The following is a 72,089-nucleotide window of genomic DNA, read 5'->3' as shown; positions in this document are numbered from 1 at the left end:
CAAACTCAAGCACTCATGTGATGGTCCAAACAGTCATCAATTGAACTCTGACAAAGGTTCAATAGATACGAGGACCAGATGGTTCTCGGAAACAGACCTTTCCACCGATCAGAATCCAGCTACCTGAAATTGACAAATCTGTAAATTGAATTTCCTTTAGGGTGAGTCCCCATCCCCATTAGGAACAGGCACACTCACCAGGATCAGACGAAGTTTCATAGAATCATCGAATCGCAACAGTGCAGAAGGAGGCCATTCGACCCTTCCTGTCTGCACAGGCCGTCCGAAAAAACACACTCGCTAGGTCAACTCTGCCAACTGGTCCCCGTTACTCCAGCAACCGACACATCACTAAGGGCAGATTAGCATCGCCAATTGAACTAACCTGCGCATCATTGGACTGTGGGAGGCCAGCCTAGAGGAAACCCGCGGAGACACGGAGAGAAAGTTAAAACTCCTCACAGAGAGTCCCCCGAGGTCGGAAATTCACTGGGGATCCTGGTGCTGTGAGGCAACATTGCAAACCACTGTAGATTTAATCACATTGCTGTGGGTCTGGAGGCACATGTAAGCCAGATCAAGGAATGATGGCAGTATTCCCTCCCTAAAGGATATGAGAGATCCTGATGGGTTTTTACGACAATCGATAATGGTTTATGGTAATCATTAGACTTTCAATTCCTGATTTTCACTGAATTCAATTCCAAAACCTGTCTCAGGTGTTTCGAACCCAGACCCCCAGCGCCCTACGCTAGGTCTCAGGATTATTAGCCCAGTGACCATACCGCTACAACAGTCGCTCCCCAAAGCTAAGAACTCCGCCCATTCCTGGGATCAGACTCCCATATTGGATAGAATGCCGACGTTGATATTCAGACGTCATCAGGTGTAGTGTTCCACCCTGTGATCAAAAATCCTTCATGGTCAGACACTCCTAACTTACACTCCGCTCCACATTATCAGAGCACAGTAATATTCATACCCCCGGATGAAAAAATGCTCCTCTATTTGCTTTGTTTGGCCCTTAAGGCGCACTGCAACCATCCACTGTCTGTTGATGAACCATTGTCAATGTTCTCTGTTGCTTGATCTTTTGTCTCCTGCGAACGTACTGCATACGTTCCCTTGGCCGCAGAAAACATATTTTTTACTGTACTTCGGTAGATGTGACAATAAACCAATCAATAAATCAATCAAATCCTCAGCGTTTTTACCAGAAAGGTACCATCTCCCCGCTTTCACAGGGAACCCTGTGGTTTGAAACCAATTCGGGATCAAGCATCTTCCCGGCGCCTGTGACAGGTACCTTAGCATGACTGATCGTCAAGATATGACCACCCACGGGACTATGTCACTGGCTTTAACAGACGTTCTTAAGGACCAGTGCACGGATGTTCACACATGCAGGAAGAGATCGCGCTCAACGACATATCACCCTAAAGGATCAGGAAACATCACATTTTCGCCTCACACAATTCAGTCCCGCTCAGAATCCGAACATCATCGGGATAAGACCACCACCCCGCTGAATTATTACGTTGAACACACTTCAGGGAGAGTATCCTTGCTGAGTTCACCCACATCACTGCTCTGACCTCCCCAGGATCAGTACCCCCTCAGGACCCTTCCAGGGACATGATCACAACTTCGTTGGGAATAATATGCCTTCCCACCCAATATCAGACCCCTTGCAATATATGACGCCACTCAACATAAATTCATCTCACCACGGTCATCCTTCATTCCCGCAGCCCATGCCTTCCTCAGGATCAGACCCCACCTGAACATTAGATGCCTTAACCTGGGTCCGAAACACCATGAACATCAGGCGTTTCCTAGAAATTAAAATCGGCAGGATTAAACTCCACTTTCTATCGATAACCCACTCCTGATGCAGTTCACACTGATAGAGGCCATCACACGGATTTTACGGTCTCTCGACTTTCGTTCACATTTACTCGATCAGATACAATCCTATGATCCAAATATATCACGACTGGACTTCCCATCAGGATCCCTTAGATATTTCTCCTTCTTCATTCCATCAGAGCTGCTTCCCCGGTATTTAACCACACTCATTGTCAGAATGCTATGAGACCAATTGACCTTCCACATTGATCTGATCCGTCTGAGGGTCAGACGTCAGCTCCGGGTCTGACTCCACCATCCATATGAGAATACATCCCAGGAACCCACCACACTCAGTGAGTATCACCATTTTCCTTGAGCACGGGAGAAAGGAGTCATCGCGGGGTTTGGAGGGGTGGGGGTGTGGGGGAGGGGGGGCACACTGCCAAATAGTAGAGAAGAACTTCCATCCAAAAACGGAAACATATTTTTACCAGGTGTTTGTAAATTATTCAGAGAGGGAAATAACTGCGATTTTGATTGACTCAATCCAAAGTACCATTACTATATAATGGGGCGACCTCTGAGGTATTCTTCTCTGATGCATAATGATACACACGTTATTAAACGATTGACTAACGATATAACATTCCCAAAGAACTGTACACGTGTCAGTGCGCTATAGTGTCATCAGCACATTTGCGAAAAACACGGTCTTCATTGAGCAACATTACCAGTATCGTTGTATTACTATCATAAATTGTAGAATTTCTGAGCAGGTGCACATCAGTTTAACTGTGAAAAAGGCATTTTGTCATTGCAGCATGACAGAATCATGACTAATCACAGAACAAGTGTAATTAGGGACAGCAAGTTGGTCACACACCGACCGCCCCCCCCCCCCCCCCCCCCGCGCAAGAAAAAAGGGAGTCGGTGTAAATGAGGTTCATTCAGAGAGGTTTTCCTTCAGCCTCAACACTGCGATCACCGTTTTTGATATTTACAAAAAAGATAAAGGGATTGAATGAACAATGGATATTGAATATAAATGCTTACAAAGTGAGAATACAGTGACGGGAGTAAGGATGCCACAGCAGAGATGAACACAAATACTGATGATGAATATCCGTACACACTGGTCATTGAAATCATAAATTAACGTCACGATAATTGAGTGACAGGTGTAATATTTTGTTCGGAGCAATACTTAAACAGAATAATCTTTGGTATTTATCTGTCTGCACAATGTCACGAGGTTTTGATGCCCAGGGGAGAGTCTCAGAAAACATTGAAAGCAAATATAGAAAACTATAAAAGACAAGTAAAGGGAAATAGTTAATTTCTAGAGGTTGGAGAGAAACATAAAACACGCAAAAAAGGTAGCATTACTTAAAGAATGCTGTCGGTTTGCACCAATGTCGGGAAGTAGCCATAACTGCTGAAGCAGTGTCATAGAAGGCACAGATATATCGAGACATTTCACGTTATATACTGGGGGTTATCACTGATCAGAAACTGAGCTGGACTAGCTACATTAATACTGTGGCTACCAGGGCAGGTCAAAGGCTCGGAACCTTAGGGCGTGTAACTCGCCTCCTGACCCCCCCCCCCCCCCCAAAGCTGGTCCACCATCTACAAGGCACCAGTTACGAGTGTAATGGAATACGCTCTAATCGTCTGGATTATTCCAACTCCACCAACACTCAAGAAGCACGACACGATCAAGGGGAAATCATGTCCGTGTGATTGCTCCTCCTTCCACAAACATTCAAACCCTCCACCAGTGACGAACAGTGGCAGCCGTCCAGCCAACTCACCAATCTTGGAGGTTCCCCTCCATGTCTCTCACCACCCTGACTTGGAAATATATCGCCGCTCCTTCACTGTCGCTGGGGTAACATCCTGGATCTCGCACCCTAATAGCACAGTGCGTGTGCCTAAACCTCAAGGATTGCAGAGATTCAAGAAGGCAACTCACCACCACCTTCTGAAGGGTAACGAGGGTGGGCAAAAAATTCTGGTCTCCCCAGCGATACCCTCAACCCGTAAATGAATTTTTAAACGTTATATATTCATTAACCGACTTCATCATCTAACATCATATATTTTCCCGTTTTACACGGTTATATTGGTACAACACTGAGGCAACTCCATGGAATAAAGCGATTGAGCAATAATAAAATATAACGGATTTATTTCAGTCAGTGACCTACTCAGGAAATATCCGGAAACAGGTAGACCCATACCTTGTGGAAAATGCGCCAAGTCATTGTCGTCTGAAAAGTGACCCGCCTTCAGCACAATTCTACACTGGCATATACGCCCAGTAAGACGTGAAGTACGGTGTCAGGGATTTCACCTTGATAAGTGATCTGCCCTCAGCACAATTCTACACTGGCATGTGCATCCAGTAAGACGCATTGTGTGGTGTCAGAGATTTTACTTTCATAAGTGCCCGACACTCACTGGTATTTAAGCCTGATTTCCAGTTATACTTGCTTCAGAGAGTATGATTTCCATGCGATCTGATTCAAGATAGGACAATTTCCCAATAAATACAGTAGCTTAATAATTCATGGAGCCTTTGTGTAAGAAACGTGTTGATTACAAGCTGGAGAAACAGACTAGAAGCACAGATAAACGTCAAGACATTTCACTGTAGCTAAAATATTTTACCGAGCGGGTGATTGGAAACAGTGCCCGAAAGATGTAACTGTATCTGTCACAAAGTAAAACCACAGGAAAATTCAGACAAAGATTTACACAAAATCAAGGTTTATGGTCACTTACCAGGTACACCAATTATGGCCAGAATCAGGTAGAATATTTTGGCGATCATTTCAAATGTTTCCTGCATTTTCCAGTGTGAAGTAATTGATGCCTTCTTGACACTTGCCGTTGCACTGTGCTGAACTCTGAGGTAACGTATGCCCAAAGATTTTAACTTATATCTGGTGGGATCGCCTTGGGATAGTGATGTCGTAACATAGTTCAGCTGAGTTTTCTTTTAATTGAACAAACATATGACGTTTCGTGAGAGAGTAGATTCATGTCACAAGACGCTAATTCTGAAACATTAATTAACTAGTTTTTAAAAATAAGTTTAGAGTAACCAATTCAGTTTTTCCAATTAAGGGACAATTTATTGTGGCCAATCCACCTCGCTTGCACATCTTTGGGTTGTGGGGGCGAAACCCACGTAAACACGGGGAGAATATTCAAACTCCACATGGACAGTGACCCAGAGGCGGGATCGAATCTGGGACCTCGGCGCCGTGACGCAGCAGGACTAACCCACTGTTCCACCGTGATGCCCTATTAACTATTAACCGTAACCATAACCGCTGTATTCAAAAAGCAAATGTGCTCGACATTAATCAAAGCTTTTAATATATTTATGTCGCATTCTTTTCCAGTCATGTCCTTCCATGTACTGTGACGATTCTGTAAATAGGTTTAAAATTTCTAAAGTGTCTCTTTCAAGGATATTCTATGTAGGTGATATATTTAGTGTGGACATCCGTATAAGTGACGCACTAGGATATTTCTGGCTATTTAATGGTTGAATGTTACTGGACATATATTCGTCCAGGTAAGCGCCATATTAGATCACAATTTTAACTTGCGCACATGCCAATGTGTGGGCAGGATTTGTTGGAGACGAAATGTGACATACCCGCCGCAATAATACAGTTCTCTCAGCTGCTCCTGCAGCTACAGTACTTCAATAGTTCAGTAGTTGAACTTCTAGCCAATTATTACTTCCCAGATATTGACAGTGCTGAAGCTGTGACAATGATGTCATTGAATGTCAAGCGGCAATGCTTATAGTGTTGTTTGTTAGAGACGATCATCACCTGGCACCTTGGAGGTGACAATTATACTTGCCGCTTCACAGCCTCAGACTGGATAACAATGGAGATTGCTCTTTTGGAAGACGGGCTTCTTCAGTACGTCAGCAGTCTTGCATGGGGCAACGTGTCGCGCCCCACCACCAATCCCCAATCAATTCCCCAACACTACAACCCACACCACCTGACACCACACACACGGCCAGGCCCCACCAACACGCCCTCCCCACTCAATTCCCCAATACTGCAATCCTCACCATCCCTAACACTCTCACATCACCCCCTCCACCATCACCACCAACACACCCTGCCTACTGAATGCCCCAACACTACAACTCTCACCATTTCTAACACCCTCACACTACCCTGACCGCCAGCCGCACCAACACACCCTTCACACTCAATTCCCCAACACTACAACACACACCACCCCGACACTCTCACACCACCCTCACCGCCAGCCCCCCGCAACACACTCTCCCCACTCAATTCCCCAACTCTATAATCCTCACCATCCCTAACACTCTCACATCACCCCCACTACCCTCACCGCCAGCCCCACCAACACACCCTTCACACTCAATTCCCCAACACTACAACACACACCACCCTCACCGCCTGCCGCCCGCAACACACTCACCCCACTCAATTCCCCAACCCCACAACGCTCACCCTCCCTTACACACTCCCACCTGTATATCGACCCTCGATCTGTATTTCGCCCCCTCGCTCTGTATATTGTCCCTCGCTCTGTATGTCTCCCCTGTGCTCTGTGTGCCTCCCGTCGCTCTGTTTCTCCCCAACGCTAAGTGCATGTCCCTCGCTCTCCCCTATCTTTGTCTCTCCTTTATCTCTGCCCGTCGCTGTTTCTAATCTCCTTCTCCCCTCTATTTTTCTAACCCTCTCACTCACTATCTCTCTCCCTATTTCTCTGGGGCTCGACTTCCACATGTCCTCTCCACTCTCGCACGTGATCTTGATAATCTGCCATTGAAGCCTGCTCTGTGCCCCATCCAGGGGCGAATCTGGGTAAATGTTCACTCTCACATAAGTTTCTGAGCAATTTACAAACTGACGCTGTGCCGCAATGTTGCTTATTTCCCAATGATGTGCATTGAGAAATGGCAGCGGGGTGGATGAGGGACAGACGATGTAATCCACATGTAGCTCATCGGCAAAATCCATTCGAGGAGTGTCTCAGTGCGGGAAAGGCTGCAGGCACAATCTACGCAGCAGGATCCCAAAAGCAAAGTGATGTCAGCCTTTATCCACATTACCCCATGCCCTGAAAATGCGAAATCCCTCATTCAAAGACGCAGCGCGTAGTGGGGAGGGGAACTGATCAATTCCTCAAAATTGTGCAGGCTTCAGTGAGATTGACGAGCTGTATTAAACATCCGCCCCGCCCCCCCTCCCCCATTATTCAAAGCGCCCTGTAGAACTCCTTCTAGCCCATGGGTTTCGCCCTGGATCAGATTGAGAGCGATGTGGGCAGCTCCTCCAGCCACACAGGGGAATCAAGTCTCTCGGCGCCCTCCAAGCTGACTTGCGGTAGGTCTGCCAGAAGATTCTGCAAGCATTCTCGCTGGATGGGTCCGTGGAGAAGAGGGTACTCTTGCAACTTTGATGTTGGGCCCTGGTGCCACTCGGATCCAAATGGAGGGCCACATCGTCAGCCAGCCGCGTAAGGGGCTGCCGACGGACACCGCACCTTTTTTCCAGCGAGTGGAAGATGTGACAGGCACAGTGCCTGCCCATGAGGATCTGGATCTGGCACCTCACGCATGCGCAACGGAGCCTCACAAGTTGCAGGTGTGACAGCACGTCTTTCTAACCTCTGTGCATCAGTCGCAGAGCTGGGTCCTCATCGGTCTGAGTCCAGCTCGTGAGTCTTGCCCACGTCCCACCCTCGCCTCAAGGACGGGAAGCCTGCCCGCTTCCTTCTCTAACAGGTCCGGAAGTGTCGAAACGAGCCAAGGCACCGCTCGTCCTCCAGCAGCAGATTGTTAAATTGCGTGTACGCAGATGATGGAGCGAGCCTCCCGACACAGCGTGGTGATCCGACTCCAGCGGGATCGAGGGCAGCTGCGCCATAGAAATGAAGAGTTGGTCGACTTTGGGCATTCTCACACTTGGCCTCATAAGGATAATAGCGTTGGAGTCAGGATGGGGAGTTCGCTTGAACCAAGTCGAAGAACACGACCAGGTTCCTTAGCTGCAGCACGGCAGGGGAGTCACACTGGCTAATTAGGCGATCGCTGGTCCGAAGGTGCGATTACCCACTCTCCCCTTGCCCCCCCACGGCAGTAGTGCAAACATGTCTGTCTGTCTGTCTCTCTCTCCCCCTGCCAGTCTGTCTCTACCTCTCTCTGACTGCCTGAATCTGTCTGTCTCTGTCTCTGTCTCTCTCCCCCTGTCGGTCTGTCTCCACCTCTCTCTGACTGCCTGACTCAGGCTGTCTGTCTCTCACTGCCTCCATCTTCTGTCTGTTCCTGTCTCTGTCTCTCCCCCCCCCATGTCGGTCTGTCTCAACCTCTCTCTGACTGCCTGACTCTGTCTGTCTCTGTCTGTCTGTCTCTCTCTCTCTCTCTGCCTCTATCTTCTGTCTGTCTCTCTCTCTCTCCCCTGTCTGTCGGTCTGTCTCTCTCTCTCCCCCCCGTCGGTCTGTCTCTACCTCTCTCTGACTGCCTGATTCTGTTAGTCACTGTTTGCCTCTCTCCCTCTGCCTCTGCCTGACTCTGGCTATCTGTCTCTCACTGCCTCCATCTTCTGTCTGTGCCTGTCTCTATCTCTCTCTGACTGCCTGACTCTGCCTGTCTCTCTGTCACTGCCTCTCGCCCCCTGCGCTGCCTGTCTCTCTCCACCTGTCGGTCTGTCTCTACCTCTCTCTGACTGCCTGACTCTCTGTTTCTGCCTCTATGTTGGGTTATCGTGTGCTCCCTCAGTGTTGTAATTGGGTATCGGCTGCTCCCTCAGTGTTGTAATTGGGTATTGGGTGCTCCCTCAGTGTTGTAATTGGGTATCGGGTGATCCCTCAGTGTTGTAATTGGGTATCGGGTTTCTGCCTCAATGTCATTTCCTGCCTTTTCCTCAGATCCTTTCATTCACTCAGGGACCATTGTCCATGAGAATGATAAAGGCAGACACCCACAGCAAAATTTCAAAGTCACTTGGGCATAGAGATGGAGTGCTCGAATCTGCAGCGTTACAGATCTGGAAGGTGGGATATGGTTACAGAGGCAGAGAGGTTTACAGCATGGAAATCGGCCCTTCGGCCCAACTTATCCATGCCGCACAATGTTTACCACGAGGCTTGTCTCAATTGCCAACATTTGCCCAACATCCCTCCAGACCAATTTTTCGGATATGCTCTCGAAATGCTTTTTTAAAGACCGTAAGACCATAAAACCATCAGACATAGGCGCAGAATTAGGCCACTCGGCCCATCGAGTCTGCTCCGCCTCTGAATAATGGCTGATATTTTTTCATCCCCATTCTTCTGCATTCTGCCCATAAGCCCTGATCCCCTTAAGAAGACAACATTGTACCCGCTTCCATTACTTCCTCTGACAACTCGTTCCAGACACTCAGCACACTCTTTGTGAAGAAATTACTCTCTGAACACTGTAACTTTAAACCTCTTGTTTTACACTCCCCTATCTTTGGGAAAATATGTTGACGATGTACATTACCTCTGCTCTATTAACATTATAGACCTCGAGAATTTCACCCCTATGCCTCCTACACTCCAGGGCAAAAGGTCCCAGCCTACCAAACGCACCTTATAACTCAAAATATCAATTTCCGCTCGCATCCTTGTGTAACGTTTCTGCACTATTTCTAGTTTAATAATATCATCTCTATAATAGTGAGACCAGAACTGTACACAGTATTCCAAGTGTAGACTTACTTATGTCTTGTATAACTTCAACAAGGCGTCCAAACTCCTATATTCAATGTTCTGACCATGTGTCTGTATAACAGTAATGATGGGCACAGACACAGTAGGTGACGGTGAGCTGCCTTGTTGATCCGCTGCTGTCCGTGAGGTGAGGGTATACCCAACGTGCTTTTAGGGAGTTCTTGTCCTTCAAGATGATAGTGGCCGTGCGTTTGGAAGTTGATGTGTGAGGAACGTTGTTGTGTTACTGCAGTGCAGCATTTTCGGATGGTAAACAGGGCTGCCACCGTGCGTTTGAGGTGCAGGGATTGAATGTTTCTGCAAGGGGGAGCAATCAAGCGCGATACTTGGTCCAGTCTTGTGTCGAACTACTTGAGTGCTTTTCGTGATTATGTGGAACACTGTATCATGTACAGAACACAAACTGGATTATTACATTTGCCTGAGTAAATAATTGTTATAGGTCAGGGTTAAGAAACTCCAAACAATGTTATGAAGTCCAACTGACCGACAATCTTTATGTTGAATTTGGCTGGGATGAGCACAAGAGCCTTCCCTTCAGGTGTGATTCAACAGTCTTCCTAAATACTTTAATCAACACAAGCTTTATTCTAAGAACTTAGTTAACATATGTATATAAACAAACACAGAAAATACTATTATCAATTACAAAAATAACGACACCACATAGCTACAGTAATCTATGTATAATACTCAATGAATTCCACCTTAACTGTTCCAAATCCAAAGCAAAATCCCATGAACGAAAAACCACATTTCAAGGGCGTGGCCCAGCACTCTGCTGTCTCACTTGAGTAAGACTGACTTTTCCTGAGATTCTAATTTCGTCTCATCAGGTTTAAAAACATTCCGGAGAGAAAACTGTATATTTTTTAATTTACCAAAGCAGATAACTAAAAAAATGTTTACTGAGTCAGATATTAATAGTGAAAATAGATAAACAGGCCAAAACACTTCGTTTCTCTGTCTGAGTCCACAATAATCAAAATTGAAAGCGAAAGTAAAAACATCACACAACCGCAGCTCAGCTTTACCCACAAAATTACCTGAAGCCATGTGATGAGCCAAAATCTCTCTTAAAGGCACACTCCCACGACATAATCTCGTTTCTAAATTATAAAATCAGATAATCAATAAAGAAAATATCCTTAATGCACTTTTCCTCCATTTAAGTTGTGAATAATTGACAAAGTGTGTTAGAGAATATGGCGAACTGGTACACGAAAATAATCTTTCCCTCAATGTCAACAAAACGAAGGAGATTGTCATCGAATTCAGGAAGCGTAGAGGAGAACATGCCCCGGTCTACATCAATGGGAATTAAGAACAAAGGCTTCAATCTTTTAAGTGTTTAGATCACCAACAACCTGTCCTGGTCCCCACATGCCGATACTATAGTTAAGAAAGATCACCTACTTTCTCAGAAGACTAAAGACATTTGGCATTTCAGCAAGACTCTCACCAACCTTAACAGATGCACTATATAATGCATTCTTCCTGGTTGTATCACAGCTTGGTATGGATCCTGCTTTTTCCCAAGACCGCAGGAAACTGCAAAAGGTCGTGAATGCAGCCCAATCCATCACGAAAACCAGCCTCCCATCCGTTGACTGTATCTATAATTCCCGCTGCCTTGGAAAGGCCGCCAGCATAATTAAGGACACAGCGCACCGCGGACATACTATCTTCCATCTTCTTCCGTCAATAAACATGCACAAAAGTTTGAGGTCACGTACCAACCGACGCAAGAACAGCTTCTTCCCTGCTGCCAGCAGACTTTTAAATGGACCAACCTTGTATTAAGTTGATCTTTTCTCTGCACCCGAGCTACAACTGTAACATTACATTCTGCAGTCGCTCCTTCCTTCCCTATGTGCGGTATGCGTTCTCTTTATAGCATGCAAGAAACCATTCTTTTTACTGTCGACTAATAATGTGAGAATAATAACTCTAATCAAATCAAAGAGGTCAGTAATTGTGCAGAGCTGGAATCGAACTTGGGATTCCGCAGTGAGAACCAGAAAGTAAACATGTGGCACAAGGCGCATTGAAACATAATTGTAGTGCAACCTCTAAAAAATACACCTACTTCTAATTTAGAAATCTGGATCTGCTTTCTATCGGTGCAAAACACATGTTTTGGAAATATTAAAAACGCCAGACAGCGCCCACGGTGAGACAGGTTTGAACTTACAATGAAGTTGATGCTGTGAAGTAGCCAGTGAGCTAAAGCTGACGCTGGCCTCAGGCACGGATACAATGTATATAAAGCAGGCATTTTCAAAGTGGAGGTGGCGACACCCAGGTGGGTCGCGGGCAGATGTCGGGATGGTCACGGGGCCAGCCGTTGCGGCGTTCATCAGTGCTCGTGCGGCCCGGAGTGTTGGGACCTAAACCTGGGGTCAAAGTGCGATCGCGGATGGCTGCGGCTTTAGGCGCGGTGATCACTGATGATGAACAAAGGCTATTTTATCGATCTTTTTGGCATTCCTAAGCATTAGTCAAGTGATCTGGAGAGAGTCTGTATCCCTCATGGTCTCACCATGCACTGAACTCAACGATTGGCAAGGGATATAATGAGAGCCATGGGAATTCATCACATCGTCGCCCTCGAAGGATGACTGAAACTGTTTTGCTGACCATTAAGACTACATTAAAGCATTGAATCGATACAGCGATCAGTCAATCCCAATGACGGTTGACATCATTCGCTTGAAGAGTTACTGTAATGATGACTGAACAGGGGAGATATTCGGAGTTTACAAACTGAGGTACGAATTCCACACTTTCCTCCTCCAGAAATTGTCCTCTCTGGCTGATTCGATTGCTGATGAAATTTGGATGCTAACTATCATCTTTTCAATTCTAAATGAACTGAACCTCAAATAGCAAGAGAAGGATGGCGATTGCTTTCGGCTCTATGAAGAAATCGCAGCTTTCCGAAACTCATTGACAGTTTGGCAATTGCGATGCAAAGCCTAAATCACTACATGTTCCCCACACTGCGACGGGACATCAAAGAAAACAGCATTAGTAAGGCAGGTGTGGATGGACTGGATAGACTGATTCCAAATGAAGCTGACTGAACTTCTGCGCCTTAGTTTTGACAGCGCATTAAAAAGACGGCACGAGTCAATCAAACTGTCAGCATTTTGGAGTAGCGTCTCCGAGGAGTATCCGGACCTGAGCCAAACAAGCATTTTGTTGCTTTTGCCCTTCACAACGACCTCCGTGTACGAGGTTGGATTTTCCGTCCTCACTAAGATGAAGACGGCACAAAGGACCCGGCTGAATCCTGCACCCGAAATGTGCATAGCCCTCTCCCCCTGTGAACCTGCTTGGAGTGAGATTGTGAGGATCAAGCAGGCTCAGCTCTCGCATTAAAGGTAAGCAAAAATGGTGGGTCACGAATGACTGCCTTCCTGGGTCACGATGGCCGGCCGGCGTGGGTCCCGAAGGTTGGTCGTATGCTAAACATGGGTCCCTGGAAAAAAAAGTTTGAAAAACTGTTAAGAAGGCAAATGCAATGTTAGCATTCATGTCAAGAGGACTAGAATAAGACCAGGCATTCTGAGGATGTATAAAGCCCCATTCGGAGTACTGTGAGCAGATTTGGGCATCTCTAAGGAAGGATGTGCTGGCCTTGGAAAGGGTCCAGAGGGGGGGTCACAAGGATGATTCCTGGAATGAAGAACTTGTCGTATGAGGAACGTTTGAGGGTTCTGGGTCTGTACTCGTTGGAGTTTAGAAGGATGAAAGGGGATCTCATTGAAACGTACAAGATACTGCGAGGCCTGGATAGAGTGGACGTGGAGAGGGTGTTTCCACTTGTAGGAAAAACTAGAACCAGAGGACACCATCTCAGATTCAAGGGACGATCCTTTAAAACAGAGATGACGAGGATTCTTTTTCAGCCAGAGTGTGGTGAATCTGTGGGAACCTTTGCCGCAGAAGGCTGTGGAGGCCATTTCACCGAGTGACTTTAAGGCAGAGGTAAATAGATTCTTGTTTAATAAGGGGTTCAGGGGTTATGGGGAGAAGGCAGGAGAATAGGGATGAGAAAAATATCAACCATGATTGAATGGCGGAGCAGACTCGATGGGCCGAGTGGCCTAATTCTGCTCCTATGTCTTATGGTCTTATGGTCTCATTACCGTGATCATACTCCCGTGGTGGGTAACATAGAGGGCAAACTCCAGGTGTTGGTCCCTACCATATCACAGCCAGGCGACACCAAACAACTTAAAAGTGCGAGACGTATCGACGGAGGACATTCACTCCGATTGACGTCAGCGGCAATATGGATTGAAAGATCATTCAATCTCATTCGAACGCCTTTCCCCAGAGGGATGCATTTGATTCTTGTCACTCCCATTCCCTTATGAAACCACTGTTGTATCTGCCTCCACCGAAATCCCAGGCCGTGCAGACCAGAACCACTCGCCGTGGGAATCGGTTAGTAGTTTACCGTTCGGGATGCTGGGATACGCTGGGGCTGCGTTATTGGATATAAAAGGTGAAGTTGTGAGATCCGTTCGACACGTCTAAAATTCCGTTAGGTCCGGATAATGCGGCTCTAAATGAACTGTATCCATGAATATAGAAAGAACTCTTGGATGTAACTTAGAAATCTTATCTTGCAGCCATAGCCATCAGCAAGTAATGTGACAACTGGAACTGATAACCAGTGACAACATGGGGAGACCACACGGCCACTGACTCCTCTTCCACCATTCAACTTGATCACAGCTGAGCTTCTGCCTCAATGTAATATCCGGCCTGTTCCTCAGATCCTTTCATTCCTTTAAAGATCATTGTCCATAAAAATAATGGATGGAGACACCCACAGCAACATTTCAAACGGATTTGGACAGGGTGTGCTCCAATCTGTTGCATTCCAGAGATGGAAGGTGGGATAGAGTCATACAGGTTTGCAGCATAGAAACAGGCCCGTTGGTTCAACGTGCAAATGTCGCTCAGTTTTTACCACTTAGCCTGTCCCAATTGCCCTCATTTCACCCATATCCCGCTGTACTCATCTTACCCATTTAACTATCAAAACGTTTCTAAAAAGCAAAATTGTAACCGCCTCGATTACTGCCAATTACAGATCGTTCCAGACACTCAACGCCTTCAGTGTGAAAAATTGCCCTTTTTCTGTTTTAATAATGTCGTTTCTATAACAGAAATATACACCATATTTCAAGTGTGACATTACTAATGTCGTTTGAAACTTCAACTAGACGTCCCAACTCCTGTATTCAATGTCCTAACCCTGTGTCTGTATCACAGTAATGATGGGCACAGACACAGTACTGATGGAGCAAATATCCTCCTTCAGTGTTGTGAAATTCCAAGTACACTTCATGTTTGCAGTGGTTCCAAAAAGCAACAAAGTCACAAAAAGATGTTGAATATTATTCTGCTCAGGAGAACTGCAGGAAATAAAGCCTTCACCCGATACCAAGAGAAAGAAAACAGAAACAGAAATAGAACAAAGGGGAGTGTGAAACAGAGAAAGGGCAGAGCGTTTGAAGCCAGGTTAGATTGCACCCCACTCCCTTCCACTTTACTGCATCAAGCACATTGTTTCTGTGTACCAGGAGACCTGTTGTTAGAAATGCTTTAGATCCAGGTTCCTCTGAAGCAGAAGTAACATGATGCCCTCCACCGGAAGAATTGAAAACGGTTCATAATAATAATAGCAATCGTTTATTGTCACAAGTAGGCTTCAATGAAGTTACTGTGAAAAATGCCTAGTTGTCACATTCCGCCGCCTTTTCGAGGAGGCTGTTTCCGGAATTGAAGCTGCGCTGCTGACATTGTTCTGCATTAGAAGCCAGCTGTTTAGCCCACTGTGCTAAACCAGCTGCCAGAAATTCAAAGCGTTAAAGCGATCACTGTTATGGGATTTGCGAGTTGCTGGTTCGGACAGTATTTAATTCCCATCTCTAGTTCTTCTCAAGAAAGTGGTGGTGAGCTGCCTTCTTGAACCGTTGCAATCCATGAGGCGCAGGTACACCCACCGTGCGTTTAGGAGGGAGTTTCAGGATTTTTTTCCGGGACCGTGACGGAACGATTATATGAATCCAAGTGGGAATTGTGAGTGACTTGAGGGAAAACCTCCACCTACGGCCTTTTGTTGTCCTTCCAGAGGATAGTGGTTGTGGATTTGGAAGGTGCTGGCTCAGGATCCTTGATGAGTTACCGCAATGCATTATGGGATGGTGTGCAGGGCTGCCACTGTGCGTCCGCAGTTGAGGGATTCAATGTTTCTGGAAGGGGGAGCAATCAAGCGGGATACTTGGTCCTGGATGGTGTAGAACGTCTTGAGTGTTCTTGCAGATATGGGGTACAGTGTGTCACGTGAAAAACACAAAATGGATTCATTAATTTGCTTGAGTAAACATCCGCTTCTTAAATTCAAAAATAAGATAATCCATGAAGAAAATATTCTTAATGCACATTTCCTCCATTTAAATGGTGAACAATTGACAAAGTGTGATAAGTAACTCCTCAGGGAATCTCCTTATTCCAAACAAAATTGCATTCGCCCAAGCTTTTACAATGCCTAATTGCATCTCTGGTCCTAGAATTTTTGTTGCCCTTCAACCTAAGAATTTTCTTTATCCATGACTGCAGCAGTCGCGCACATCCTGGAACCCAGGCTTTTGGTTATTGGGCAGAGCTGGAATGGATTGGAATGGCTTATTGTGACGTGTACCGGGGTACAGTGACCCGCATTGTTCTGTGTACAGTTCTGACCGATTATTCTGTAAATGAAAAGAAAATACATAGGTAAACATAAAATGCACCATGTACATAGATAGGCACTGGCATCGGGTGAAGCACACAGGTGTCGTATTACTCAGTGGAGAAGCGTGCGAATAGATCAGACCAGTCCGGTTCGTTTAGGAGTCTGGTAACAGCGGGAATGAAGCTGTTTTTGAATCTGTTCGTGCATGTTCTCAGACTTCTGTATCTCCTGCCAGATGGAAGAGGTTGGAAGTGTGAGAAGGCCGGGTGGGAGGGGTCTTTGATTCTGCTGCCCGCTTTCACGGCAGCGGTAGGTGTAGACAGTCAATGGACGGGAGGTGGGTTCGTGTGATGGACTGGATATGTTCACGACTGTCTTTAGTTCCTTACGGACTTAGGTCGAGTATTTGCTATACCAGGCTATGCTGCTGCCAGATAGGATGCTTTCTCTGGTGCATCTACTAAAATCGGTAAGAGTCAGTGTGGGCATGCCGATTTTTCTTAGTTTCCTGAGGAAGTATAGGCGCTGTAGTGCTTTCTTGGTCTTAGCGTGGACCAGGACATATGTTCTGTATGTGCACACCTAATAATTTGAAGCTGTCAACCATCTCCACCACGGCTTCGTTGATGCAGTGAGGGGTGTATAAAATACTTCACTTCCTGAAGTCAATGACCAGCTCTTCAGTTTTGCTGACATTCAGGGTGAGATTATTGTCGTTAAACCACACCACTAGGTTCTCTCTCCGTCCAGTATTCTGACTCTTCGCTGTTCGTGATCCTACCCAATACAGTTGTATGGTCAGCAATCTTGTATGGCACTGTTTACAGAGACTCTTTTTACAGGAGGGTGCGGTTCACATAAACACTGTTTACAGTATGCACTCTTTGCATATACTATTCATAGCAGTGTACGGTTTACATAAACACCGTTTACTGTAGGGCACTGTTTACGTCGACTTTACAGCAGTGTACGGTTTACATACACACTGTTTGCTGTAGTGCGCTGTTGACATAGACTATCTTTACAACAATATACAGTTCACATAAACACTGTTTACTGCAGATCCGGTTCAGATAGACTCTGTTTACAGCAATGTCCGGTTGAAACATTGTTTACTGTAGGGCACTGTTTAAATTGACGCTGTTTACTTTAGGCACTGTTTGCATAGAATGTTTACAACAGTGTACGGTTTACATTAACACTGTTTACTGTAAGGCATTTTTTGCAGCAGTGGACGGTTTACATTAACACTGTTTAGTGTAGTCCACTGATTACACAGACATTGTATACAGCAGAGTACGATTTACAGAAACACATTTTACTGCTGGGCACTGATTACACAGACTCATTTTACAGCAGTGTACGGTTTACATTAACACTTTTTAGTATAAGGCACAGTTTACAAAGGGTCTTTTTACATTAATGTAAGGACTACTTTCGCTCTGTTTACTGTATGGTGCTGTTTAGATACTGTTTACTGGAGGGCACTTTTACATGGACTGTTTCCAGTGGTGTACGGTTTGATTTCTCTGTTTACTGTAAGGTTTGCAGCAGTGTACGGATAAATTAAACCCAGTTTACCGGAGGGCTCTGTTTACCTTGACGTCGTTTACATCAGCGGACGGTTCACATCAGCACTGTTTATGTTGGCACTGTTTATTTAGACTGTTTACTGTAGGGCATTGCTTAAATACTGGTTACTGTTTGGGACTTTTTATATAGACTCTGCTTACTGTATGGCACTGTTTCAATACTGTTTACTGTAGGGCACTGTTTGCGTAGACCCTGTTTATAAGAGTTACGATTTACATAAACACTGTTTACTGTAGTGCACTGTTTACATAAACTCTGTTTATAGCAGCATGCGACTTACATAAACACTGTTTACTGGAGGGCACTGTTTACTTAGACTCCGTTTACAGCAGCCTACGGTTTACATAAACACTGTTTACTGTGTTGCACTGTTTACAGAGACTCTTATTACAGCAGGGTACGGTTTGCAAAAACTGTTTACTGTAGGGCACTCTTCACATAGACTCTCTGACAGCAGTGAACGGTTTACATCGACACTGTTTACTGCAGGACACTGTTTACAGAGACTCGGTTTTCCAGCAGAGTACAGTTTATGTTGGCACTGTTTACTGTAGGGCGTTGTGTACATAGACACTGTTTGCAGTTGCGTCCGGTTTACATGAACACTGTTTACTGTCGGGCAGTGTTTACATGGACTTTGTTTACAGCAGTATACGATTTAATAAACACTGTTTAATTTAAGGCACTGTTCACATAGAGTTTTTTTTACAGCGGTGTACGATTCACATAAACATTGTTTATTGTAGGGCACTGTTTACATTCACTCTGTTCACAGCAGTGTACATTTTACATAAACACTGTTTATGGCAGGACACTGTTTAATAGACGCTGTTTACAGCAGTGTGCGGTTTACATTAAAACAATTTACAGAAGGGGACTGTTACATAGACTCTGTTTACAGCAGGCTACGGCTTATATAAATACTTATTACTGCAGATAACTGGTTCCATGGACTCTGATTACAGCAGCGCCTGGTCAACATTCACAGAAGTGTACGGTGTACTTTAACTCTGTTTACTGAAAGGCACAATTTACATAGACACTATTTACAGTAGTGTACGGTTTACATAAAAACTATTTACTCTTGGGCACTGTTACAGATACTCTATTTAGAACACGGTACGACTTACACAAACACTGTTTACTGTAGCGAACTGTTTACATGGACTCTGTTTACAACAGTGCATGGAAACATTTCTTTCTGTGTATTTGAGGGCACTGTTTCCATAGACCAGGATTACTGTATTGTACGGTTTACGTAACCATTGTTTACTGTAGCGCACTGTGTAAATATACCCTGTTTACAGCAGTATATATTTTGAATAAACTATTTACTGTACAGCACCGTTTATATAAAATCTGTTTCCAACAGTATACCGTTTACATAAACACTGTTTACTGTAGGGCACCGTTTATATAGAATCTGTTTCCAGCAGTATACTGTATACATAAATCACTGTTTACTGTAGAGCACCGTTTATATAGAATCTGTTTCCAGCAGAATACTGTTTACATAAACACTGTTTACTGTAGAGCACCAATTATGTAGAATCTGTTTCCAGCAGTATACCGTTTACATAAACACTGTTTACTGCAGAGCACCGTTTATATAGAATCCGTTTCCAGCGGTATACTGTTTAAATAAACTGTTTACTGTAGGTCACCGTTTATGTAGAATCTGTTTCCAGCAGTACACTGTTTACATAAACACTGTTTACTGTAGGGCACCGTTTATATAGACTCTGTTTCCAGCAGCATACCGTTTACATAAACACTGTTTACTGTAGGGCACCGTTTATATGGACTCTGTTTCCAGCAGTATACTGTTTACGTAAACACTGTTTACTGTAGGGCACAGTTTATACAGAATCTGTTTATAGCAGCATACGACTTACATAAACACTGTTTACTGGAGGGCACTGTTTACTTAGACTCCGTTTACAGCAGCCTACGGATTACATAAACACTGTTTACTGTGTTGCACTGTTTACAGAGACTCTTATTACAGCAGCGTGCGGTTTGCAAAAACTGTTTTCTGTAGGGCACTCTTCACACAGACTCTCTGACAGCAGTGAACGGTTTACACTGTTTACTGCAGGACACTGTTTACAGAGACTCTGTTTTCCAGCAGAGTACAGTTTATGTTGGCACTGTTTACTGTAGGGCGCTGTGTACATAGACACTGTTTGCAGTTGCGTCCGGTTTACATGAACTGTTTATTGTCGGGCAGTGTTTACATGGACTTTGTTTACAGCAGTATACGATTTAATAAACACTGTTTAATTTAAGGCACTGTTCACATGGAGTTTTTTTTACAGCGGTGTACGATTCACATAAACATTGTTTATTGTAGGGCACTGTTTACATTCACTCTGTTCACAGCAGTGTACATTTTACATTAACACTGTACACAGAAGTGTACGGTGTACTTTAACACTGTTTACTGAAAGGCACAGTTTACATAGACACTATTTACCGTAGTGTACGGTTTACATGAAAACTATTTTCTCTTGGGCACTGTTACAGATACTCTATTTAGAACACGATACGACTTACACAAACACTGTTTACTGTAGCGAACTGTTTACATGGACTCTGTTTACAACAGTGCATGGAAAAATTTCTCTCTGTGTATTTGAGGGCACTGTTTCCATAGACCAGGATTACCGTATTGTACGGTTTACGTAACCATTGTTTACTGTAGCGCACTGTATAAATAGACCCTGTTTACAGCAGTATATATTTTGAATAAACTGTTTACTGTACAGCACCGTTTATATAGAATCTGTATCCAACAGTATACCGTTTACATAAACACTGTTTACTGTAGGGCACCGTTTATATAGAATCTGTTTCCAGCAGTATACCGTTTACATAAACACTGTTTACTGTAGGGCACCGTTTATATAGAATCTGTTTCCAGCAATATACTGTTTACATAAACACTGTTTACTGTAGGGCACCGTTTATATTGAATCTGTTTCCAGCAGTATACCGTTTACATAAACACTGTTTACTGTAGGGCACCGTTTATATAGACTCTGTTTCCAGCAGTATACCGTTTACATAAACACTGTTTACTGTAGGGCACAGTTTATATAGAATCCTTTTCAAGCATTATATTGTTTACATAAACACTGTTTACTGTAGGGCACCGTTTATATAGAATCTGTTTCCAGCAGTATAATGTTTACATAAACACTGTTTACTGTAGAGCACCGTTTATATAGAATCTGTTACCTGCAGTATACTGTTTACATAAACACTGTTTACTGTAGGGCACCGTTTAAATAGAATATGTTACGAGCATTATACCGTTTACATAAACACTGTTTACTGTAGAGCACCGTTTATATAGAATCTGTTTCCAGCAGTATGCCGTTTACATAAACACTGTTTACTGTAGGGCACCGTTTATATAGAATCTGTTTCCAGCAGTATACCGTTTACATAAACACTGTTTACTGTAGGGCACAGTATATATAGAATCTATTTCCAGCAATATATTGTTTACATAAACACTGTTTACTGTAGGGCACCGTTTATATAGAATCTGTTTCCAGCAATATACTGTTTACATAAACACTGTTTACTGTAGGGCACCGTTTATATATAATCTGTTTCCAGCGTAATACTGTTTATATAAACACAGTTTACTGTAGAGCACCGTTTATATAGAATCTGTTCCCAGCAGTATACTGTGTACATAAACACTGTTTACTGTAGGCCACCATTTATATAGAATCTGTTTCAGCAGTATTCCATTTACATAAACACTGTTTACTGTAGGGCACCGTTTATATAGAGTCTGTTTCCAGCAGTATACCGTTTACATAAACACTGTTTAGTGTAAAGCACCGTTTACATAGAATATGTTTCCAGCAGTATACCGTTTACATAAACACTGTTTACTGTAGGGCGCGTTTTCTCTAGAATCTGTTGACAGCAGAATACTGTTTTTTAAACACTGTTTGCTGTAGAGCACCGTTTACATAGCACCTGTTTCCAGCAGTGTACTGTTTACATAAACACTGGTTACTGTAGGGAACCGTTATATAGAATCTGTTTCCAGCAGTATACTGTTTGCATAAACACTGTTTATTGTAGAGGACCGTTTATATCGAATCTGTTTCCAGCAGTAGACTGTTGACATAAACACTGTTTACTGTAGGGCACCGTTTATATATAATCTGTTTCCAGCAGTGTACTGTTTACATAAACACTGTTTACTGTAGAGCACCGTTTATACAGAATCTGTTTCCAGCAGTATATTGTTCACATAAACACTGTTTACTGTAGGGCACCGTTTATATAGAATCTGTTTCCAGCCGTGTACTGTTTACATAAACACTGTTTACTGTAGAGCACCGTTTATATAGAATCTGTTACCAGCAGTATACTGTTTACATGAACACTGTTTACTGTAGGGCACCGTTTAAATAGAATCTGTTACGAGCAGTATACCGTTTACATAAACACTGTTTACTGTAGAGCACCGTTTATATAGAATCTGTTTCCAGCAGTATGCCGTTTACATAAGCACTATTTAATGTAGGGCACCGTTTATATATAATCTGTTTCCAGCAGTATACTGTATATATAAACACAGTTTACTGTAAAGCACCGTTTATATAGAATCTGTTTCCAGCAGTATACTGTGTACATAAACACTGTTTACTGTAGAGCACCGTTTATATAGAATCTGTTTCCAGCAGTATACTGTTTACATAAACACTGTTTACTGTAGAGCACCGTTTATATAGAATCTGTTGCCAGCAACATACTGTTTACATAAATTATGTTTACTGTACAGCACAGTTTATAAATAATCTGTTTCCAGATGTATACTGTTTACATGAACACTGTTTACTGTAGGGCACCGTTTATATAGAATCTGTTTGCAGCAGTATACTGTTTACATATACACTGTTTACTGTAGGGCACCGTTTATATCGAATCTGTTTCCAGCAGTATACCGTTTACATAAACACTGTTTACTGTAGGAAACCGTTTATACAGAATCTGTTTCCAGCAGTATATTGTTTACATAAACACTGTTTACTGTAGAGCACCGTTTATATAGAATCTGTTTCCAGCAGTACACTGTTTACATAAACACTGTTTACTGTAAAGCACCGTTCATATAGATTCTGTTTCAGCAGTATTCCATTTACATAAACACTGTTTACTGTAGGGCACCGTTTATATAGAATCTGTTTCCAGCAGTTTACGGTTTACATAAACACTGTTTACTGTAGGGCACGTTTTCTCTAGAATCTGTTGACAGCAGTATACTGTTTTTATAAACACTGTTTGCTGTAGAGCACCGTTTACATACCATCTGTTTACAGCAGTATACTGTTTACATAAACACTGTTTACTGTAGGGCACCGTTTATATAGAATGTGTTTCCAGCAGTATACTGTATACATAAATCACTGTTTACTGTAGAGCACCGTTTATATAGAATCTGTTTCCAGCAGAATACTGTTTACATAAACACTGTTTACTGTAGAGCACCGATTATGTAGAATCTGTTTCCAGCAGTATACTGTTTACATAAACACTGTTTACTGCAGAGCACCGTTTATATAGAATCCGTTTCCAGCGGTATACTGTTTAAATAAACTGTTTACTGTAGGTCACCGTTTATGTAGAATCTGTTTCCAGCAGTACACTGTTTACATAAACACTGTTTACTGTAGGGCACCGTTTATATAGACTCTGTTTCCAGCAGCATACCGTTTACATAAACACTGTTTACTGTAGGGCACCGTTTATATAGACTCTGTTTCCAGCAGTATACTGTTTACATAAACACTGTTTACTGTAGGGCACAGTTTATATAGAATCTGTTTATAGCAGCATACGACTTACATAAACACTGTTTACTGGAGGGCACTGTTTACTTAGACTCCGTTTACAGCAGCCTACGGTTTACATAAACACTGTTTACTGTGTTGCACTGTTTACAGAGACTCTTATTACAGCAGCGTACGGTTGGCAAAAACTGTTTACTGTAGGGCACTCTTCACACAGACTCTCTGACAGCAGTGAACGGTTTACATAGACACTGTTTACTGCAGGACACTGTTTACAGAGACTCTGTTTTCCAGCAGAGTACAGTTTATGTTGGCACTGTTTACTGCAGGGCGTTGTGTACATAGACACTGTTTGCAGTTGCGTCCGGTTTACATGAACTGTTTATTGTCGGGCAGTGTTTACATGGACTTTGTTTACAGCAGTATACGATTTAATAAACACTGTTTAATTTAAGGCACTGTTCACATGGAGTTTTTTTTACAGCGGTGTACGATTCACATAAACATTGTTTATTGTAGGGCACTGTTTACATTCACTCTGTTCACAGCAGTGTACATTTTACATAAACACTGTACACAGAAGTGTACGGTGTACTTTAACACTGTTTACTGAAAGGCACAGTTTACATAGACACTATTTACAGTAGTGTACGGTTTACATGAAAACTATTTTCTCTTGGGCACTGTTACAGATACTCTATTTAGAACACGATACGACTTACACAAACACTGTTTACTGTAGCGAACTCTTACATGTTCTCTGTTTACAACAGTGCATGGAAAAATTTCTCTCTGTGTATTTGAGGGCACTGTTTCCATAGACCAGGATTACCGTATTGTACGGTTTACGTAACCATTGTTTACTGTAGCGCACTGTATAAATAGACCCTGCTTACAGCAGTATATATTTTGAATAAACTGTTTACTGTACAGCACCGTTTATATAGAATCTGTATCCAACAGCATACCGTTTACATAAACACTGTTTACTGTAGGGCACCGTTTATATAGAATCTGTTTTCAGCAGTATACCGTTTACATAAACACTGTTTACTGTAGGGCACAGTTTATATAGAATCTGTTTCCAGCAGTATATTGTTTACATAAACACTGTTTACTGTAGGGCACCGTTTATATATAATCTGTTTCCAGCAGTATACTGTTTACATAAACACTGTTTACTGTAGGGCACCGTTTATATAGACTCTGTTTCCAGCAGTATACCGTTTACATAAACACTGTTTACTGTCGGGCACAGTTTATATAGAATCTGTTTCCAGCATTATATTGTTTACATAAACACTGTTTACTGTAGGGCACCGTTTATATAGACTCTGTTTCCAGCAGTATACCGTTTACATAAACACTGTTTACGGGAGGGCACCGATTATATAGAATCTGTTTTCAGCAGTATAATGTTTACATAAACACTGTTTACTGTAGAGCACCGTTTATATAGAATCTGTTTCCAGCAGTATGCCGTTTACATAATCACTGTTTACTGTAGGGCACCGTTTATATATAATCTGTTTCCAGCGTAATACTGTTGATATAAACACAGTTTACTGTAGAGCATCGTTTATATAGAATCTGTTCCCAGCAGTATACTGTGTACATAAACACTGTTTACTGTAGGCCACCATTGATAGAGAATCTGTTTCAGCAGTATTCCATTAACATAAACACTGTTTACTGTAGGGCACCGTTTATATAGAGTCTGTTTCCAGCAGTATAGCGTTTACATAAACACTGTTTAGTGTAAAGCACCGTTTATATCGAATCTGTTTCCAGCAGTATACGGTTTACATAAACACTGTTTCATGTATAGCACCGTTTACATAGAATATGTTTCCAGCAGTATACCGTTTACATAAACACTGTTTACTGTAGGGCGCGTTTTCTCTAGAATCTGTTGACAGCAGTATACTGTTTTTTAAACACTGTTTGCTGTAGAGCACCGTTTACATAGCACCTGTTTCCAGCAGTATACTGTTTACATAAACACTGTTTGCTGTAGGGAACCGTTAAATAGAATCTGTTTCCAGCAGTATACTGTTTACATAAATACTGTTTACTGTAGAGCACCGTTTATATCGAATCTGTTTCCAGCAGTAGACTGTTTACATAAACACTGTTTACTGTAGGGCACCGTTTATATATAATCTGTTTCCAGCAGTATGCTGTTTACATAAATACTGTTTGCTGTAGGGCACCTTTTATATAGAATCTGTTTCCAGCAGTATACTGTTTACATAAACACCGTTTACTGTAGAGCACCGTTTATACAGAATCTGTTTCCAGCAGTATATTGTTTACATAAACACTGTTTACTGTAGACCACCGTTTATATTGAATCTGTTTCCAGCAGTGTACTGTTTACATAAACACTGTTTACTGTAGAGCACCGTTTATATAGAATCTGTTACCAGCAGTATACGGTTTACATACACACAGTTTACTGTACAGCACCGTTCATATAGAATCTGTTTCCAGCAGTATACTGTTTCCATAAACACTGTTTACTGTAGGCCACCGTTTATATAGAATCTGTTTCAGCAGTATTCCATTTACATAAACACTGTTTACTGTAGGGCACCGTTTATATAGAATCTGTTTCCAGCAGTATACGGTTTACATAAACACTGTTTACTGTAGGGCACGTTTTCTCTAGAATCTGTTGACAGCAGTATACTGTTTTTATAAACACTGTTTGCTGTAGAGCACCGTTTACATACCATCTGTTTACAGCAGTATACTGTTTACATAAACACTGTTTACTGGAGGGCACCGTTTATATAGAATCTATTTCCAGCAGTATACTGTATACATAAATCACTGTTTACTGTAAGCACCGTTTATATAGAATCTGTTTCCAGCAGAATACTGTTTACATAAACACTGTTAACTGTAGAGCACCGATTATGTAGAATCTGTTTCCAGCAGTATACCGTTTACATAAACACTGTTTACTGCAGAGCACCGTTTATATAGAATCCGTTTCCAGCGGTATACTGTTTAAATAAACTGTTTACTGTAGGTCACCGTTTATGTAGAATCTGTTTTCAGCAGTACACTGTTTACATAAACACTGTTTACTGTAGGTCACCGTTTATGTAGAATCTGTTTCCAGCAGTACACTGTTTACATAAACACTGTTTACTGGAGGGCACTGTTTACTTAGACTCCGTTTACAGCAGCCTACGGATTACATAAACACTGTTTACTGTGTTGCACTGTTTACAGAGACTCTTATTACAGCAGCGTACGGTTTGCAAAAACTGTTTACTGTAGGGCACTCTTCACACAGACTCTCTGACAGCAGTGAACGGTTTACATCGACACTGTTTACTGCAGGACACTGTTTACAGAGACTCTGTTTTCCAGCAGAGTACAGTTTATGTTGGCACTGTTTACTGCAGGGCGTTGTGTACATAGACACTGTTTGCAGTTGCGTCCGGTTTACATGAACTGTTTATTGTCGGGCAGTGATTACATGGACTTTGTTTACAGCAGTATACGATTTAATAAACACTGTTTAATTTAAGGCACTGTTCACATAGAGTTTTTTTTACAGCAGTGTACGATTCACATAAACATTGTTTATTGTAGGGCACTGTTTACATTCACTCTGTTCACAGCAGTGTACATTTTACATAAACACTGTACACAGAAGTGTACGGTGTACTTTAACACTGTTTACTGAAAGGCACAGTTTACATAGACACTATTTACAGTAGTGTACGGTTTACATGAAAACTATTTTCTCTTGGGGACTGTTACAGATACTCTATTTAGAACACGGTACGACTTACACAAACACTGTTTACTGTAGCGAACTGTTTACATGGACTCTGTTTACAACAGTGCATGGAAAAATTTCTCTCTGTGTATTTGAGGGCACTGTTTCCATAGACCAGGATTACCGTATTGTACGGTTTACGTAACCAATGTTTACTGTAGCGCACTGTATAAATAGACCCTGTTTACAGCAGTATATATTTTTATATTTTGAATAAACTGTTTACTGTACAGCACCATTTATATAGAATCTGTATCCAGCAGTATACCGTTTACATAAACACTGTTTACTGTAGGGCACCGTTGATATAGAATCTGTTTCCAGCAGTATAATGTTTACATAAACACTGTTTACTGTAGAGCACCGTTTATATAGAATCTGTTTCCAGCAGTGTACTGTTTACATAAACACTGTTTACTGAAGAGCACCGTTTATATAGAATCTGTTACCAGCAGTATACGGTTTACATACACACAGTTTACTGTACAGCACCGTTCATATAGAATCTGTTTCCAGCAGTATACTGTTTCCATAAACACTGTTTACTGTCGGCCACCGTTTATATAGAATCTGTTTCAGCAGTATTCCATTTACATAAACACTGTTTACTGTAGGGCACCGTTTATATAGAATCTGTTTCCAGCAGTATACGGTTTACATACACACAGTTTACTGTACAGCACCGTTCATATAGAATCTGTTTCCAGCAGTATACTGTTTCCATAAACACTGTTTACTGTAGGCCACCGTTTATATAGAATCTGTTTCAGCAGTATTCCATTTACATAAACACTGTTTACTGTAGGGCACCGTTTATATAGAATCTGTTTCCAGCAGTATACGGTTTACATAAACACTGTTTACTGTAGGGCACGTTTTCTCTAGAATCTATTGACAGCAGTATACTGTTTTTATAAACACTGTTTGCTGTAGAGCACCGTTTACATACCATCTGTTTACAGCAGTATACTGTTTACATAAACACTGTTTACTGGAGAGCACCGTTTATATAGAATCTGTTTCCAGCAGTGTACTGTTTATATAAACACTGTTTACTGTAGAGCACCGTTTATATAGAATCTGTTACCAGCAGTATACGGTTTACATACACACAGTTTACTGTACAGCACCGTTCATATAGAATCTGTTTCCAGCAGTATACTGTTTCCATAAACACTGTTTACTGTAGGCCACCGTTTATATAGAATCTGTTTCAGCAGTATTCCATTTACATAAACACTGTTTACTGTAGGGCACCGTTTATATAGAATCTGTTTCCAGCAGTATACGGTTTACATAAACACTGTTTACTGTAGGGCACGTTTTCTCTAGAATCTGTTGACAGCAGTATACTGTTTTTATAAACACTGTTTGCTGTAGAGCACCGTTTACATACCATCTGTTTACAGCAGTATACTGCTTACATAAACACTGTTTACTGGAGGGCACCGTTTATATAGAATCTATTTCCAGCAGTATACTGTATACATAAATCACTGTTTACTGTAAGCACCGTTTATATAGAATCTGTTTCCAGCAGAATACTGTTTACATAAACACTGTTTACTGTAGAGCACCGATTATGTAGAATCTGTTTCCAGCAGTATACCGTTTACATAAACACTGTTTACTGCAGAGCACCGTTTATATAGAATCCGTTTCCAGCGGTATACTGTTTAAATAAACTGTTTACTGTAGGTCACCGTTTATGTAGAATCTGTTTCCAGCAGTACACTGTTTACATAAACACTGTTTACTGTAGGTCACCGTTTATGTAGAATCTGTTTCCAGCAGTACACTGTTTACATAAACACTGTTTACTGGAGGGCACTGTTTACTTAGACTCCGTTTACAGCAGCCTACGGATTACATAAACACTGTTTACTGTGTTGCACTGTTTACAGAGACTCTTATTACAGCAGCGTACGGTTTGCAAAAACTGTTTACTGTAGGGCACTCTTCACACAGACTCTCTGACAGCAGTGAACGGTTTACATCGACACTGTTTACTGCAGGACACTGTTTACAGAGACTCTGTTTTCCAGCAGAGTACAGTTTATGTTGGCACTGTTTACTGCAGGGCGTTGTGTACATAGACACTGTTTGCAGTTGCGTCCGGTTTACATGAACTATTTATTGTCGGGCAGTGTTTACATGGACTTTGTTTACAGCAGTATACGATTTAATAAACACTGTTTAATTTAAGGCACTGTTCACATAGAGTTTTTTTTACAGCGGTGTACGATTCACATAAACATTGTTTATTGTAGGGCACTGTTTACATTCACTCTGTTCACAGCAGTGTACATTTTACATAAACACTGTACACAGAAGTGTACGGTGTACTTTAACACTGTTTACTGAAAGGCACAGTTTACATAGACACTATTTACAGTAGTGTACGGTTTACATGAAAACTATTTTCTCTTGGGCACTGTTACAGATACTCTATTTAGAACACGGTACGACTTACACAAACACTGTTTACTGTAGCGAACTGTTTACATGGACTCTGTTTACAACAGTGCATGGAAAAATTTCTCTCTGTGTATTTGAGGGCACTGTTTCCATATACCAGGATTACCGTATTGTACGGTTTACGTAACCAATGTTTACTGTAGCGCACTGTATAAATAGACCCTGTTTACAGCAGTATATATTTTGAATAAACTGTTTACTGTACAGCACCATTTATATAGAATCTGTATCCAGCAGTATACCGTTTACATAAACACTGTTTACTGTAGGGCACAGTTTATATAGAATCTGTTTCCAGCATTATATTGTTTACATAAACACTGTTTACTGTAGGGCACCGTTGATATAGAATCTGTTTCCAGCAGTATAATGTTTACATAAACACTGTTTACTGTAGAGCACCGTTTATATAGAATCTGTTACCTGCAGTATACTGTTTACATAAACACTGTTTACTGTAGGGCACCGTTTAAATAGAATCTGTTACGAGCATTATACCGTTTACATAAACACTGTTTACTGTAGGGCACCGTTTATATATAATCTGTTTGCAGCGTAATACTGTTTATATAAACACAGTTTACTGTAGAGCACCGTTTATATAGAATCTGTTCCCAGCAGCATACTGTGTACATAAACACTGTTTACTGTAGGCCACCGTTTATGTAGAATCTGTTTCCAGCAGTATACTGTGTACATAAACACTGTTTACTGTAGGCCACCATTTATATAGAATCTGTTTCAGCAGTATTCCATTTACATATACACTGTTTACTGTAGGGCACCGTTTATATAGAATCTGTTTCCAGCGTAATACTGTTTATATAAACACAGTTTACTGTAGAGCACCGTTTATATAGAATCTGTTCCCAGCAGTATACTGTGTACATAAACACTGTTTACTGTAGGCCACCATTTATATAGAATCTGTTTCAGCAGTATTCCATTTACATAAACACTGTTTACTGTAGGGCACCGTTTATATAGGGTCTGTTTCCAGCAGTATACCGTTTACGTAAACACTGTTTAGTGTAAAGCACCGTTTATATCGAATCTGTTTCCAGCAGTATACGGTTTACATAAACACTGTTTACTGTACAGCACCGTTGACGTAGAATATGTTTCCAGCAGTATACCGTTTACATAAACACTGTTTACTGTAGGGCGCGTTTTCTCTAGAATCTGTTGACAGCAGTATACTGTTTTTTAAACACTGTTTGCTGTAGAGCACCGTTTACATAGCACCTGTTTCCAGCAGTATACTGTTTACATAAACACTGTTTACTGTAGGGAACCGTTATATAGAATCTGTTTCCAGCAGTATACTGTTTGCATAAACACGGTTTACTGTACAGCACCGTTTATATAGAACCAGTTTCCAGCAGTATACTGTTTACATAAACACTGTTTATTGTAGAGGACCGTTTATATCGAATCTGTTTCCAGCAGGAGACTGTTTACATAAACGCTGTTTACTGTAGGGCACCGTTTATATATAATCTGTTTCCAGCAGTATGCTGTTTACCTAAATACTGTTTGCTGTAGGGCACCTTTTATATAGAATCTGTTTCCAGCAGTATACTGTTTACATAAACACCGTTTACTGTAGAGCACCGTTTATACATAATCTGTTTCCAGCAGTATATTGTTTACATAAACACTGTTTACTGTAGGGCACCGTTTATATAGAATCTGTTTCCAGCAGTGTACTGTTTACATAAACACTGTTTACTGTAGAGCACCGTTTATATAGAATCTGTTATCAGCTGTATACTGTTTACATGAACACTGTTTACTGTAGGGCACCGTTTAAATAGAATCTGTTACGAGCATTATACCGTTTACATAAACACTGTTTACTGTAGAGCACCGTTTATATAGAATCTGTTTCCAGCAGTATGCCGTTTACATAAGCACTGTTTACTGTAGGGCACCGTTTATATATAATCTGTTTCCAGCAGTATACTGTATATATAAACACAGTTTACTGTAAAGCACCGTTTATATAGAATCTGTTTCCAGCAGTATACTGCGTACATAAACACTGTTTACTGTAGAGCACCGTTTATATAGAATCTGTTTCCAGCAGTATACTGTTTACATAAACACTGTTTACTGTAGAGCACCGTTTATATAGAATCTGTTGCCAGCAATATACTGTTTACATAAATTATGTTTACTGTACAGCACAGTTTATAAAGAATCTGTTTCCAGATGTATACTGTTTACATGAACACTGTTTACTGTAGGGCACCGTTTATATAGAATCTGTTTGCAGCAGTATACTGTTTACATATACACTGTTTACTGTAGGGCACCGTTTATATCGAATCTGTTTCCAGCAGTATACCGTTTACATAAACACTGTTTACTGTAGGAAACCGTTTATACAGAATCTGTTTCCAGCAGTATATTGTTTACATAAACATTGTTTACTGTAGAGCACCGTTTATATAGAATCTGTTTCCAGCAGTACACTGTTTACATAAACACTGTTTACTGTACAGCACCGTTCATATAGAATCTGTTTCCAGCAGTATACTGTTTCCATAAACACTGCTTACTGTAAGCCACCGTTTATATAGAATCTGTTTCAGCAGTATTCCATTTACATAAACACTGTTTACTGTAGGGCACCGTTTATATAGAATCTGTTTCCAGCAGTGTACTGTTTGCATAAACACGGTTTACTGTACAGCACCGTTTATATAGAACCAGTTTCCAGCAGTAGACTGTTTACATAAACACTGTTTACTGTAGGGCACCGTTTATATATAATCTGTTTCCAGCAGTATGCAGTTTACATAAATACTGTTTGCTGTAGGGCACCTTTTATATAGAATCTGTTTCCAGCAGTATACTGTTTACATAAACACCGTTTACTGTAGAGCACCGTTTATACAGAATCTGTTTCCAGCAGTATATTGTTTACATAAACACTGTTTACTTTAGGGCACCGTTTTCTAGAATCTGTTTCCAGCAGTGTACTGTTTACATGAACACTGTTTACTGTAGAGAACCGTTTATATAGAATCTGTTACCAGCAGTATACTGTTTACATGAACACTGTTTACTGTAGGGCACCGTTTAAATAGAATCTGTTACGAGCATTATACCGTTTACATAAACACTGTTTACTGTAGGGCACCGTTTATATAGAATCTGTTTCCAGCAGTATACTGTGTACATAAACACTGTTTACTGTAGAGCACCGTTTATATAGAATCTGTTTCCAGCAGTATACTGTTTACATAAACACTGTTTACTGTAGAGCACCGTTTACATAGAATCTGTTGCCAGCAATATACTGTTTACATAAATTATGTTTACTGTACAGCACAGTTTATAAAGAATCTGTTTCCAGATGTATACTGTTTCCATGAACACTGTTTACTGTAGGGCACCGTTTATATAGAATCTGTTTGCAGCAGTATACTGTTTACATATACACTGTTTACTGTACAGCACCGTTCATATAGAATCTGTTTCCAGCAGTATACTGTTTCCATAAACACTGTTTACTGTAGGCCACCGTTTATATAGAATCTGTTTCAGCAGTATTCCATTTACATAAACACTGTTTACTGTAGGGCACCGTTTATATAGAATCTGTTTCCAGCAGTATGCGGTTTACATAAACACTGTTTACTGTAGGGCAGATTTTCTCTAGAATCTGTTGACAACAGTATACTGTTTTTATAAACAATGTTTGCTGTAGAGCACCGTTTACATACCATCTGATTACAGCAGTATACTGTTCACATAAACACTGTTTACTGTAGGGCACCCTTTATATGGAATCTGTTTTCAGCAGTGTACTGTTTGCATAAACACGGTTTACTGTACAGCACCGTTTATATAGAACCAGTTTCCAACAGTATACTGTTTACATAAACACTGTTTATTGTAGAGCACAGTTTATATCGAATCTGTTTCCAGCAGTAGACTGTTTACATACACACTGTTTACTGTAGGGCACCGTTTATATATAATCTGTTTCCAGCAGTATGCTGTTTACATAAATACTATTTGCTGTAGGGCGCCATTGATATAGAATCTGTTTCCAGCAGTATACTGTTTACATAAACACTGTTTACTTTAAAGCACCGTTTATATAGAATCTGTCTCCAGCAGTATACTGTTTACATAAACACTGTTTACTTTAGGGCACAGTTTATATATAATCTGTTTTCAGCAGTATACCGTTTAAATAAGCACTGTTTACTGCAGGGCACCGTTTAAATAGAATCTGTTTCCAGCAGTATAACGTTTGCATAAACACTGTTTACTGCAGGGCACAGTTTATATAGAATCTGTTTTCAGCAGTGTACTGTTTACATGAACACTGTTTACTGCAGAGCACCGTTTATATAGAATCTGTTTCCAGCAGTATACTGTTTACACATACACTGTTTACTGTAGGGCACGGTTTATATAGAATCTGTTTCCAGCAGTATACCGTTTACATAAACACTGTTTACTGTAGGAAACCGTTTATACAGAATCTGTTTCCAGCAGTATACTGTTTACATAAACACTGTTTACTGTAGAGCACCGTTTATATAGAATCTGTTTCCAGCAGTATACTGTTTACATAAACACTGTTTACTGTACAGCACCGTTTATATAGAATCTGTTTCCAGCAGTATACTGTTTCCATAAACACTGTTTACTGTAGGCCACCGTTTATATAGAATCTGTTTCAGCAGTATTCCATTTACATAAACACTGTTTACTGTAGGGCACCGTTTATATAGAATCTGTTTCCAGCAGTATACCGTTTACATAAACACTGTTTACTGTAGAGCACCGTTTATATAGATTCTGATTCCAGCAGTATACTGTTTACATAAACAATGTTTACTGTATTGTCCCGTTTATTTAGAATCTGTTTCCAGCAGTATAATGTTTACATAAACGAAGTTTACAGTACAGCACCATTTATATAGAATTTGTTTCCAGCATTTTACTGTTTACATAAACAATCTTTACTGTAGAGCACCGTTTTGTAGAATCTGTTTCCAGCAGTATACCGGTTTTGTCTAGAATCTGTTGACAGCAGTATACTGTTTTTATAAACACTGTTTGCTGTAGAGCACCGTTTACATACCATCTGTTTCCAGCAGTATACTGTTTACATAAACATTGTTTACTGTAGGGCACCGTTTATATGGAATCTGTTTCCAGCAGTATACTGTTTGCATAAACACGGTTTACTGTACAGCACCGTTTATATAGAACCAGTTTCCAACAGTATACTGTTTACATAAACACTGTTTACGGTAGGGCACCGTTTATTTATAATCTGTTCCCAGCAGCATGCTGTTTACATAAATACTGTTTGCTGTAGTGCGCCATTGATATAGAGTCTGTTTCCAGCAGTATACTGTTTACATAAATACTGTTTACTGTAGAGCACCGTTTATATAGAATCTGTCTCCAGCAGTATACTTTTTACATAAACACTGTTTACTTTAGGGCACAGTTTATATATAATCTGTTTTCAGCAGTACACCGTTTAAATAAGCACTGTTTACTGCAGGGCACCGTTTAAATAGAATCTGTTTCCAGCAGTATAACGTTTGCATAAACACTGTTTACTGTAGGGCACAGTTTATATAGAATCTGTTTTCAGCAGCGTACTGTTTACATGAACACTGTTGACTGCAGAGCACCGTTTAAATAGAATCTGTTTCCAGCAGTATACTGTTTACATAAACACTGTTTACGGTAGGGCACAGTTTATATAGAATCTGTTTCCAGCAGTATACCGTTTAAATAAGCACTATTTACTGCAAGGCACCGTTTATATAGAATCTGTTTCCAGCAGTATGTCGTTTGCATAAACACTGTTTACTGTAGGTCACAGTTTATATAGAATCTCTTTTCAGCAGTATAACGGTTACAAAAATACTGTTTACTGTAGGGCAACGTTTATATGAAATCTATTTCCAGCAGTAGACCGTTAAAATAAGCACTGTTTTCTGAAGGGCACCGTTTATACAGAATCTGTTTCCAGCAGTATACCGTTTATATAAACACTGTTTACTGTAGGGCACCCTTTGTGAAGAATCTGTTTCCAGCAGTATACCGGTTACATAAACATTGTTTACCGTGGTGCTATATAAACATAGCCTCTTTTTACAGTAGTGCATGATTTAGATTAACACTGTTTACTGGGGAGTACTGTTTACATAGACTCTGTTTACAGCAGTGTACGGTTTACATAAACTCTGTTTACTATAGGGCAAAATGTACATAGACTCTGTTTACAGCAGTGTACCGTTTAGATATATACTGTTTACTGTAGAGCACCGTTGATATAGAATCTGTTTCCAGCAGTAGACTGTTTACATAATCAATGTTTGCTATAGGGCACCGTTTATATAGAATCTGTTACCAGCAGTATACCGTTTACAGAAACACTGTATACTGTAGGGCACCGTTTATATAGAATATGTTTCCAGCAGTATATCGCTTACATAAACACTGTTTACTGCAGGGCACAGTTTATATAGAATCTGTTTTCAGCAGTGTACTGTTTACATGAACACTGTTTACTGCAGAGCACCGTTTATATAGAATCTGTTTCCAGCAGTATACTGTTTACACATACACTGTTTACTGTAGGGCACGGTTTATATAGAATCTGTTTCCAGCAGTATACCGTTTACATAAACACTGTTTACTGAAGGAAACCGTTTATACAGAATCTGTTTCCAGCAGTATACTGTTTACATAAACACTGTTTACTGTAGAGCACCGTTTATATAGAATCTGTTTTCAGCAGTATACTGTTTACATAAACACTGTTTACTGTACAGCACCGTTTATATAGAATCTGTTTCCAGCAGTATACTGTTTCCATAAACACTGTTTACTGTAGGCCACCGTTTATATAGAATCTGTGTCAGCAGTATTCCAATTACATAAACACTGTTTACTGTAGGGCACCGTTTATATAGAATCTGTTTCCAGCAGTATACCGTTTACATAAACACTGTTTACTGTAGGGCACGTTTTCTCTAGAATCTGTTGACAGCAGTATACTGTTTTTATAAACACTGTTTGCTGTAGAGCACCGTTTACATACCATCTGTTTCCAGCAGTATACTGTTTACATAAACACTGTTTACTGTAGGGCACCGTTTATATGGAATCTGTTTCCAGCAGTATACTGTTTGCATAAACACGGTTTACTGTACAGCACCGTTTATATAGAACCAGTTTCCAACAGTATACTGTTTACATAAACACTGTTTACGGTAGGGCACCGTTTATTTATAATCTGTTCCCAGCAGTATGCTGTTTACATAAATACTGTTTGCTGTAGTGCGCCATTGATATAGAATCTGTTTCCAGCAGTATACTGTTTACATAAATACTGTTTACTGTAGAGCACCGTTTATATAGAATCTGTCTCCAGCAGTATACGTTTTACATAAACACTGTTTACTTTAGGGCACAGTTTATATATAATCTGTTTTCAGCAGTATACCGTTTAAATAAGCACTGTTTACTGCAGGGCACCGTTTAAATAGAATCTGTTTCCAGCAGTATAACGTTTGCGTAAACACTGTTTACTGTAGGGCACAGTTTACATAGAATCTGTTTTCAGCAGCGTACTGTTTACATGAACACTGTTGACTGCAGAGCACCGTTTAAATAGAATCTGTTTCCAGCAGTATACTGTTTACATAAACACTGTTTACGGTAGGGCACAGTTTATATAGAATCTGTTTCCAGCAGTATACCGTTTAAATAAGCACTATTTACTGCAAGGCACCGTTTATATAGAATCTGTTTCCAGCAGTATGTCGTTTGCATAAACACTGTTTACTGTAGGTCACAGTTTATATAGAATCTCTTTTCAGCAGTATACCGGTTACAAAAATACTGTTTACTGTAGGGCAACGTTTATATGGAATCTATTTCCAGCAGTCGACCGTTAAAATAAGCACTGTTTTCTGAAGGGCACCGTTTATATAGAATCTGTTTCCAGCAGTTTACCGTTTATATAAACACTGTTTACTGTAGGGCACCCTTTGTGAAGAATCTGTTTCCAGCAGTATACCGGTTACATAAACATTGTTTACCGTGGTGCTATATAAACATAGCCTCTTTTTACAGTAGTGCATGATTTAGATTAACACTGTTTACTGGAGAGTACTGTTTACATAGACTCTGTTTACAGCAGTGTACGGTTTACATAAACTCTGTTTACTATAGGGCAAAATGTACATAGACTCTGTTTACAGCAGTGTACCGTTTACATAAATACTGTTTACTGTAGAGCACTGTTGATATAGAATCTGTTTCCAGCAGTAGACTGTTTACATAATCAATGTTTGCTATAGGGCACCGTTTATATAGAATCTGTTACCAGCAGTATACCGTTTACAGAAACACTGTATACTGTAGGGCACCGTTTATATAGAATATGTTTCCAGCAGTATATCGTTTACATAAACACTGTTTACTGCAGGGCACAGTTTATATAGAATCTGTTTTCAGCAGTGTACTGTTTACATAAACACTGTTTACTGTAGGGCAACGTTTATATATAACCTCTTTCCAGCAGTATACCGATTACATAAACAGTGTTTACTGTAGAGCACCGTTTATATAGAATCTGTTTCCAGCAGTATACCGTTTACATAAACACTGTTTACTGTAGGAAACCGTTTATACAGAATCTGTTTCCAGCAGTATACTGTTTACATAAACACTGTTTACTGTAGGGCACCGTTTATATAGAATATGTTTCCAGCAGTATATCGTTTACATAAACACTGTTTGCTGTAGGGCACCGTTTGTATAGAATCTGTTTCCAGCAGCATGCCGTTTGCATAAACACTGTTTCTTGTAGGGCACCGTTTATATATAATCTGTTTTCAGCAGTATGCTGTTTACATAAACACTGTTTACTGTAGGGCAACGTTTATATATAACCTCTTTCCAGCAGTATACCGATTACATAAACACTGTTTACTGTAGAGCACCGTTTATATAGATTCTGATTCCAGCAGTATACTGTTTACATAAACAATGTTTACTGTATTGTCCCGTTTATTTAGAATCTGTTTCCAGCAGTATAATGTTTACATAAACGAAGTTTACAGTACAGCACCATTTATATAGAATTTGTTTCCAGCATTTTACTGTTTACATAAACAATCTTTACTGTAGAGCACCGTTTTGTAGAATCTGTTTCCAGCAGTATACCGGTTACATAAACATTGTTTACTGTGGTGCTATATTAACATAGCCCCTGTTTACAGTAGTGCATGATTTAGATTAACACTGTTTACTGGAGAGTACTATTTACAGAGACTCTGTTTCCGCAGTGTACTGTTTACATAAACACTGTTTACTGTAGTGCAAAATGTACATAGACTCTGTTTACAGCAGTGTACCGTTTACATAAACACTGTTTACTGTAGGGCACAGTTTATATAGAATCTGTTTCCAGCAGTATACTGTTTACATAAACACTGTTTACTCGAGGGCACAGTTTATATAGAATCTGTTTCCAGCAGTATACCGTTTAAATAAGCACGGTTTACTGCAGGGCACAGTTTATATAGAATCTGTTTTCAGCAGTATACCGGTTATATAAACACTGTTTACTGTATGGCAACGTTTATATGGAATCTATTTCCAACAGTAAACCTTTTAAATAAGCACTGTTTACTGCAGGTCACCGTTTATGTAGAATCTGTTTCCAGCAGTATACCGTTTACATAAACACTGTTGACTGTATGGCACCCTCTATGAAGAATCTATTTCCAGCAGGAGACCGGTTACATAAACATTGTTTACTGTGGTGCTATATAAACATAGCCTCTGTTTACAGTAGTGCATGATTTAGATTAATAGTGTTTACTGGAGAGTACTGTTTACATAGACTCTGTTTACAGCAGTGCACGGTTTACATAAACTCTGTTTACTGTCGGGCAAAATGTACATAGATTCTGTTTACAGCAGTGTACCGTTTACAGAAACATTGTTTACTGTAGAGCACCGTTTATATAGAATCTGTTTCCAGCAGTAGACTGTTTACATAAACACTGTTTACTGTAGGGCACCGTTTATATCGAATCTGTTTCCACAGTATACTGTTTACATAAACACTGTTTATTGTAGAGCACCGTTTATATCCAATCTGTTTCCAGCAGTATGCTGTTTACATAAATACTGTTTGCTGTAGGGCACAATTTATATAGAATCTGTTTCCAGCAGTATACTGTTTACATAAACACTGTTTACTGTAGAGTACCGTTTATGTAGAATCTGTCTCCAGCAGTATACTGTTTACATAAACACTGTTTAGTTTAGGGCACAGTTTATATATAATCTGTTTTCAGCAGTATACCGTTAAAATAAGCACTGTTTACTGCAGGGCACCGTTTATATAGAATCTGTTTTCAGCAGTATACCGTTTACATAAACTCTGCTTACTGTAGACCACCGTTTATATAGAATCTGTTTCCAGCAGTGTACTGTTTACATAAACACTGTTTACTGTAGAGCACCGTTTATATATAATCTATTTCTAGCAGTATATTGTTTACATAAACACTGTTTACTGTATGGCACAATTTATATAGAATCTGTTTGCAGCAGTATAACGTTTAAATAAGCACTGTTTACTGCAGCGCACCGTTTATATAGAATCTGTTACCAGCAGTATACCGTTTACATAAACACTGTTGACTGTATGGCACCCTTTATGAAGAATCTATTTACAGCAGTATACCGGTTACATAAACATTGTTTACTGTGGTGCTATATAGACATAGCCTCTGTTTACAGTAGTGCATGATTTAGATTAATACTGTTTACTGGAAAGTACTGTTTACATAGACTCTGTTTACAGCAGTGTACGGTTTACATAAACTCTGTTTACTGTAGGGCAAAATGTACATAGATTCTGTTTACAGCAGTGTACCGTTTACAAAAACATTGTTACTGTAGAGCACCGTTTATATAGATTCTGTTTCCAGCAGTAGACTGTTTACATAAACACTGTTTACTGTAGGGCACCGTTTATATAGAATCTGTTTCCACAGTATACTGTTTACATAAACACTGTTTATTGTAGAGCACCGTTTATATCCAATCTGTTTCCAGCAGTAGACTGTTTACATAAACACTGTTTACTGTAGGGCAAAATGTACATAGACTCTTTTTACAGCAGTGTAGCGTTTACCTAAACACTGTTTACTGTAGAGCACCGTTTACATAGAATCTGTTTCCAGCAGTAGACTGTTTAGAAAAACACTCTTTACTGTAGGGCACCGTTTATATAGAATCTGTTTCCAGCAGTAAACCTTTTAAATAAGCACTGTTTACTGCAGGGCACCTTGTATATAGAATCTGTTTCCAGCAGTATGCCGTTTACATAAACACTGTATACTGTAGGGCACCCTTTATGAAGAATCTGTTTCCAGCAGTATACCGGTTACATAAACATTGTTTACTGTGGTGCTATATAAACATAGCCTCTGTTTACAGTAGTGCATGATTTAGATTAACACTGTTTACTGGAGAGTACTGTTTACATAGACTCTGTTTACAGCAGTGTACGGTTTACATAAACTCTATTTACTGTAGGGCAAAATGTACATAGACTCTGTTTACAGCAGTGTACCGTTTACATAAACACTGTTTACTGTAGAGCACCGTTTATATCCAATCTGTTTCCAGCAGTAGACTGTTTACATAAACACTGTTTACTGTCGGGCACAGTTTATATAGAATATGTTTCCACAGTATACTGTTTACATAAATACTGTTTGCTGTAGGACACAGTTTATATAGAATCTGTTTCCAGCAGTATACCGTTTACATAAACACTGTATACTGTAGGGCGCCGTTTATATAGAATCTGTTTGCAGCAGTATATCGTTTACCTAAACACTGTTTGCTGTAGGGCACCGTTTGTATAGAATCTGTTTCCCGCAGTATGCCGTTTACGTAAACACTGTTTATTGTAGGGCACCATTTATATATAATCTGTTTCCAGCAGTATGCCGTTTGCATAAACACTGTTTACTGTAGGGCACAGTTTATATAGAATCCCTTTTCAGCAGTATACCGGTTACATAAACACTGTTTACCGTAGGGCAACGTTTATGTGGAATCTATTTCCAGCAGTAGACCGTTTAAATAAGCACTGTTTCCTGCAGGGCACCGTTTATATAGAATCTGTTTCCAGCAGTATACCGTTTACATAAACACTGTTTACTGTAGGGCACCCTTTATGAAGAATCTGTTTCCAGCAGTATACCGGTTACATAAATATTGTTTACTGTGGTGCTTTATAAACATAGCCTCTTTTTCAGTAGTGCATGATTTAGATTAACACTGTTTACTGGAGAGTACTGTTTACATAGACTCTGTTTACAGCAGTGTGCTGTTTACATAAACACTGTTTACTGTAGGGCAAAATGTACATAGACTCTGTTTACAGCAGTGTACCGATTACCTAAACACTGTTAACTGTAGAGCTCCGTTTATATAGAATCTGTTTCCAGAAGTAGACTGTTTACATAATCACTGTTTGCTGTAGGGCACCGTTTGTATAGAATCTATTTCCAGCAGTATACCGTTTACAGAAATACTGTAGGGCAGCGTTTATATAGAATATGTTTCCAGCAGAATATCGGTTACATAAACACTGTTTGATGGAGGGCACCGTTTGTATAGAATCTGTTTCCAGCATCATGCCGTTTGCATAAACACTGTTTCTTGTAGGGCACCGTTTATATATAATCTGTTTTCAGCAGTATACCGTTTGCATAAACACTGTATACTGTAGGGCAACGTTTATATATAATCTCTTTCCAGCAGTATACCGTTTACATAAACACTGTTTACTGTAGAGCACCGTTTATATAGATTCTGATTCCAGCAGTATACCGTTTACATAAACAATGTTTACTGTGCAGCCCCGTTTATTTAGAATCTGTTTCCAGCAGTATACTGTTTACATAAACAAAGTTTACTGTACAGCACCATTTATATAGCATTTGTTTCCAGCATTTTACTGTTTACATAAACACTCTCTACTGTAGAGCACCGTTTATGTAGAATCTGTCTCCAGCAGTATACTGTTTACATAAACACTGTTTACTTTAGGGCACAGTTTATATATAATCTGTTTTCAGCAGTATACCGTTTAAATAAGCACTGTTTACTGCAGGGCACCGTTATATAGAATCTGTTTCCAGCAGTATACCGTTTGCATAAACACTGTTTACTGTAGGGCACAGTTTACATAGAATCTGTTTTCAGCAGTATACCGTTTACATAATCACTGTTTACTGAAGGGCACCGTTTATATAGAATTTGTTTCCAGCAGTGTACTGTTTACATAAACACTGTTTACTGAAGAGCACCGCTAATATAGAATCTTTTTCCAGCAGTATACTGTTTACATAAACACTGTTTACTGTAGGGCACAGTTTATATAGAATCTGGTTCCAGCAGTATACCGTTTAAATAAGCACTGTTTACTGCAGGGCACCGTTTATATAGAATATGTTTCCAGCAGTATGCCGTTTGCATAAACACTGTTTACTGTAGGGCACAGTTTATATATAATCTCTTTTCAGCAGTATACCGGTTACATAAACACTGTTTACTGTAGGGCAACGTTTATATGGAATATATTTCCAGCAGTAGACCGTTTAAATAAGCACTGTTTACTGCAGGGCACCGTTTATATAGAATCTGTTTCCAGCAGTGTACCGTTTACATAAACACTGTATACTGTAGGGCACCCTTTATGAAGAATCAGTTTCCAGCAGTATACCGGTTACATAAACATTGCTTACTGTGGTGCTATATACACATAGCCTCTTTTTACAGTAGTGCATGATTTAGATTAACACTGTTTACTGGAGAGTACTGTTTACACAGACTCTGTTTACAGCAGTGTACTGTTTACATAAACACTGCTTACTGTAGGGCAAAATGTACATAGACTCTGTTTACAGCAGTGTACCGTTTACCTAAACACTGTTTGCTGTAGAACACCGTTTATATAGAATTTGTTTCCAGCAGTAGACTTTTTAGAAAAACACTGTTTACTGTAGGGCACCGTTTATATAGAATCTGTTTCCAGCAGTGTACCATTTAAATAAGCACTGTTTACTGCAGGGCACCGTTTATATAGAATCTATTTCCAGCAGTATGCCGTTTGCATAAACACTGTTTACTGTAGGGCACAGTTTATATAGAATCTGTTTTCAGCAGTATACCGGTTACATAAACACTGTATACTGTATGGCAACGTTTATATGGAATCTATTTCCAGCAGTAGACCGTTTAAATAAGCACTGTTTACTGCAGGGCACCGTTTATATAGAATCTGTTTCCAGCAGTATACCGTTTACATAAACACTGTTGACTGTCGGGCACCCTCTCTGAAGAATCTGTTTCCAGCAGTATACCGGTGACATAAACATTGTTTACTGTGGTGCTATATAAACATAGCCTCTGTTTACAGTAGTGCATGATTTAGATTAACACTGCTTACTGGAGAGTACTGTTTACATAGACTCTGTTTACAGCAGTGTACGGTTTACATAAACTCTGTTCACTGTTGGGCAAAATGTACATAGACTCTGTTTACAGCAGTGTACCGTTTACATAAACACTGTTTACTGTAGGGCACCGTTTATATAGAATCTGTTTCCAGCAGTATACCTTTACATAAACACTGTATACTGTAGGGCACCATTTATATAGAATCTGTATTGCAGCAGTATATCGTTTGCATAAACACAGTTTGCTTTAGGGCACCGTTTGTATAGAATCTGGTTCCAGCACTATACTGTTTACATAAATACTGTTTACTGTAGGGCACCGTTTGTACAGCATCTGTTTCCAGCAGGAGCCTGTTTACATAAACACTGTATACTGAGGAGCACCGTTTATATAGAATCTGTTTCCAGCAGTATACTGTTTCCATAAACACTATTTACTGTAGGGCACCGTTTATATAGAGTCTGTGTCCAGCAGTATACTGTTTACCTAAACACTGTTTATTGTAGGACACCGTTTATATAGAATCTGTTTCCAGCAGTACACTGTGTACATAAACACTGTTTGCAGTAGGGCACCGTTTATATAGTGTTTGTTTCCAGCAGAATACGATTTACATAAACACTGTTTATCGTAGGGCACCGTTTATATAGAATCTGTTTCCAGAAGTATACTGTTTACATAAACAATGTTTACTGTACAGCCCCGTTTATTTAGAATCTGTTTCCAGCAGTATACTGTTTACATAAACAATGTTTACTGTACAGCACCGTTTATATAGAATCTGTTTAGAGCAGTACACTGTTTACTTATACACTGGTTACTCTCGGGCACAGATTATATGGAATCTGTTTCCAGCAGTATACTGTTTACATTCACACAGTTTACTGCAGAGCACCGTTTATAAAGAATCTGTTTTCAGCAGTTTACTGTTACATAAACAGAGTTTACTGTACAGCACCGTTTATATAGAATTTGTTTCCAGCAGTATACTGTTTACATAAACACTGTTTACTGCAGGGCACCATTTATATAGAATTTGTTTCCAGCAGTATACCGTTTCCATAAACAATGTTTACTGTACAGCCCCGCTTATTTAGAATGTTTCCAGCAGTATACTGCTTTCATAAACAATGTTTACTGTACAGCACCGTTTATATAGAATCTGTTTCCAGCAGTATACTGTTTACATAAACACTGTTTACTGGAGAGCACCGTTTATATAGAATCTGTTTCCAGCAGTATACTATTTACATAAATACAGTTTACTGTAGGGCACTGTTTGTATATAATATTTTTCCAGCAATATACTCTTTACATAAACACTGTTTACTGTAGTGCACCGTTTATATAGAATCTTTTTCCAGCATATACTGTTTACATAAACACTGTTTACTGTACAGCACCGTTTATATAGAATCTGTTTTCAGCAGTATGCTGTTTGCATACACACTGTTTACTGTAGAGCACCGTTTATATAGATTCTGATTCCAGCAGTATACTGTTTACATAAACAATGTTTACTGTGCAGCCCCGTTTATTTAGAATCTGTTTCCAGCAGTATACTGTGTACATAAACAAAGTTTACTGTACAGCACCATTTATATAGCATTTGTTTCCAGCATTTTACGGTTTACATAAACACTCTCTACTGTAGAGCACCGTTTATGTAGAATCTGTCTCCAGCAGTATACTGTTTACATAAACACTGTTTCCTTTAGGGCACAGTTTATATATAATCTGTTTTCAGCAGTAAACCGTTTAAATAAGCACTGGTTACTGCAGGGCACCGTTATATAGAATCTGTTTCCAGCAGTATACCGTTTGCATAAACACTGTTTACTTTAGGGCACAGTTTATATATAATCTGTTTTCAGCAGTATACCGTTTACATAATCACTGTTTACTGTCGGGCACCATTTATATAGAATCTGTTTCCAGCAGTGTACTTTTTACATAAACACTGTTTACTGTAGAGCACCGCTAATATAGAATCTTTTTCCAGCAGTATACTGTTTACATAAACATTGTTTACTGTAGGGCACAGTTTATATAGAATCTGTTTCCAGCAGTATACCGTTTAAATAAGCACTGTTTACTGCAGGGCACCGTTTATACAGAATATGTTTCCAGCAGTATGCCGTTTGCATAAACACTGTTTACTGTAGGGCACAGTTTATATATAATCTCTTTTCAGCAGTATACCGGTTACATCAACACTGTTTACTGGAGGGCAACGTGTATATGGAATATATTTCCAGCAGTGGACCGTTTAAATAAGCACTGTTTACTGCAGGGCACCGTTTATATAGAATCTGTTTCCAGCAGTGTACCGTTTACGTAAACACTGTTTACTGTAGGGCACCCTTTATGAAGAATCTGTTTCCAGCAGTATACCGGTTACATAAACATTGCTTACTGTGGTGCTATATAAACATAACCTCTTTTTACAGTAGTGCATGATTTAGATTAACACTGTTTACTGGAGAGTACTGTTTACATAGACTCTGTTTACAGCAGTGTACTGTTTACATAAACACTGTTCACTGTAGGGCAAAATGTACATAGACTCTGTTTACAGCAGTGTACCGTTTACCTAAACACTGTTTAATGTAGAGCACCGTTTATATAGAATTTGTTTCCAGCAGTAGACTTTTTAGAAAAACACTGTTTACTGTAGGGCACCGTTTATATAGAATCTGTTTCTAGCAGTGTACCGTTTAAATATGCACTGTTTACTGCAGGGCACCGTTTATATAGAATCTATTTCCAGCAGTATGCCGTTTGCATAAACACTGTTGACTGTAGGGCACCCTCTCTGAAGAATCTGTTTCCAGCAGTATACCGGTTACATAAACATTGTTTACTGCGGTGCTATATAAACATAGCCTCTGTTTACAGTAGTGCACGATTTAGATTAACACTGCTTACTGGAAAGTACTGTTTACATAGACTCTTTTTACAGCAGTGTACGGTTTACATAAACTCTGTTTACTGTTGGGCAAAATGTACATAGACTCTGTTTACAGCAGTGTACCGTTTACATAACCACTGTTTACTGTAGAGCACCGTTTATATAGAATCTGTTTCCAGCATTAGACTGTTTACATAAACACTGTTTACTGTAGGGCACCGTTTATATAGAATCTGTTTCCACAGTATACTGTTTACATAAACACTGTTTGCTGTAGGACACCGTTTATATAGAATCTGTTTCCAGCAGTATACCGTTTACATAAACAGTGTATACTGTAGGGCACCGTTTATATAGAATCTGTTTCCAGCAGTATATCGTTTACATAAACACAGTTTGCTTTAAGGCACCGTTTGTATAGAATCTGGTTCCAGCATATACTGTTTACATAAATACTGTTTACTGTAGGGCATCGTTCGTATAGAATCTGTTTCCAGCAGGAGCCTGTTTACATAAACACTGTATACTAAGGAGCACCGTTTGTATAGAATCTGTTTCCAGCATACACTGTTTACATAAACACTGTTTACTGTACAGCACCGTTTATATAGAATCTGTTTCCAGCAATATACTGTTTACATAAACACTATTTACTGTAGGGCACCGTTTATATAGAGTGTTTCCAGCAGTATACTGCTTACATAAACACTGTTTGCTGTAGGGCACCGTTGATATAAAATCTGTTTCCAGCAGTATACTGTTTACATAAAAATCTGTTTACTGTAGGGCACCGTTTATATAGAGTCTGTGTCCAGCCGTATACTGTTTACCTAAACACTGTTTATTGTAGGACACCGTTTATATAGAATCTGTTTCCAGCAGTATACTGTGTACTTAAACACTGTTTGCTGAAGGGCACCGTTTATATAGTGTTTGTTTCCAGCAGAATACGATTTACATAAACACTGTTTATCGTAGGGCACCGTTTATATAGAATCTGTTTCCAGAAGTATACTGTTTACATAAACAATGTTTACTGTACAGCCCCGTTTATTTAGAATCTGTTTCCAGCAGTATACTGTTTACATAAACAATGTTTACTGTACAGCACCGTTTATATAGAATCTGTTTCGAGCAGTATACTGTTTACTTATACACTGGTTACTCTCGGGCACAGATTATATGGGATCTGTTTCCAGCATTATACTGTTTATATTCACACAGTTTACTGCAGAGCACCGTTTATAAATAATCTGTTTTCAGCAGTTTACTGTTACATAAACACTGTTTACTGTACAGCACCGTTTATATAGAATCTGTTTCCAGCAGTATACTGTTTACATAAACACTGTTTACTGTAGGGCAACATTTATATAGAATTTGTTTCCAGCAGTATACTGTTTCTATAAACAATGTTTTCTGTACAGCCCCGCTTATTTAGAATGTTTCCAGCAGTATAATGTTTACATAAACAATGTTTACTGTACAGCACCGTTTATATAGAATCTGTTTCCAGCAGTATACTATTTACATAAAAACTGTTTACTGGAGAGCACCGTTTATATAGAATCTGTTTCCAGCAGTATACTATTTACATAAATACTGTTTACTGTAGGGCACTGTTTGTACATAATCTGTTTCCAGCAGTACACTCTTTACATAAACACTGTTTACTGTAGTGCACCGTTTATACAGAATCTTTTTCCAGCATATACTGTTTACATTAACACTGTTTACTGTACAGCACCGTTTATATAGAATCTGTTTCCAGCAGCAAACTGTTTACATAAACACTGTTTGCTGTAGGGCAGCGTATACTTGGAAGCTGTTTCCAGCAGTATGTTGTTTGGATAAAAACTGTTTACTGTAGAGCACCGTTTATATAGAATCTGTTTCCAGCAGTATTCCGTTTACATAAACAATATTTACTGTAGGGCACCGGTTGTATAGAAACTGTTTCCAGCAGTAAACTGTTTACATAAACACTGTTTGTTGTATGGCACCGCTTATACAGAATCTGTTTCCAGCAGTAAACTGTTTACATACACACTGTTTACTGCAGGCCACCGTTTATATAGAATCTGCTCCAGCAGTATACCATTTACATAAACACAGTTTACTGTAGGCCACCGTTGATATAGAGTCTGTTTCCAGCAGCATACTGTTTACAGAAACACTGTTTATTGTATGGTACCGTTCATATAGAATCTGTTTTCAGCATTATACTGTTGACATAAACACTGTTCGCTGTAGGGCAATCTTTATATAGAGTTTGTTTCCAGCAGTATACCACTTACACGAACACTGTTTATCGTAGGGTACCGTTTATATAGAATATGTTTCCAGAAGTATACCATTTACATAAACACTGTTGACTGTAGGGCACCGTTTATATAGTATATGTTTTCAGCAGTACACTGTTTACATAAACACTGTTTGCTGTAGGGCACCCTTTATATAGAGTTTGTTTCCAGCAGTATACCACTTACACGAACACTGTTTATCGTAGGGCACCGTTTATATAGAATCTGTTTCCAGAAGTATACTGTTTACATAAACACTGTTTGCTGTAGGGCACCGTTTATACAGAATCTGTTTCCAGCAGTAAACTGTTTACATACACACTGTTTACTGTAGGCCACCGTTTATATAGAATCTGTTCCAGCAGTATACCATTTACATAAACACAGTTTACTGTAGGGCACCGTTGATATAGAGTCTGTTTCCAGCAGCATACTGTTTACATAAACACTGTTTATTGTAGGGCACCGTTCATATAGAATCTGTTTTCAGCAGTATACTGTTTACATAAACACTGTTTACTGTAGAGCACCGTTTATATAGAATCTGTTTACATCAATATCATTTGTACATAAACACTGTTTACTGTACAGCACCGTTTATATAGAATCTGTTTGCAGCAATAGAATGTGTACATAAACACTGTTTACTGTAGGGCCCTCTTTATGTAGAATCTGTTTCCAGCAGTATACTGTTTACATAAACACTGTTTACTGCAGGGCACCGTTTACATAGAATCTGTTTCCAGCAGTATACTGTTTACATAAACACTGTTTGCTGTAGGGCACCATTTATATTGAATCTGTTTCCAGCAGTATAGCGTTTACATTATCACTGTTTACTTTAGAGCACCGTTTATATAGAATCTGTTTCCAGCAGTATACGGGTTACATAAAAACTGTTTACCGTGGGGCACCATTTATATAGAATCTGTTTCCAGCAGTACCGTTTACATAAACACTGTTTACTGCAGAGTACCGTTTATACAGAATCTGTTGCCAGCAGTATACCGTTTACATAAACACTCTTTGCTGTAGAGCGCCGTTTGTATAGAATCTGTTTCCAGCAGTATACCGTTTACATAAACACTGTTTACTGCAGAGTACCGTTTATACAGAATCTGTTTCCAGCAGTACACCGTTTACATAAACACTGTTTGCTGTAGGGCACCGTTTATTTAGAATCTGTTTCCAGCAGTATACCGTTTACATAAACAAACTTTACTGTAGAGCACCGTTTATATAGAATTTGTTGACAGCAGTATACTGTTTATATAAACACTGTTTGCTGTAGAGCAGCGTTTATATAGAATCTGTTTCCAGCAAAATACTGTTTATATAAACACTTTTTACTGCAGATTACCATTTATATAGAATGTGTTTCCAGCAGTACACTGTTTACATAAACACTGTTTACTGTAGAGCACTGTTTATATAGAATCTGTTTCCAGCAGAATGCTGTTTAAATAAACAATGTTTACTGTAGATTACAGTTTATATAGAATCTGTTTCCAGCAGTATACTGTTTTCATAAACACTGTTTACAGTAGAGCACCGTTTATATAGAATCTGTTTGCAGCAGTATACTGTTTACATAAACACTTTTTGCAGTAGGGCACCGTTTACATAGAATCTGTTTCCAACAGTATAGCGTTGACATAAACACTGTATACTGTAGGGCACCGTTTATATAGAATCTGTTTCCAGCAGTATATCGTTTTCATGAACATTGTTTGCTGTAGGGCACCGTTTTCATAGAATCTGTTTCCAGCAGTATACTGTTTACATAAACTCTGCTTACTTTAGCGCACCGATTATATAGAATCTGTTTCCAGCTTGTACTGTTTACATCAACACTGTTTACTGTAGAGCACAGTTTATATACAATCTGCTTCCAGCAGTATACTGTTTACATAAACACTGTTTACTGTAGACCACCGTTTATATAGAATCTGTTTCCAGCAGTATGCTGTTTACAGATACACTGTTTACTGTAGGGCATCTTTGATATAGAATTTGTTTCCAGCAGTATACGGGTTACATAAAAACTGTTTACCGTGGGGCACCATTTATATAGAATCTGTTTCCAGCAGTATACCGTTTACATAAACACTGTTTACTGCAGAGCACCGTTTATACAGAATCTGTTGCCAGCAGTATACCGTTTAGATAAACACTCTTTGCTGTAGAGCGCCGTTTGTATAGAATCTGCTTCCAGCAGTATACTGTTTACATAAACACTGTTTACTGTAGGGCACCGTTTATATATAATCTGTTTCCAGCAGTATACTGTGTACATAATCACTGTTTGCTGTAGGGCACCGTTTCTCTAGAATCTGTTTCCAGCAGTGTACTGTTTCCATAAACATTATTTACTCTAGGGCACCGTTTATATGGAATCTGTTTCCAGCAGTATACCGTTTACATAAGCACTGTTTACTGTAGAGCACCGTTTATATAGAATCTGTTTCCAGCAGTATACTGTTTACATAAACACTGTTTACTGTAGGGCACCGTTTATATAGAATCCGTTTCCAGGTTATACTGTTTACATAAACACTGTTTACTGTAGAGCACCGTTTTTATACAATCTGTTTCCAGCAGTATACTGTTTACATGAACACTGTTTACTGTAGGGCACCGTTTATATAGAATCTGTTTCCAGCAGTATACCATTTACATAAAGACTGTTTACTGCAGGGCACCGTTTATATAAAATCTGTTTCCAGCAGTATGCTATTTACATAAACACTGTTTGCTGTAGGGCACCGTGTATATAGAACCTGTTTCGAGCAGTATATCGTTTACCTAAACACTGTTTGCTGTAGGGCACCGTTTGTATAGAATCTGTTTCCCGCAGTATGCCGTTTACGTAAACACTGTTTATTGTAGGGCACCATTTATATATAATCTGTTTTCAGCAGTATGCTGTTTGCATAAACACTGTTTACGATAGGGCACCGTTTGTATAGAATCTGTTTCCAGCAGTATGCCGTTTGCATAAACACTGTTTACTGTAGGGCACAGTTTATATAGAATCCCTTTTCAGCAGTATACCGGTTACATAAACACTGTTTACCGTAGGGCAACGTTTATGTGGAATCTATTTCCAGCAGTAGACCGTTTAAATAAGCACTGTTTACTGCAGGGCACCGTTTATATAGAATCTGTTTCCAGCAGTATACCGTTTACATAAACACTGTTTACTGTAGGGCACCCTTTATGAAGAATCTGTTTCCAGCAGTATACCGGTTACATAAATATTGTTTACTGTGGTGCTTTATAAACATAGCCTCTTTTTCAGTAGTGCATGATTTAGATTAACACTGTTTACTGGAGAGTACTGTCTACATAGACTCTGTTTACAGCAGTGTGCTGTTTACATAAACACTGTTTACTGTAGGGCAAAATGTACATAGACTCTGTTTACAGCAGTGTACCGATTACCTAAACACTGTTAACTGTAGAGCACCGTTTATATAGAATCTGTTTCCAGAAGTAGACTGTTTACATAATCACTGTTTGCTGTAGGGCACCGTTTGTATAGAATCTATTTCCAGCAGTATACCGTTTACAGAAATACTGTAGAGCAGCGTTTATATAGAATATGTTTCCAGCAGAATATCGGTTACATAAACACTGTTTGATGGAGGGCACCGTTTGTATAGAATCTGTTTCCAGCATCATGCCGTTTGCATAAACACTGTTTCTTGTAGGGCACCGTTTATATATAATCTGTTTTCAGCAGTATACCGTTTGCATAAACACTGTATACTGTAGGGCAACGTTTATATATAATCTCTTTCCAGCAGTATACCGTTTACATAAACACTGTTTACTGTAGAGCACCGTTTTTATAGATTCAGATTCCAGCAGTATACTGTTTACATAAACAATGTTTACTGTGCAGCCCCGTTTATTTAGAATCTGTTTCTAGCAGTATACTGTTTACATAAACAAAGTTTACTGTACAGCACCATTTATATAGCATTTGTTTCCAGCATTTTACTGTTTACATAAACACTCTCTACTGTAGAGCACCGTTTATGTAGAATCTGTCTCCAGCAGTATACTGTTTACATAAACACTGTTTACTTTAGGGCACAGTTTATATATAATCTGTTTTCAGCAGTATACCGTTTAAATAAGCACTGTTTACTGCAGGGCACCGTTATATAGAATCTGTTTCCAGCAGTATACCGTTTGCATAAACACTGTTTACTGTAGGGCACAGTTTACATAGAATCTGTTTTCAGCAGTATACCGTTTGCATAATCACTGTTTACTGAAGGGCACCGTTTATATAGAATTTGTTTCCAGCAGTGTACTGTTTACATAAACACTGTTTACTGTAGAGCACCGCTAATATAGAATCTTTTTCCAGCAGTATACTGTTTACATAAACACTGTTTACTGTAGGGCACAGTTTATATAGAATCTGGTTCCAGCAGTATACCGTTTAAATAAGCACTGTTTACTGCAGGGCACCGTTTATATAGAATATGTTTCCAGCAGTATGCCGTTTGCATAAACACTGTTTACTGTAGGGCACAGTTTATATATAATCTCTTTTCAGCAGTATACCGGTAACATAAACACTGTTTACTGTAGGGCAACGTTTATATGGAATATATTTCCAGCAGTAGACCGTTTAAATAAGCACTGTTTACTGCAGGGCACCGTTTATATAGAATCTGTTTCCAGCAGTGTACCGTTTACATAAACACTGTATACTGTAGGGCACCCTTTATGAAGAATCTGTTTCCAGCAGTATACCGGTTACATAAACATTGCTTACTGTGGTGCTATATACACATAGCCTCTTTTTACAGTAGTGCATGATTTAGATTAACACTGTTTACTGGAGAGTACTGTTTACATAGACTCTGTTTACAGCAGTGTACTGTTTACATAAACACTGCTTACTGTAGGGCAAAATGTACATAGACTCTGTTTACAGCAGTGTACCGTTTACCTAAACACTGTTTACTGTAGAACACCGTTTATATAGAATTTGTTTCCAGCAGTAGACTTTTTAGAAAAACACTGTTTACTGTAGGGCACCGTTTATATAGAATCTGTTTCCAGCAGTGTACCATTTAAATAAGCACTGTTTACTGCAGGGCACCGTTTATATAGAATCTATTTCAAGCAGTATGCCGTTTGCATAAACACTGTTTACTGTAGGGCACAGTTTATATAGAATCTGTTTTCAGCAGTATACCGGTTACATAAACACTGTATACTGTATGGCAACGTTTATATGGAATCTATTTCCAGCAGTAGACCGTTTAAATAAGCACTGTTTACTGCAGGGCACCGTTTATATAGAATCTGTTTCCAGCAGTATACCGTTTACATAAACACTGTTGACTGTCGGGCACCCTCTCTGAAGAATCTGTTTCCAGCAGTATACCGGTTACATAAACATTGTTTACTGTGGTGCTATATAAACATAGCCTCTGTTTACAGTAGTGCATGATTTAGATTAACACTGCTTACTGGAGAGTACTGTTTACATAGACTCTGTTTACAGCAGTGTACGGTTTACATAAACTCTGTTCACTGTTGGGCAAAATGTACATAGACTCTGTTTACAGCAGTGTACCGTTTACATAAACACTATTTACTGTAGAGCACCGTTTATATAGAATCTGTTTCCAGCAGTTTACCTTTACATAAACACTGTATACTGTAGGGCACCATTTATATAGAATCTGTATTGCAGCAGTATATCGTTTGCATAAACACAGTTTGCTTTAGGGCACCGTTTGTATAGAATCTGGTTCCAGCACTATACTGTTTACATAAATACTGTTTACTGTAGGGCACCGTTTGTATAGCATCTGTTTACAGCAGGAGCCTGTTTACATAAACACTGTATACTGAGGAGCACCGTTTATATAGAAGCTGTTTCCAGCAGTATACTGTTTACATAAACACTATTTACTGTAGGGCACCGTTTATATAGAGTCTGTGTCCAGCAGTATACTGTTTACCTAAACACTGTTTATTGTAGGACACCGTTTATATAGAATCTGTTTCCAGCAGTATACTGTTTACATTCACACAGTTTACTGCAGAGCACCGTTTATAAAGAATCTGTTTTCAGCAGTTTACTGTTACATAAACACTGTTTACTTTAGGGCACAGTTTATATATAATCTGTTTTCAGCAGTATACCGTTTACATAATCACTGATTACTGAAGGGCACCGTTTATATAGAATTTGTTTCCAGCAGTGTACTGTTTACATAAACACTGTTTACTGTAGAGCACCGCTAATATAGAATCTTTTTCCAGCAGTATACTGTTTACATAAACACTATTTACTGTAGGGCACCGTTTATATAGAGTCTGTGTCCAGCAGTATACTGTTTACCTAAACACTGTTTATTGTAGGACGCCGTTTATATAGAATCTGTTTCCAGCAGTACACTGTGTACATAAACACTGTTTGCAGTAGGGCACCGTTTATATAGTGTTTGTTTCCAGCAGAATACGATTTACATAAACACTGTTTATCGTAGGGCACAGTGTATATAGAATCTGTTTCCAGAAGTATACTGTTTACATAAACAATGTTTACTGTACAGCCCCGTTTATTTAGAATCTGTTTCCAGCAGTATACTGTTTACATAAACAATGTTTACTGTACAGCACCGTTTATATAGAATCTGTTTAGAGCAGTACACTGTTTACTTATACACTGGTTACTCTCGGGCACAGATTATATGGAATCTGTTTCCAGCAGTATACTGTTTACATTCACACAGTTTACTGCAGAGCACCGTTTATAAATAATCTGTTTTCAGCAGTTTACTGTTACATAAACATTGTTTACTGTACAGCACCGTTTATGTAGAATCTGTCTCCAGCAGTATACTGTTTACATAAACACTGTTTACTTTAGGGCACAGTTTATATATAATCTGTTTTCAGCAGTATACCGTTTACATAATCACTGTTTACTGAAGGGCACCGTTTATATAGAATTTGTTTCCAGCAGTGTACTGTTTACATAAACACTGTTTACTGTAGAGCACCGCTAATATAGAATCTTTTTCCAGCAGTATACTGTTTACATAAACACTGTTTACTGTAGGGCACAGTTTATATAGAATCTGGTTCCAGCAGTATACCGTTTAAATAAGCACTGTTTACTGCAGGGCACCGTTTATATAGAATATGTTTCCAGCAGTATGCCGTTTGCATAAACACTGTTTACTGTAGGGCACAGTTTATATATAATCTCTTTTCAGCAGTATACCGGTTACATAAACACTGTTTACTGTAGGGCAACGTTTATATGGAATATATTTCCAGCAGTAGACCGTTTAAATAAGCACTGTTTACTGCAGGGCACCGTTTATATAGAATCTGTTTCCAGCAGTGTACCGTTTACATAAACACTGTATACTGTAGGGCACCCTTTATGAAGAATCTGTTTCCAGCAGTATACCGGTTACATAAACATTGCTTACTGTGGTGCTATATACACATAGCCTCTTTTTACAGTAGTGCATGATTTAGATTAACACTGTTTACTGGAGAGTACTGTTTACACAGACTCTGTTTACAGCAGTGTACTGTTTACATAAACACTGCTTACTGTAGGGCAAAATGTACATAGACTCTGTTTACAGCAGTGTACCGTTTACCTAAACACTGTTTACTGTAGAACACCGTTTATATAGAATTTGTTTCCAGCAGTAGACTTTTTAGAAAAACACTGTTTACTGTAGGGCACCGTTTATATAGAATCTGTTTCTAGCAGTGTACCGTTTAAATATGCACTGTTTACTGCAGGGCACCGTTTATATAGAATCTATTTCCAGCAGTATGCCGTTTGCATAAACACTGTTTACTGTAGGGCACAGTTTATATAGAATCTGTTTTCAGCAGTATACCGGTTACATAAACACTGTATACTGTATGGCAACGTTTATATGGAATCTATTTCCAGCAGTAGACCGTTTAAATAAGCACTGTTTACTGCAGGGCACCGTTTATATAGAATCTGTTTCCAGCAGTATACCGTTTACATAAACACTGTTGACTGTCGGGCACCCTCTCTGAAGAATCTGTTTCCAGCAGTATACCGGTTACATAAACATTGTTTACTGTGGTGCTATATAAACATAGCCTCTGTTTACAGTAGTGCATGATTTAGATTAATAGTGTTTACTGGAGAGTACTGTTTACATAGACTCTGTTTACAGCAGTGCACGGTTTACATAAACTCTGTTTACTGTCGGGCAAAATGTACATAGATTCTGTTTACAGCAGTGTACCGTTTACAGAAACATTGTTTACTGTAGAGCACCGTTTATATAGAATCTGTTTCCAGCAGTAGACTGTTTACATAAACACTGTTTACTGTAGGGCACCGTTTATATCGAATCTGTTTCCACAGTATACTGTTTACATAAACACTGTTTATTGTAGAGCACCGTTTATATCCAATCTGTTTCCAGCAGTATGCTGTTTACATAAATACTGTTTGCTGTAGGGCACAATTTATATAGAATCTGTTTCCAGCAGTATACTGTTTACATAAACACTGTTTACTGTAGAGTACCGTTTATGTAGAATCTGTCTCCAGCAGTATACTGTTTACATAAACACTGTTTAGTTTAGGGCACAGTTTATATATAATCTGTTTTCAGCAGTATACCGTTAAAATAAGCACTGTTTACTGCAGGGCACAGTTTATATAGAATCTGTTTTCAGCAGTATACCGTTTACATAAACTCTGCTTACTGTAGACCACCGTTTATATAGAATCTGTTTCCAGCAGTGTACTGTTTACATAAACACTGTTTACTGTAGAGCACCGTTTATATATAATCTATTTCTAGCAGTATACTGTTTACATAAACACTGTTTACTGTATGGCACAATTTATATAGAATCTGTTTGCAGCAGTATAACGTTTAAATAAGCACTGTTTACTGCAGTGCACCGTTTATATAGAATCTGTTACCAGCAGTATACCGTTTACATAAACACTGTTGACTGTATGGCACCCTTGATGAAGAATCTATTTACAGCAGTATACCGGTTACATAAACATTGTTTACTGTGGTGCTATATAGACATAGCCTCTGTTTACAGTAGTGCATGATTTAGATTAATACTGTTTACTGGAGAGTACTGTTTACATAGACTCTGTTTACAGCAGTGTACGGTTTACATAAACTCTGTTTACTGTAGGGCAAAATGTACATAGATTCTGTTTACAGCAGTGTACCGTTTACAAAAACATTGTTACTGTAGAGCACCGTTTATATAGATTCTGTTTCCAGCAGTAGACTGTTTACATAAACACTGTTTACTGTAGGGCACCGTTTATATAGAATCTGTTTCCACAGTATACTGTTTACATAAACACTGTTTATTGTAGAGCACCGTTTATATCCAATCTGTTTCCAGCAGTAGACTGTTTACATAAACACTGTTTACTGTAGGGCAAAATGTACATAGACTCTTTTTACAGCAGTGTAGCGTTTACCTAAACACTGTTTACTGTAGAGCACCGTTTACATAGAATCTGTTTCCAGCAGTAGACTGTTTAGAAAAACACTCTTTACTGTAGGGCACCGTTTATATAGAATCTGTTTCCAGCAGTAAACCTTTTAAATAAGCACTGTTTACTGCAGGGCACCTTGTATATAGAATCTGTTTCCAGCAGTATGCCGTTTACATAAACACTGCATACTGTAGGGCACCCTTTATGAAGAATCTGTTTCCAGCAGTATACCGGTTACATAAACATTGTTTACTGTGGTGCTATATAAACATAGCCTCTGTTTACAGTAGTGCATGATTTAGATTAACACTGTTTACTGGAGAGTACTGTTTACATAGACTCTGTTTACAGCAGTGTACGGTTTACATAAACTCTATTTACTGTAGGGCAAAATGTACATAGACTCTGTTTACAGCAGTGTACCGTTTACATAAACACTGTTTACTGTAGAGCACCGTTTATATAGAATCTGTTTCCAGTATTAGACTGTTTACATAAACACTGTTTACTGTCGGGCACAGTTTATATAGAATATGTTTCCACAGTATACTGTTTACATAAATACTGTTTGCTGTAGGACACAGTTTATATAGAATCTGTTTCCAGCAGTATACCGTTTACATAAACACTGTATACTGTAGGGCGCCGTTTATATAGAATCTGTTTGCAGCAGTATATCGTTTACCTAAACACTGTTTGCTGTAGGGCACCGTTTGTATAGAATCTGTTTCCCGCAGTATGCCGTTTACGTAAACACTGTTTATTGTAGGGCACCATTTATATATAATCTGTTTCCAGCAGTATGCCGTTTGCATAAACACTGTTTACTGTAGGGCACAGTTTATATAGAATCCCTTTTCAGCAGTATACCGGTTACATAAACACTGTTTACCGTAGGGCAACGTTTATGTGGAATCTATTTCCAGCAGTAGACCGTTTAAATAAGCACTGTTTCCTGCAGGGCACCGTTTATATAGAATCTGTTTCCAGCAGTATACCGTTTACATAAACACTGTTTACTGTAGGGCACCCTTTATGAAGAATCTGTTTCCAGCAGTATACCGGTTACATAAATATTGTTTACTGTGGTGCTTTATAAACATAGCCTCTTTTTCAGTAGTGCATGATTTATATTAACACTGTTTACTGGAGAGTACTGTTTACATAGACTCTGTTTACAGCAGTGTGCTGTTTACATAAACACTGTTTACTGTAGGGCAAAATGTACATAGACTCTGTTTACAGCAGTGTACCGATTACCTAAACACTGTTAACTGTAGAGCACCGTTTATATAGAATCTGTTTCCAGAAGTAGACTGTTTACATAATCACTGTTTGCTGTAGGGCACCGTTTGTATAGAATCTATTTCCAGCAGTATACCGTTTACAGAAATACTGTAGGGCAGCGTTTATATAGAATATGTTTCCAGCAGAATATCGGTTACATAAACACTGTTTGATGGAGGGCACCGTTTGTATAGAATCTGTTTCCAGCATCATGCCGTTTGCATAAACACTGTTTCTTGTAGGGCACCGTTTATATATAATCTGTTTTCAGCAGTATACCGTTTGCATAAACACTGTATACTGTAGGGCAACGTTTATATATAATCTCTTTCCAGCAGTATACCGTTTACATAAACACTGTTTACTGTAGAGCACCGTTTATATAGATTCTGATTCCAGCAGTATACCGTTTACATAAACAATGTTTACTGTGCAGCCCCGTTTATTTAGAATCTGTTTCCAGCAGTATACTGTTTACATAAACAAAGTTTACTGTACAGCATCATTTATATAGCATTTGTTTCCAGCATTTTACTGTTTACATAAACACTCTCTACTGTAGAGCACCGTTTATGTAGAATCTGTCTCCAGCAGTATACTGTTTACATAAACACTGTTTACTTTAGGGCACAGTTTATATATAATCTGTTTTCAGCAGTATACCGTTTAAATAAGCACTGTTTACTGCAGGGCACCGTTATATAGAATCTGTTTCCAGCAGTATACCGTTTGCATAAACACTGTTTACTGTAGGGCACAGTTTACATAGAATCTGTTTTCAGCAGTATACCGTTTACATAATCACTGTTTACTGAAGGGCACCGTTTATATAGAATTTGTTTCCAGCAGTGTACTGTTTACATAAACACTGTTTACTGTAGAGCACCGCTAATATAGAATCTTTTTCCAGCAGTATACTGTTTACATAAACACTGTTTACTGTAGGGCACAGTTTATATAGAATCTGGTTCTAGCAGTATACCGTTTAAATAAGCACTGTTTACTGCAGGGCACCGTTTATATAGAATATGTTTCCAGCAGTATGCCGTTTGCATAAACACTGTTTACTGTAGGGCACAGTTTATATATAATCTCTTTTCAGCAGTATACCGGTTACATAAACACTGTTTACTGTAGGGCAACGTTTATATGGAATATATTTCCAGCAGTAGACCGTTTAAATAAGCACTGTTTACTGCAGCGCACCGTTTATATAGAATCTGTTTCCAGCAGTGTACCGTTTACATAAACACTGTATACTGTAGGGCACCCTTTATGAAGAATCTGTTTCCAGCAGTATACCGGTTACATAAACATTGCTTACTGTGGTGCTATATACACATAGCCTCTTTTTACAGTAGTGCATGATTTAGATTAACACTGTTTACTGGAGAGTACTGTTTACACAGACTCTGTTTACAGCAGTGTACTGTTTACATAAACACTGCTTACTGTAGGGCAAAATGTACATAGACTCTGTTTACAGCAGTGTACCGTTTACCTAAACACTGTTTACTGTAGAACACCGTTTATATAGAATTTGTTTCCAGCAGTAGACTTTTTAGAAAAACACTGTTTACTGTAGGGCACCGTTTATATAGAATCTGTTTCCAGCAGTGTACCATTTAAATAAGCACTGTTTACTGCAGGGCACCGTTTATATAGAATCTATTTCCAGCAGTATGCCGTTTGCATAAACACTGTTTACTGTAGGGCACAGTTTATATAGAATCTGTTTTCAGCAGTATACCGGTTACATAAACACTGTATACTGTATGGCAACGTTTATATGGAATCTATTTCCAGCAGTAGACCGTTTAAATAAGCACTGTTTACTGCAGGGCACCGTTTATATAGAATCTGTTTCCAGCAGTATACCGTTTACATAAACACTGTTGACTGTCGGGCACCCTCTCTGAAGAATCTGTTTCCAGCAGTATACCGGTTACATAAACATTGTTTACTGTGGCGCTATATAAACATAGCCTCTGTTTACAGTAGTGCATGATTTAGATTAACACTGCTTACTGGAGAGTACTGTTTACATAGACTCTGTTTACAGCAGTGTACGGTTTACATAAACTCTGTTCACTGTTGGGCAAAATGTACATAGACTCTGTTTACAGCAGTGTACCGTTTACATAAACACTGTTTACTGTAGAGCACCGTTTATATAGAATCTGTTTCCAGCAGTATACCTTTACATAAACACTGTATACTGTACGGCACCATTTATATAGAATCTGTATTGCAGCAGTATATCGTTTGCATAAACACAGTTTGCTTTAGGGCACCGTTTGTATAGAATCTGGTTCCAGCACTATACTGTTTACATAAATACTGTTTACTGTAGGGCACCGTTTGTATAGCATCTGTTTACAGCAGGAGCCTGTTTACATAAACACTGTATACTGAGGAGCACCGTTTATATAGAATCTGTTTCCAGCAGTATACTGTTGACATAAACACTATTTACTGTAGGGCACCGTTTATATAGAGTCTGTGTCCAGCAGTATACTGTTTACATTCACACAGTTTACTGCAGAGCACCGTTTATAAAGAATCTGTTTTCAGCAGTTTACTGTTACATAAACACTGTTTACTTTAGGGCACAGTTTATATACAATCTGTTTTCAGCAGTATACCGTTTACATAATCACTGTTTACTGAAGGGCACCGTTTATATAGAATTTGTTTCCAGCCGTGTACTGTTTACATAAACACTGTTTACTGTAGAGCACCGCTAATATAGAATCTTTTTCCAGCAGTATACTGTTTACAGAAACACTATTTACTGTAGGGCACCGTTTATATAGAGTCTGTGTCCAGCAGTATACTGTTTACCGAAACACTGTTTATTGTAGGACACCGTTTATATAGAATCTGTTTCCAGCAGTACACTGTGTACATAAACACTGTTTGCAGTAGGGCACCGTTTATATAGTGTTTGTTTCCAGCAGAATACGATTTACATAAACACTGTTTATCGTAGGGCACCGTTTATATAGAATCTGTTTCCAGAAGTATACTGTTTACATAAACAATGTTTACTGTACAGCCCCGTTTATTTAGAATCTGTTTCCAGCAGTATACTGTTTACATAAACAATGTTTACTGTACAGCACCGTTTATATAGAATCTGTTTAGAGTAGTACACTGTTTACTTATACACTGGTTACTCTCGGGCACAGATTATATGGAATCTGTTTCCAGCAGTATACTGTTTACATTCACACAGTTTACTGCAGAGCACCGTTTATAAAGAATCTGTTTTCAGCAGTTTACTGTTACATAAACACTGTTTACTGTACAGCACCGTTTATGTAGAATCTGTCTCCAGCAGTATACTGTTTACATAAACACTGTTTACTTTAGGGCACAGTTTATATATAATCTGTTTTCAGCAGTATACCGTTTACATAATCACTGTTTACTGAAGGGCACCGTTTATATAGAATTTGTTTCCAGCAGTGTACTGTTTACATAAACACTGTTTACTGTAGAGCACCGCTAATATAGAATCTTTTTCCAGCAGTATACTGTTTACATAAACACTGTTTAATGTAGGGCACAGTTTATATGGAATCTGGTTCCAGCAGTATACCGTTTAAATAAGCACTGTTTACTGCAGGGCACCGTTTATATAGAATATGTTTCCAGCAGTATGCCGTTTGCATAAACACTGTTTACTGTAGGGCACAGTTTATATATAATCTCTTTTCAGCAGTATACCGGTTACATAAACACTGTTTACTGTAGGGCAACGTTTATATGGAATATATTTCCAGCAGTAGACCGTTTAAATAAGCACTGTTTACTGCAGGGCACCGTTTATATAGAATCTGTTTCCAGCAGTGTACAGTTTACATAAACACTGTATACTGTAGGGCACCCTTTATGAAGAATCTGTTTCCAGCAGTATACCGGTTACATAAACATTGCTTACTGTGGTGCTATATACACATAGCCTCTTTTTACAGTAGTGCATGATTTAGATTAACACTGTTTACTGGAGAGTACTGTTTACACAGACTCTGTTTACAGCAGTGTACTGTTTACATAAACACTGCTTACTGTAGGGCAAAATGTACATAGACTCTGTTTACAGCAGTGTACCGTTTACCTAAACACTGTTTACTGTAGAACACCGTTTATATAGAATTTGTTTCCAGCAGTAGACTTTTTAGAAAAACACTGTTTACTGTAGGGCACCGTTTATATAGAATCTGTTTCCAGCAGTGTACCACTTAAATAAGCACTGTTTACTGCAGGGCACCGTTTATATAGAATCTATTTCCAGCAGTATGCCGTTTGCATAAACACTGTTTACTGTAGGGCACAGTTTATATAGAATCTGTTTTCAGCAGTATACCGGTTACATAAACACTGTATACTGTATGGCAACGTTTATATGGAATCTATTTCCAGCAGTAGACCGTTTAAATAAGCACTGTTTACTGCAGGGCACCGTTTATATAGAATCTGTTTCCAGCAGTATACCGTTTACATAAACACTGTTGACTGTCGGGCACCCTCTCTGAAGAATCTGTTTCCAGTAGTATACCGGTTACATAAACATTGTTTACTGTGGTGCTATATAAACATAGCCTCTGTTTACAGTAGTGCATGATTTAGATTAACACTGTTTACTGGAGAGTACTGTTTACATAGACTCTGTTTACAGCAGTGTACTGTTTACATAAACTCTGTTCACTGTTGGGCAAAATGTACATAGACTCTGTTTACAGCAGTGTACCGTTTACATAAACACTGTTTACTGTAGAGCACCGTTTATATAGAATCTGTTTCCAGCAGTATACCTTTACATAAACACTGTATACTGTAGGGCACCATTTATATAGAATCTGTATTGCAGCAGTATATCGTTTGCATAAACACAGTTTGCTTTAGGGCACCGTTTGTATAGAATCTGGTTCCAGCACTATACTGTTTACATAAATACTGTTTACTGTAGGGCACCGTTTGTATAGCATCTGTTTCCAGCAGGAGCCTGTTTACATAAACACTGTATACTGAGGAGCACCGTTTATATAGAATCTGTTTCCAGCAGTATACTGTTTACATAAACACTATTTACTGTAGGGCACCGTTTATATAGAGTCTGTGTCCAGCAGTATACTGTTTACCTAAACACTGTTTATTGTAGGACACCGTTTATATAGAATCTGTTTCCAGCAGTACACTGTGTACATAAACACTGTTTGCAGTAGGGCACCGTTTATATAGTGTTTGTTTCCAGCAGAATACGATTTACATAAACACTGTTTATCGTAGGGCACCGTTTATATTGAATCTGTTTCCAGAAGTATACTGTTTACATAAACAATGTTTACTGTACAGCCCCGTTTATTTAGAATCTGTTTCCAGCAGTATACTGTTTACATAAACAATGTTTACTGTACAGCACCGTTTATATAGAATCTGTTTAGAGCAGTACACTGTTTACTTATACACTGGTTACTCTCGGGCACAGATTATATGGAATCTGTTTCCAGCAGTATACTGTTTACATTCACACAGTTTACTGCAGAGCACCGTTTATAAAGAATCTGTTTTCAGCAGTTTACTGTTACATAAACACTGTTTACTGTACAGCACCGTTTATATAGAATTTGTTTCCAGCAGTATACTGTTTCCATAAACACTGTTTACTGCAGGGCAGCATTTATATAGAATTTGTTTCCAGCAGTATACCGTTTCCATAAACAATGTTTACTGTACAGCCCCGCTTATTTAGAATGTTTCCAGCAGTATACTGTTTTCATAAACAATGTTTACTGTACAGCACCGTTTATATAGAATCTGTTTCCAGCAGTATACTGTTTACATAAACACTGTTTACTGGAGAGCACCGTTTATATAGAATCTGTTTCCAGCAGTATACTATTTACATAAATACTGTTTACTGTAGGGCACTGTTTGTATATAATCTTTTTCCAGCAGTATACTCTTTACATATACACTGTTTACTGTAGTGCACCGTTTATATAGAATCTTTTCCCTGCATATACTGTTTACATAAACACTGTTTACTATACAGCACCGTTTATATAGAATCTGTTTTCAGCAGTATGCTGTTTGCATAAACACTGTTTACTGTAGAGCACCGTTTATATAGATTCTGATTCCAGCAGTATACTGTTTACATAAACAATGTTTACTGTGCAGCCCCGTTTATTTAGAATCTGTTTCCACCAGTATACTGTGTACATAAACAAAGTTTACTGTACAGCACCATTTATATAGCATTTGTTTCCAGCATTTTACGGTTTACATAAACACTCTCTACTGTAGAGCACCGTTTATGTAGAATCTGTCTCCAGCAGTATACTGTTTACATAAACACTGTTTACTTGAGGGCACAGTTTATATATAATCTGTTTTCAGCAGTAAACCGTTTAAATAAGCACTGGTTACTGCAGGGCACCGTTATATAGAATCTGTTTCCAGCAGTATACCGTTTGCATAAACACTGTTTACTTTAGGGCACAGTTTATATATAATCTGTTTTCAGCAGTATACCGTTTACATAATCACTGTTTACTGTCGGGCACCGTTTATATAGAATCTGTTTCCAGCAGTATACTGTTTACATAAACATTGTTTACTGTAGGGCACAGTTTATATATAATCTCTTTTCAGCAGTATACCGGTTACATCAACACTGTTTACTGGAGGGCAACGTGTATATGGAATATATTTCCAGCAGTGGACCGTTTAAATAAGCACTGTTTACTGCAGGGCACCGTTTATATAGAATCTGTTTCCAGCAGTGTACCGTTTACATAAACACTGTTTACTGTAGGGCACCCTTTATGAAGAATCTGTTTCCAGCAGTATACCGGTTACATAAACATTGCTTACTGTGGTGCTATATAAACATAGCCTCTTTTTACAGTAGTGCATGATTTAGATTAACACTGTTTACTGGAGAGTACTGTTTACATAGACTCTGTTTACAGCAGTGTACTGTTTACATAAACACTGTTCACTGTAGGGCAAAATGTACATAGACTCTGTTTACAGCAGTGTACCGTTTACCTAAACACTGTTTAATGTAGAGCACCGTTTATATAGAATTTGTTTCCAGCAGTAGACTTTTTAGAAAAACACTGTTTACTGTAGGGCACCGTTTATATAGAATCTGTTTCTAGCAGTGTACCGTTTAAATAAGCACTGTTTACTGCAGGGCACCGTTTATATAGAATCTATTTCCAGCAGTATGCCGTTTGCATAAACACTGTTTACTGTAGGGCACAGTTTATATAGAATCTGTTTTCAGCAGTATACCGGTTACATAAACACTGTTTACTGTATGACAACGTATATATGGAATCTATTTCCAGCAGTAGACCGTTTAAATAAGCAGTGTTTACTGCAGGGCACCGTTTATATAGAATCTGTTTCCAGCAGTATACCGTTTACATAAACACTGTTGACTGTAGGGCACCCTCTCTGAAGAATCTGTTTCCAGCAGTATACCGGTTACATAAACATTGTTTACTGCGGTGCTATATAAACATAGCCTCTGTTTACAGTAGTGCACGATTTAGATTAACACTGCTTACTGGAAAGTACTGTTTACATAGACTCTGTTTACAGCAGTGTACGGTTTACATAAGCTCTGTTTACTGTTGGGCAAAATGTACATAGACTCTGTTTACAGCAGTGTACCGTTTACATAAACACTGTTTACTGTAGAGCACCGTTTATATAGAATCTGTTTCCAGCATTAGACTGTTTACATAAACACTGTTTACTGTAGGGCACCGTTTATATAGAATCTGTTTCCACAGTATACTGTTTACATAAACACTGTTTGCTGTAGGACACCGTTTATATAGAATCTGTTTCCAGCAGTATACCGTTTACATAAACAGTGTATACTGTAGGGCACCGTTTATATAGAATCTGTTTCCAGCAGTATATCGTTTACATAAACACAGTTTGCTTTAAGGCACCGTTTGTATAGAATCTGGTTCCAGCATACACTGTTTACATAAACACTGTTTACTGTACAGCACCGTTTATATAGAATCTGTTTCCAGCAATATACTGTTTACATAAACACTATTTACTGTAGGGCACCGTTTATATAGAGTGTTTCCAGCAGTATACTGCTTACATAAACACTGTTTGCTGTAGGGCACCGTTGATATAAAATCTGTTTCCAGCAGTATACTGTTTACATAAAAAACTGTTTACTGTAGGGCACCGTTTATATTGAGTCTGTGTCCAGCCGTATACTGTTTACCTAAACACTGTTTATTGTAGGACACCGTTTATATAGAATCTGTTTCCAGCAGTATACTGTGTACTTAAACACTGTTTGCTGTAGGGCACCGTTTATATAGTGTTTGTTTCCAGCAGAATACGATTTACATAAACACTGTTTATCGTAGGGCACCGTTTATATAGAATCTGTTTCCAGAAGTATACTGTTTACATAAACAATGTTTACTGTACAGCCCCGTTTATTTAGAATCTGTTTCCAGCAGTATACTGTTTACATAAACCATGTTTACTGTACAGCACCGTTTATATAGAATCTGTTTCGAGCAGTATACTGTTTACTTATACACTGGTTACTCTCGGGCACAGATTATATGGAATCTGTTTCCAGCAGTATACTGTTTACATTCACACAGTTTACTGCAGAACACCGTTTATAAATAATCTGTTTTCAGCAGTTTACTGTTACATAAACACTGTTTACTGTACAGCACCGTTTATATAGAATCTGTTTCCAGCAGTATACTGTTTACATAAACACTGTTTACTGTAGGGCAACATTTATATAGAATTTGTTTCCAGCAGTATACTGTTTCTATAAACAATGTTTTCTGTACAGCCCCGCTTATTTAGAATGTTTCCAGCAGTATACTGTTTCTATAAACAATGTTTTCTGTACAGCCCCGCTTATTTAGAATGTTTCCAGCAGTATAATGTTTACATAAACAATGTTTACTGTACAGCACCGTTTATATAGAATCTGTTTCCAGCAGTATACTGTTTACATAAAAACTGTTTACTGGAGAGCACCGTTTATATAGAATATGTTTCCAGCAGTATACTATTTACATAAATACTGTTTACTGTAGGGCACTGTTTGTATATAATCTGTTTCCAGCAGTACACTCTTTACATAAACACTGTTTACTGTAGTGCACCGTTTATATAGAATCTTTTTCCAGCATATACTGTTTACATTAACACTGTTTACTGTACAGCACCGTTTATATAGAATATGTTTCCAGCAGCAAACTGTTTACATAAACACTGTTTGCTGTAGGGCAGCGTATACTTGGAATCTGTTTCCAGCAGTATGTTGTTTGGATAAAAACTGTTTACTGTAGAGCACCGTTTATATAGAATCTGTTTCCAGCAGTATTCCGTTTACATAAACAATATTTACTGTAGGGCACCGGTTGTATAGAAACTGTTTCCAGCAGTAAACTGTTTACATAAACACTGTTTGCTGTATGGCACCGCTTATACAGAATCTGTTTCCAGCAGTAAACTGTTTACATACACACTGTTTACTGTAGGCCACCGTTTATATAGAATCTGCTCCAGCAGTATACCATTTACATAACCACAGTTTACTGTAGGCCACCGTTGATATAGAGTCTGTTTCCAGCAGCATGCTGTTTACAGAAACACTGTTTATTGTAGGGCACCGTTCATATAGAATCTGTTTTCAGCATTTTACTGTTTACATAAACACTGTTTGCTGTAGGGCAATCTTTATATAGAGTTTGTTTCCAGCAGTATACCACTTACACGAACACTGTTTATCGTAGGGTACCGTTTATATAGAATATGTTTCCAGAAGTATACCATTTACATAAACACTGTTGACTGTAGGGCACCGTTTATATAGTATATGTTTTCAGCAGTACACTGTTTACATAAACACTGTTTGCTGTAGGGCACCCTTTATATAGAGTTTGTTTCCAGCAGTATACCACTTACAGGAACACTGTTTATCGTAGGGCACCGTTTATATAGAATCTGTTTCCAGAAGTATACTGTTTACATAAACACTGTTTGCTGTAGGGCACCGTTTATACAGAATCTGTTTCCAGCAGTAAACTGTTTACATACACACTGTTTACTGTAGGCCACCGTTTATATAGAATCTGTTCCAGCAGTATACCATTTACATAAACACAGTTTACTGTAGGGCACCGTTGATATAGAGTCTGTTTCCAGCAGCATACTGTTTACATAAACACTGTTTATTGTAGGGCACCGTTCATATAGAATCTGTTTTCAGCAGTATACTGTTTACATAAACACTGTTTACTGTAGAGCACCGTTTATATAGAATCTGTTTACATCAATATCATTTGTACATAAACACTGTTTACTGTACAGCACCGTTTATATAGAATCTGTTTGCAGCAATATAATGTGTACATAAACACTGTTTACTGTTGGGCCCTCTTTATGTAGAATCTGTTTCCAGCAGTATACTGTTTACATAAACACTGTTTACTGCAGGCACCGTTTACATAGAATCTGTTTCCAGCAGTATACTGTTTACATAAACACTGTTTGCTGTAGGGCACCATTTATATTGAATCTGTTTCCAGCAGTATAGCGTTTACATTATCACTGTTTACTTTAGAGCACCGTTTATATAGAATCTGTTTCCAGCAGTATACGGGTTACATAAAAACTGTTTACCGTGGGGCACCATTTATATAGAATCTGTTTCCAGCAGTACCGTTTACATAAACACTGTTTACTGCAGAGCACCGTTTATACAGAATCTGTTGCCAGCAGTATACCGTTTACATAAACACTCTTTGCTGTAGAGCGCCGTTTGTATAGAATCTGTTTCCAGCAGTATACCGTTTACATAAACACTGTTTACTGCAGAGTACCGTTTATACAGAATCTGTTTCCAGCAGTACACCGTTTACATAAACACTGTTTGCTGTAGGGCACCGTTTATTTAGAATCTGTTTCCAGCAGTATACCGTTTACATAAACAATCTTTACTGTAGAGCACCGTTTATGTAGAATGTGTTGACAGCAGTATACTGTTTATATAAACACTGTTTGCTGTAGAGCACCGTTTATATAGAATCTGTTTCCAGCAGAATACTGTTTATATAAACACTGTTTACTGCAGATTACCATTTATATAGAATGTGTTTCCAGCAGTACACTGTTTACATAAACACTGTTTACTGTAGAGCACTGTTTATATAGAATCTGTTTCCAGCAGAATGCTGTTTAAATAAACAATGTTTACTGTAGATTACCGTTTATATAGAATCTGTTTCCAGCAGTATACTGTTTTCATAAACACTGTTTACAGTAGAGCACCGTTTATATAGAATCTGTTTGCAGCAGTATACTGTTTACATAAACACTTTTTGCAGTAGGGCACCGTTTACA

The sequence above is a fragment of the Scyliorhinus torazame genome, chromosome 23, assembly GCF_047496885.1.
Source record: "Scyliorhinus torazame isolate Kashiwa2021f chromosome 23, sScyTor2.1, whole genome shotgun sequence".
NCBI lineage: Eukaryota > Metazoa > Chordata > Chondrichthyes > Carcharhiniformes > Scyliorhinidae > Scyliorhinus > Scyliorhinus torazame.
Note: the sequence above shows the minus strand (reverse complement) of the source record.